Here is a 51,615-nt window from a genome sequence, read left to right as displayed (position 1 = left end):
TCAACCTATCTTCATAGGGCTTGGTCCCTTGGCCCCAGATCATCTTCGTCGCTCTCCTCTGTACCCTTAATTTTTATCTACGTCCTTCTTGAAGTGAGGCCTCCAGAACTGCACACAGTACTCCAAGTGTGGTCTGACCAGTGCCGTATACAATGGGACTATGACATCTTGTAATGGCAGAAAGTGAAGAGGAACTAAAGAGTCTGTTGATGCGGGTGAAGGAGGAGAGTGCAAAAGTTGGCTTGAAACTCAACATCAAGAAAACAAAGATCATGGCATCCGGCCCTCTCAATTCCTGGCAAATAGATGGGGAAGAAATGGAGATAGTGACAGATTTTATTTTCCTGGGCTCCAAGATCACTGCAGATGGGGACTGCAGCAAAGAAATTAAAAGACGCTTGCTCCTGGGGAGGAAAGCTATGGCAAATCTAGACAGCATCCTAAAAAGCAGAGACATCACCCTGCCAACAAAAGTGCGTTTAGTCAAGGCTATGGTATTCCCAGTTGCAATGTATGGCTGTGAAAGTTGGACCATAAGGAAGGCCGAGCGTCAAAGAATTGAGGCTTTTGAACTCTGGTGCTGGAGAAGACTCTTGCGAGTCCCTTGGACTGCAAGGCGAACAAACCGGTCAGTCCTAGAGGAGATCAACCCTGACTGCTCTTTAGAAGGCCAGATCCTGAAGATGAAACTCAAATACTTTGGCCACCTCATGAGAAGGAAGGACTCCCTGGAGAAGAGCCTAATGCTGGGAGCGATCGAGGGCAAAAGAAGAAGGGGACGACAGAGAATGAGGTGGCTGGATGGAGTGACTGAAGCAGTAGGTGCAAACTTAAAAGGACTCCAGGGAATGGTAGAGGACAGGAAGGCCTGGAGGATCATTGTCCATGGGGTCGCGATGGGTCGGACACGACTTCGCACATAACAACAACAAATGACATCTTGTGATTTTGATGTGATGCCTCTGTTGATACAGCCCCAAATGGCTTTTGCCTTTTTTACCGCTGCATCACACTGCCTGCTCATGTTTAGTTTACAATCCACAAGTACTCCAAGGTCTCGTTCACACACAGTGTTACCTAGAAGCATATCCCCCATCCAGTAGGCATGCTTTTCATTTTTCTGACCCAGATGCAGAACTTTACACTTATCTTTATTAAATTGCATCTTGTTCTCATTTGCCCATTTTTCCATTGTGTTCAGATCTCGTTGAACTCTGTCTCTATCTTCCGTCAGAGTAGTTCAGCAGTGGAATAGGCTGCCTAAGGAGGTGGTGAGCTCCCCCTCACTGGCAGTCTTCAAGCAAAGGTTGGATACACACTTTTCTTGGATGCTTTAGGATGCTTAGGGCTGATCCTGCGTTGAGCAGGGGGTTGGACTAGATAGCCTGCATGGCCCCTTCCAACTCTATGATTCTGTGATTCTGTAAATGCAACTCTCTTCTGCCTGTCAATCAATCCATGCAACCAGTCCCTTTTCTCCATGTTTTAAAGGTCCCGTGATGCCCACTAATGTTTTTTTTTTTAATTCATACTTCTTGAAACGCTTTTTGAACGCCACTCCTTTAGAAATTAATCTCTTTCCTGTTGGGGGGGGGCAGGACTTTGTGTTACAACTTTGGGGAAAAAATATTTCTGGTATCGCCTGCATGCTTGTCCTCGGGAACAAGGGAAGGGGAGGCAGGTGTGAGGGCAGAACGAGGCAGGCGCCTTTAGTGTGTTTGAGCCCTCCATACCTTCCCTTTGCTGGTTGCCTGTTGGTTATTCTCTCTTAGCTAGCACTAAATATGTTAGTGAATCCACTTTATGCAATTCCCCAACTAGAGCTTTAAAATGGAGGATGTAGCCAGCCAGTTACTGCCCAGATGCTGGATGTTGGCAACATCATATGGAGGGGCCGGAATATAACAACTACATAAGGTAAGCATTTCACTCCATTTAATGGATGTGGAAATCCCCTTAATCACTTTTTCAGGAAGTCTTGAAGAGTTGTGGATAGAGAACTCCAGGCATTCTTTTATGGAACTTAAACATCTAGAGTCTTTTAAACTTGGATTCAGATGTGGCTATGGTATAGAAACTGCCTTTGTTGCCTTGTGCTTTAAAAAATAATAAAATATATTTATTTTTGCCTGCTCGATTTTTTGCGTATACTGGTTCAATTTCCTGTGAGCACAACTGCACATTTTGATTCCCTCAGGAGACAAATAGGTAGGTACCCTAACTTCTAATTCTCATGTGTGTACTTTATCATGGCATTTGTTCTTTGTTTGGCCTTGTGAAAAGTATCTTGCATTTCAATCTTGTTTGCCTTTTTACATCAGTTGATCTTGCCTACTTAAAACCTACCGTATAGCCTGCAACTGCTTCATCAGATTGTTTCTGGAATTGCTTAGCAAGAGTCTACGTTTAATGTGTCCACAACAGCTGCAAGGGACAGGATGGCTTAGCTATGCAGAGTCACAACCCAAGTGCAGCTGTTTCATACAACTAGGACAACGAGTAAGTGTAAAGGCATGTGATCTGAATGCAGTCCCCTAAAGAATTCATCATTATACATGATTCCTACTAACTGCTGCCTTGATTTCAAAAACAGCTTCCAATCCTTACACTTTTTCATATAATAATATAATGCCTCTATGTATTGTACTATTTTTATCTCTCCAATGGTATCCATATATTTGATTCATCAGTTCTCCCGTTGCTTTCTTCATCCCTTTTCCTCTTTGCGGTATATGTTTCTTAACTATTACAAAACCTGATATCATGCATGTCAACATAGAATTGTTATAGCTCTCCAATGCCAGCTTTAATGAATGCAGCTCCAGTGCTGGGGTTCTGACACACTGGGCCAGCTTTCTTCCTGCCAACATGTAAGCAGACATCTCTTGGGAAGTGTGTGGATTTAAGCCAGCTGTCTTTTGATTGCCTACACAAAGGATTATTTTCTAATCTGCATGAAGGAATGCAGCAGAGGGAGCCTACAGCTGGTCAAAAAAATGTGTCAGGTTACTTTCCTATTTAGTACATCTCCATTACTAATCTGTCCTAATTTAGAACTGTATTTGTTAATCCTAATCCAGAGAGATTTGATTAATCTGTTCCTTTTTGCACTATTTGGTACTTCCTGCATCCATTGTATCTTGCTAATTGTGTCCATTTATGCATACATTGGCCTATAGTTTACAAGGGATGAGAAACTCTAAGCCAATCTGTTTTTCCTTCTGAGCTGGGTAGGGGGGTTGTATGTATAACAACAAATGCTCATCCTTAGACAGTATTTTGAACACTCAAATTTGCCAATAAACGCAGGAATCAGACTTGGTCCATAAAGATCAGAATTGTCTACCCAGATAGGCAATAACTCTCCAAGTTCTCAGGTCTTTAATATCACCTGATCTTTTCAGATGTAGATACCTGGGATTGAACCTAGGACCATGTGTGTGCCAGAGCAGATGCTCTGCCACTGAATCATGGCCCTTCTCCTGGAGGTCCCACTTTAATGAGATTCTGCTTTAGTTTTCTGGACTGTCATCTACCAAGCAGGATACTTTGGAACTCATGTTGCCATAATGCTCACCTGTCCCCTTTGCTTGAAGTACTCCGGTACTCCGTTATCTTCATTGGTTACCAGTCTGTTTCCAGGTCAAGTTTAAGGTGTTGGTATTAACCTTTAAGGCCATATGTGGCTTGGGTCCTACTTATCTGCAGGACCATTTGGTTGTTTATGCCCCCTGCAGGGCTCTCTGCTCTGCGGGTATGAATCTACTGACTGTCCCAGGCCCCCGAGACTTTCACCTGGCCTCGACCAGGGCCAGGGCCTTCTTGGTCCTGGCCCCAACCTGGTGGAATGAGCTCGCGGAGGAGCTAAGGGCCCTATCGGAACTACCATCTTTCCACAGGGCCTGTAAGACAGAGCTCTTCCGCCAGGCATATGGTTGAGGCCAGGGCAGAGCCCGGGTTCCATCCAAGATCCCTAATCAATCGGCCAGTCTTTCTCTCCTCTCTCTCTTACAGAATTAACGTCCAACCTCTCTCTGAACAAGCGGGGAAAGTGGGCAAAGTTATAGAATAGTATGCCATCTTTTTACTGTAATAATGGGGTTTTTATGGGATTTTACTCTGATTTTATATTTTATTGTGAACTGCCGTGAGACCTTTTGGCGAATGGCGGTATATAAATACAATTATAAATAAATAAAGTGGGATTAAGAGATTTATGCGAGCCTCCGGGGAGGGCGGTATATAAATATAGTTTTTCTGTTTAACTTTTCTTAGGTGGGGCTGAGTTCTAAGCTCCATTTTGCAACTAATTTTCTGCTATTGATTATTGGGCTGCTGAAGATTTTATGAGGTTCTTAGTTACTGTTTTGTAAATGGCTATGAAAATATGACAACAAAGCAGTATCTTATAAATAAATTAAGAATATAAATGGAAATATTCTTAGTATTATTTTTTTTATTTTTTTATTTTTTTAAAATAATTTTATTATTTATTATTATATGAAGCATTTACAGAAAAATTAAGAAAAAGCGACCAGCTGATATGGTTTGCCATCCTCTTTTAACATACGTATTCAATTCCCCTCACATATTATTCCTAATCTAGAAGTTTTTACCATTTTTCTTAGCAAAGTGATTGTTAATACATATGAGAATATGATCTATTATAAGAATATATTCTGTTATTATCTTAAATGATATAAGGTCAGTCTCCTTCATAAATTGGCCCTGACCTAAGAGTTACTGCTGCCGTCTTGTTGATACCTATGAAGTATAGTTTGTCATCCTCTTTTAGCATACATATTGGCATACATATTCAGTTCCCATCACATATTGATCCTGATCTAGAAGTTATTACCATCTTTCTTAGCAGAGTAGTTGTTGATACATATGAGAGTATAATCTATTATAAGGATATATTCTATTATTGCCTTAGATGATATAAAGTCAGTTCCCTTCATATATTGGTCCTGTCCTAAGAGTTACTGCTGCTATCTTCCCCACAGGAAATCAGGAGAATACTCCACTGTTGTATTCATCCTTCAGGTGGTCGCATAAAATGAAATTGTGTTTTTTTCCATAGTAGGGTGTTTCTGATTGTCCTTCTGTCAGGGCCAAAGAAGTCTCTTACTTGATTCTTGCTTGCAGTCGCCTTTGAGTAGGCTCTGTATACTTTATCTATCTGGATCTCTTCCTCTGGTCGCTCAGAAATATCTCCTGATAGCTTCCTGGGGGCTGTCGCTTTTGAATAGACTCTTTTTATTTTGCTGATCCAAATCACTTCCTGCTCTAAATAGACTTCCAGGTTTTCGGTGCTTTCCTTCCTTAAATCTGTTTTCCCAAGTTCTTCAAAGGTACTTTGAGTTTTTACATCTCTAGCTCTCTCTCCCTCCTTTTGATTAACTTCCAGACATTGAAGTTTCGTTTGATTTATTGTTTGCTGAGCTGCGTCGTCAGCTGGTCTCTCCAGACCATGGGCTCCGTCCAAAAGCTCCCCCTTAATCCCACAGATTTACTTTTCCAGCTTATTGACTGCTTTCAGTATCTTTGAGTTTCCTTCGCATAGCAAATGGAGAAGCTGTGCCTTAGTTAATTCTTCCATAGTTCTAGGCAGTCACAAACTATAAACAGAAAGTCTCGTGAGGTCTCGCGGGAGCACAGCGATCCCAAATTATCAGTTTGTCGATCTCCGTATCAAGTCAAATTCTCCCACTGAATTTTCACCCACAAATCTTCAAAGCTCTCTCTTTGTTTGGTTAGTGGGTATAATTAGCTGGGAGTCTCTCACTCGACGAAAGAGGGAATTCACTTGTAAATTGGTTGAGGGGGGGGGGAAGAGCTTGTGGGAGAAGAAAGAGAAAAGCCAGAAAGCTTTCAATCCTTACTGTTGTAGACTTCAGCTTCTGTCAACGCTCCTGTCAATCTGGTAAAAGATGGTCTGGGAAGAATGTAAGGTCAGCTGGTCGTTTCAAGCTTGTAAAGTTGTTTGCGACAAGGGCGCCATCGTGACCTTGAGCACACGCCGCTGTTGATCTGGGGAGCTCGGTCCCCCTACCTCCCCACAGATCTGTAGGACCCTCAGGATGCCGTTCCCGGTTCCTGGGGCGACGGGCGAGCAGATTTGCGTATCTGCTCAGGTCTGCCAGGTGCAGATGCTCCTGACCCTCGGCATGGCTTAAGAGCCGGGCAGAAGCCCAGCTAGTACGGCGCCATCTTCAGTCGTTCCAAATGGAAATATTCTTGAGTTCGGGGTTTCTGCATAGATCATCTCATTGAGACCAGAAGTTTCTGTACAGGCTACCGAGAAGGAAAAGGATCATGCCCAAAATATGCAGACTGGAGAACTTTGATAAATTGGGAATCATCCTTTGAAAAGAAAAACTTAGTTTTCTCTTCTAGTTTTTATGACCTCAGTGATTGAGAAAAATGCTGTATAGTCACTGAAATTGTCTTTACCTGCAGATGAGCCTTGCTGGTTTGTGCTCATCTCAGTTGTTTGCTGAGGATAGAGAGGAGTGCTGGTTGTACTGCTCTACTAGTAATGAAATTTCAAGGTGACAGTTCTCTTGTTATCTTTGCCGTGTGAGAGTCTGTAATATCGTGCTTATGGGGAAAGGGTTGCAGAAATATCTATGAATAGCTGTTGTAACTCAGAAAAGCAGATGCAGCATTATGCCTTACATTTGTCATGGAGGCTAGTTGGTTATACTTGTGTTAGGATGCTGATGTAGATTATATAGAAAGATACTGAATAAAGCTAGATACCTTACTTGTATGCAGACAAAGGAAGAGAGAATTCTGTACAAAGATTATGTTTATCTTAAAAGCATGAGCATCTCTGTGATGTGGCAATAGACTTCCATCATAGGGTTGCCAACTTATAACTGATCTCCAGGTGATTCAGATTAGTTCCCTTGGAGAAAGCACCTGGTTTGGAGGGCAGACTGTATGATATCATAACCCAACAGAGGTCCCTCCCCAAACCCCACTCTCTCCATGTTCACCCGCAAATTTCCAGGTAATTCCCAAGCTGCAGTTGGCAGCCCTAACCCATAATACATCTCTCTAATTGTGCCCTGATCAATCAAGGAAGATTTATGTGGAACAGCTGCGTTTTTATACTGCTTCATTTGCTGACTTGAGCACCAGTATACATGGCTGATCCACACCACAAACTTAGACTGATTCAAAACACCATTAATTTCTGAGACTCTATATTTCATATTTATTGACATCAAATATTTATAAACAAATATTGCTGGCTTCATTTTCTGCCTTGACTCAATTAGCGTTCCAGGAGCAAGGGGGACACCGAGACACTTAATGCCTCAGGATGATATTTAGATACCAACAAATATTGCAACTGTAAGGATTACCATCCTCCAGAAGGTGACAACTCATATCTAGACCTCAGCTGAAGAAAAATTCAGCTCAGTTTATGCCTGCTTTCTCTATGGGTCTTAGCAAAAAATCATGTTTAGGATACATTGGACACCACAGCAACTCATTAGCAAAGGTCTCAGTGAAGTGTCTAATAGCTGGCATTGTAACTCACGGGACTCATTCCTTAAACATATGTTTTGGGCATCTCTAGTCATTCTGCTTTTCTAGGAAGAAATTATTTGTATCAGTTTTGTATTATAATGTTTATTGATTTTGGAAGATTCTTACATATTTGCCTGTCTCTTGGAGGATAACTGATGGCCAATGAAAATGGATCCTACAGCTAAAAGTTTCCTGTTACAACACGGGAAAGATAAAGACCCAGTTACAGTAGATCTATGGATTGGAGACATTCGAATTCTGTCAATATTATGATCCCCATGCATTGTCTTGTTTGGTTGTTTGTATCTGAGTCTGACCTTCCTTTGCACGCTATCAGAAAAACTGAGCCAGTAACCAGATTTGTCCCAAAGACCTGACTCAGGCTCAGCTGTACAAATCTATATAAATAGTTTTCAGTGGCATTCCTATGAACAGGCCACTGGGTGGGGCCTGAGGGAATGTGAGCCAAGTTAAATATTCCTTTGTGTATTTATATAAGTGGATTAAGGAGCACAACAAAAAAGGCTACCATTGAAACAAAACCACCATATGGGCTGGTTGCAAATCCTTGTTGCATTAGCTCAAGGGAAAGAGGAGCCTATAGACCTCATCCATTAGCTGGAAGGTGAAAGGTTAACATTCTCTGTATCGATAGCAGCTGCTGTCAAATGTCTTGCTCGGGCCCAGCAGGGAAGAGTTGCTGGGCCTCGTTGGAGTGGAATTGGCATAATTCAAAAATCATTTCCGTGTCCTGACTAGCCTCATAAAACACAAAAAGCCATTGTCTGAATAGTGTATTTCCTTTATGCTGGATCAGAATTAGCTTAACTTAGGTGACTTTCATTGTCGTTGTTCTGTGTGGAGACCAGGAGTTTGCTACAGAGTCATTTAGTCCTGCTTCTTGTCACACTGAACCTGACCTCTAAGACAACAAACTTTTGGAAGTAAGAATAGGAAAGGTACATCGTGTTCATGGATCGTTCAAGTGGGTAAGTCAGGATTCTAGAACAGGGGGATCTGTCGTTGTCCTCTTTCAAACAGCTCTTAAACAGGGATGGAATGTTAATGAGAAGTTGGCAGAAAAGCTAAGGCACAAGGCAGACTAATTGGCACAGTTTTCCAAAGGCGAGGTGAAGTTGTAGCTAATTAAGTATGAAAGGACTATGGGGAAAAGCTCTCCGTGATTAATATAAAGAAGCAGGAGACAGCAGTCTTCCTCCCCTAGATTTCCCCCCTTATGTCAGTTTTCAGGACACCTTAAAAGTGTGCTTTCAGAAGGTGATTGTTCAGAACATTTCAGAAAATTTGACTCTGTTTAAAGTGGCTTGTCAAACTGTGGCTCAAATCACATCTCTGTTTCAAAACTTTGGCTTAACAATGGAAACTTGGCTATGCCTGCTAGTCACTTCCTATGGGAGCATGAGACTCTATAACAGGATCCTGATTTGCAGAATGGAATTAGACACTGCAGCCTGAGGTCTCCTTTTTGCTCTGTGTAGCTATATATGGTTTTCCCATCCACCCCCTATCATGCAAAAATAAAAAAATGACACAGGGCATGGGTCCAAAGTTCTCTACGTTACCAATTTGGTACTTAAGCACTGAACCAGATGTACCAAAGCAGGACAGTTAAAAAGGGTAGTTGTGACTGGGAAGGGTACTTGAGCAAAATCCTCCTCTGTGAACTGCTTTCTTCTAGCCTACCATGTGCAACAGCTGGGATTATTTTACAGCTGCAGCATGCCTTGCATGGCTCAAAGGCACCCTATCAGTACACAGGAAAAGCATGTCCTTTTCCATGGGTATACACATCAGGAAGCCAATATATTATTTATCCCCTGGGCCAGATGGTCTGCACCTGAGAGTGCTCAAAGAACTTTCTGAAAAGCCTGCGAACCTGTGTTCATCATCTTTATGAACTCTTGAAGGACTGGAGATGCTCCAGAACGCTGGAGGAGATCAAATGTTATCCCAATCTTCTAAAAAGGGAGGAGCGATGACTTAGGAAACTACAGGCCAGTGAGTCTGATCTCAGTTGCAGAGAAGATAATGGAGCCGATTTTAAAGGGGGCAATCTGCAAACATCTGAAGGACAATTTATTGAACCAGGGAAGTCAGCACAAATTTGTTTCCAACAGGTTCTGCCAGACCAACCTGATTTCCTTCTTTGATTGAGTGATGGGCTTCTTAGGTCATGGAAACTCCATTGTTGTTTATCTGAATTTCAGGAAGAAGAAGAAGAAGAGTTCTTATATGCCGCTTTTCCCTACCTGAAGGAGACTCAAAGCGGCTTACAGTCGCCTTCCCATTCCTCTCCCCACAACAGACACCCTGTGGGTTGGGTGAGGCTGAGAGAGCCCTGATATCACTGCTCGGTCAGAACAGTTTTATCAGTGCTGTGGCGAGCCCAAGGTCACCCAGCTGGTTGCATGTGGGGGAGCGCAGAATCGAACCTGGCAAGCCAGATTAGAAGTCCGCATACCTAACCATTACACCAAACTGGCTCTGTTTTGGAAGGCTTTTGACAAGGTGTAAACTGGAGGATTGAAGACTGGATTTTCAGATGGTTAGGTGGATAGGGAACTGGTCACAGATCTGTACCTAAAGAGTAGTTGTCAATGCTATTTCATCAGATTGGAGGGAGATGAGCAGTGGGGTGCCACAGGGCTCAGTACTGGATCCAGTACTTTTCAACATTTTTATTAATCATCTGGATGATGGAGTGGAGGGACTACTCATTAAATTTATAGATGACACCAAGTTGGGAGGAGTAGCAAACACCTCAGAAGATCTGAAGTTTAACAAGATCTGAACGTGCTAGAAAAGTGGGCAAATGAAAATAAGGTCCAATTCAATAAGTGTGCAGAGTTCTACATCTGGGACATGAAATGAGAAGTATGCATACTGGATTGGAGATACACTTATGGATAGCAGTGTGTGTGAACGAGATCTTGGGGTACTTGTGGACTGTAAGCTAAATGTGAACAGATAGTGTGATACAACAGTAAAGAAGGCGAATGTAGTCTTGAGCTGTATCAACAGAGGCATCCCAACAAAATCTCATGATGTCATAGTCCCAGTGTATACTGCATTGATAAGAGCCTCTTGTGGCGCAGAGTGGTAAGGCAGCCGTCTGAAAGCTCTGCCCATGAGGCTGGGAGTTCGATCCCAGCAGCCGGCTCAAGGTTGACTCAGGCTTCCATCCTTTCAAGGTTGGTAAAATGAGTACCCAGCTTGCTGGGGGGTTAACAGTAATGACTGGGGAAGGCACTGGCAAACCACCCCGTATTGAGTCTGCCAAGAAAACGCTAGAGGGCGTCACCTCAAGGGTCAGACATGACTCGGTGCTTGCACAGGGGATACCTTTACCTTTACCTTTATACTGCATTGATAGAACTGCACCTGGAGTACTGTGTGTGATTCTGGAGGCCTCACTTGAAAAAGGATGTGGACATAATGGAGAGGGTGCAGAGGAGAGTGATGAGGATGATCAGGGGCTTGGAGTCCTAACCCTGTGAGGAAAGGCTGAGAGACTTGGGAATATTCAGCTTGGAGAAGAGGAGGTTGAGATGATGGCTTTCTTAAAGTCTCTTAAAGGCCACTTGGATGAGGGCAGGGAGCAGTTCCTGTTGGCAGCACAGGACCCGTTGTAATGGCTTTAAAATATGTGTAGTACTGGCTAGATATCAGGGGGGAATTTCACAGGCAGAGGATTTCAGCAGTGTAATAGGCTGCCTAAGGAGATGGCAACAAGTTTCCCCTCACTGGCACTCTAAGCAATGGCTAGACTTATGGATGTTTTAGGTGTCAGAACCCTATAGTTCTGCCATGGTTTATGTCTGGAGTTGTGCTGCCTTATTCGGTTTTGTTCACATTAGCATCTCTGTAACCATTTTGTGTAACCATTTGCTTGTAACCTTTTTCTTGCTTGCTTCTGGAAGATAGGCGCTATGGGAAGTACAAGGTAAGTCCTAGCCTGTGACTGTTATCTACATTCCATGTTAGCCAAGTTCCCAGACTTGCACCTCAGATGTCTCTTGTTATGTCTTAGCTTTGATGCCCTGTTACCAACCATTCTGGGGGTGGGGGTGGGGGGTCATGTGGGTCTTATAATGTATTACTTGATCTGGCAAAGCCAGAACTGTCTTTGAGCTTCAGAGGATACAGTTTAAAGTAGTTTTCTTGTTTTCAAGTATGGGATTCTGACAGTAGGCTGATACTGCATTAAGCAGGGAGTTGTACTAGATGGCCTGTATGCCCCCTTCCAACTCTATGATTATTCCATTTTCTATGGACTGGGCTTGCACGCCTATGGCCTGGGCCTAATGCTTGCTGATATGGCCAACTTGCACTGACATCCCATCAACTGCTACCTCAGTACAATAGGCCATAGGTTGATAGCATAAACAATATGGAACCGGAGCACATAAAAGGGGTCATACAAAGACCATTTTAAATTAGTCCCGATCTCTGTAAATCCAGCTGTTAATGTTGAGTTGGGCCTGTGAAGAGTAGGTAATTTTCTACATACTACTGCAGTTCTGGTGCTTTATTTTCAGCTGATTATTTATCTACAACATTTGCAGCCTGCCTTTCTGCCCAATTAGCTGCCAAGGTGATTTAGAATATGAACGGTGCAATATGGTTCTTTAGAACCACTCCAGACAGCATCCTAACTACAAAACTCTGTACCAATCTAAGTTTCTAAGCACATTTCAAAGGCAGCCCCACATAGAGCACATTGCATTTACCTAAACTAGATGTCCAAAGGGCATGCACCGCAATGGCCAGATCTTTTCTTCCCAGAAAAGACAGAAAGGAAAGACAGAACTTTGCAAAATGCCTAATTTATTTATGAGAATTGCCCTCAAAAGAAGTGATTGAAACACATTAATGTAGGCAAGTTACAAGTGGGGGAGGGGGCTACAAAACTCATGGGGGGAGTCCTGTCTCCCCCCTGCATTGCCAAGTCCAGTGCAACTCCAAGCCCCACTCGTGATGCCCGAGAGCTGCTCTGAGGCTCAGGCACCTACCAGAAACCCCCATCACTGCTACTGGGCCTGGGGTAACTTCCTAGGCTCTACTAGTGCTGCTGTTGCCAGGCCCACTGCAGCTCTCAGTGGCTGCTGCAGAATCAAGATCAATGCTTTTTTGATTTTTAGAGGAATTTAACCCCCCACACAAACACACTTTTGTAACATTTGAGGTTTTTCTGCACACCTGGGAAGTCCCCTAAGTTTGCAGGAAAACATGTTTAGGATCACTGTGGTGCCCCAGTCTACAGATTTAGGTATCTGCAGATGGGGGCCAGATTTCACTATTAACTATATAGATGAGTAAATGGAACATGCATGTTTAGTGACAGTAAACCTCTATGTACAGTTGCTGAATAGCGAAAGAAAGGGCAGGCTGCTTTGAGGGATTCCAAGCATATCTGGTTTTGGCACAGATATTAAACTGGGCTCTTCCATGCTCCTAATGCAAAACATTATCAAACTGGGCTCTTCCATGCTCCTAATGCAAAACACACAAGGTATTGTCAAATCCAGAAAATAAATTTACAGAGGAAAACTCCAAGACAAATTCACCCTAGCAATTCTGTATGTGGACAGATAGATACAGAAATGCATGTTATTTGGGCAGACCAGTGCTCTCCTAACCTGTGACATATGCTTAAGCGATATAAGAGAAGCATAAATTGAAGTAACTTCTTTGCTTGCCTGCATGGTAGAATATGAATTCAATTGTCTTTTCTTGTACTGGTTGCTACTTTTTTATTTCTTTGCTGTCTCCAGTTGCACAGCCTAACGGTTGCCAAGACATCAAACAGCCAGAAATGAAAAAAGTTTTCTCCCGAGGTAGCAATAGTGTCCCCCATCCCCCCTCGCCACTGCTGCCATGCAGTGTCTTTCTTAAGATATTCAGCCTGGCAGAGTGTTATTTTACTGAAGAATTTAGCAAAGAGTGTGCAGTACCTACTCCCTCTTCCATCACTGTCTGGCCTCTGAAACGGATACAAAAATACCTCTTTACTTGCATTTTATTTTATTTTATTTTTTTTATAAGATTTTTATTTTTATTTTCCAGAATTAAAGATAGTGAAATACATGCAATCTACATTGTTAGTACAGAAAAGAGAAGGGTTATGCTCTTCATTTAATACATTTAGTTCCCCGTTTCAATCCCTTTTGTATTATTTTCTTAAATAGTTCAGGTAAGGGCCCCATTGTTCTTGAAAGGCCTCTTCTGTTCTTCCGTTAACTATTAGTGTCAGTTTAGCCATGTTGGCAAAGTCAGCTAGTTTATTCAGCCAGTCTTCTATCGAGGGTAGTTCTTGCGTTTTCCATTTCTTGGCCAATTCTAGTCTTGCTGCCGTCGTCGCGTAGAAGAAGAAACTCTGTGTGTGGGTTGGGAGGCACTGCGGAGGAACCTCTTTACTTGCATTGACAAACCCTGACAAACCCTACCTAATGAATTTTGTTCTCACTTACTTTGTCTGTCTTGTGACAGATCAGTCTACAGGGGGACATAATTTTAAATTATGGCACAGCTATGCTCCCTAGCTATGAGTAATGATTGTGTGCACACATGAAACATTCTGTTGGACGGCCCTGTGGACTGAAACAGGCAACTGTGCCTAGAAGGTGGAAGCAAAGAAGGTCAACTTTTATGTTGCCCAAGCTCAGGGAAAGACTAGAGTTGTATAGATAAACAATATGGGGAGTGTGGTCTAAGAATGCTAAGAACTGTCAATCCTGTTGCTTCCGTAGTTCACAGACTGTGTAGTATGAGATGAAAGCTCAAAATACCCATAGGTTGTTTCTACATGATTCCCTGTTCTGGCTTTGCCTCCGTTTATGCTAGAAGTGATAGTTATGTGTCTGCCCAGTCATTCCTAGTACTAGAAGCATCCACCCTCAGTGAGGCTGCCCAATGACTCTGTATCAGTACCCTGGAAGCATGTCCTGCATAACAAACTTCCTAGCACTAACAAAGAAGCTGCCAAACATGACACAGCTCAACATTGTGTTCTATACAACTGACTAATGTTCAGCTCAGTAAGCCATAAGTTAAATGTTGTTTGCACGGGGAATGTGGGAGGACAGCCTAAAACTTACCTCCACAGCATAGTTGTCCCAAAATAATGTGTTTGGCTTCTATATAGGCTCAAGCTGTATACTAAGGGGAATGATTTAACAACCCTTGGAGCTATAGGCTCCATAGGCCAAGCCAGGAGCAAGCCAATGTAATCCGCGCCTTGCTTTGCTCCACCCATTCCATCCATCCCAATTGGAAAGCCCTGGGGCAGGGGTAGTCAACCTGTGGTCCTCCAGATGTCCATGGACTACAATTCCCGTTTGCTGGCAGGGGCTTATGGGAATTGTAGTCCATGGACATCTGGAGGACCACAGGTTGACTACCCTTGCCCTGGGCGACTGTTTGAGATACTGTCATGTCCATGGACTGCAGAGATGCTATACATGATATGCTTGTTCAGCGGTCAACTGGGGACTTGTTTTCCCTGCAGGCCAGTGCCCATTTCAGGATGCAAAAATGGCAGGCCTGGGCCATCTGGTTGTAGGGAAAGTGAATTGTGTTTGGATGTTCCAACTTTACTTGCAGACAAGTGTTAACATCCAACTTGGCCTTTCTTGAGGGAACTCAGGGATACAGGGGAAGCTGTCCAACCAAAATTGTGTCATTTTGCAACAGGAATTGTAAATGATGGGGTGCAATTGGTGATCAGCAGATTAGGTGGCATAACTGTCTAAAGTCTCAGCTAGATGATGTAGCATCACAGGGATTCTTTCCCTCCCCCTTCCCCAGCATTCCATTCTGCCACCGGGAAAGTTTATTCATGGGGTTGCAGGACTGATATGAACAAATAGCCAGCAGTTTTGGAGGCTGCAGTAGGGAAGGGGACTGAGATAAAATCACCCATATTGCCTCGTCTATCAGTACTGCCCCACCCTTCTCCTGGGGTGGAAAAGGCTGCTGATGGGGGGGGGGGGAAGGGGGAAGGGATGTGGAAATATCTGGGATCTCAGTGTTTTTCTCCAAAGGATGGGGATGTCAGCATTAATGAAGTATAAACATAATCCCTGTAAGTGCTTGCAGAATTAATAAAAGTTCCAATTCTCTCTGAAGTTCCAATTCCAATTCTCTCTCTGCTGTAAGTGGACACCTGTTATGCAAGTAGTAGTAAAGTAAAAAGGCATTGTCTGAGACCAGATGTTTCCTTCTATGCAAAGCCTGATGCATTCTCCAGAAAGGCACTTACTATTGAGTGTCTATTGAGTGAGGAGGATACCCCATTCCTGCCCCTCAGTGCCATAAACAGTCACTGCTTCCTGAGTGGCTAGTTGCCTTGCCTGATACAGCCTTTGTTTGGGCTCTACTTCCAGCCACTGAGGGAGAGTTTATCCTGTTCTAACCATTTGAGGGAAAATGAAACTTGCCGCTGCTGCTGCTGTTGGTAGGCACATAGGTTGCCCGGGACCTCATCCAGGCTTTGAATCCCCTTATTATGCCCTTCCCTCATTTCTTCTTCAGTGCCTCTTAAATTATGAGTTACAGGGGTAACCCATTTTCTTCTTACTGAAAAGAGATTTTGTTTAAAGGTGCAAGTGAGTGAGTGGGTGAAGCACCATCTTTATCTTGCAAGTTTTGCCTGACTGCCATGCTTATTTCCTGCTTATTTCCAATCAATAATGTATCTTTGAACTGGGACTGCCCACACATTTATTGTCTTTACCATGTTGCTTCCATCTAATTTTGTTTGCGATATCATTTTAATTCTTTGGTAATACTCCTTGGTTTTATTTTTCTTAACAAAAAGTATGTTTGATGTTGTCAGCTTCCAAAGTTCCAAGATATTTGTACTTTTATTCAAAGGCCAGTGTTCTGATGATGACGTTGTTGTTCAAAATCTTGATTTCTTCTTGTTCAACAATCTTTTCTCTATTCAGTGCTCATGCTGCACATTTATGAAGGTCACATTCCATTGCTATATCTTTGCAGATGATAAAACGGCACTGATCTGCTAGTCTCTATTCAGTGATGGTAGAATCAGGACACTTTTCTTTCCATATTTCAAACATTTGTTTCAAATATCCATGTTGTTCAGGCCTTAATTCAAAATAATGTTGTGTGATGAATCTGTTTTGTTCCCAAGACCATTTTTTTCGACATTGCTGCTTTTTCAGTAGCTGATCCGGTTCCTGCTCTGGTTGCTTTATAGAAGATCCTGTTTCTAGTAGCACATTGAGGGGCATAGGCAGGGAGGCAGTCCCTCAGGTACACTGGGCCCTGACCGCATATGGCCTTGAAGGTAATTACCAGAACCTTTAGCCTGATCCGGAATTCAACTGGAAACCACTGCAGTTGGTGGAGAATGGACCAGATGTGGGACTCCACAGTGTTGTGGGGGGGTTGGACTAGATGGCCTGTGTGGCCCCTTCCAACTCTCTGATTCTATGATCCTGGCCGCTGTGTTTTGGACCAGCTGTTGTTTCCAGGTCAAGGCTAAGGGCAGGCTTGCGTAAAGCGAGTTACAGAAGTCCAGTCTAGGGGTGACCGTCGCATGAATCACTGTGGCTAGGTGTTCTGGGGCCAGGTAGGGCGCTAGTAGTTTGGTTTGGCGGAAATGATGCTTGGGGGGGGGAGGGATAGGAGCAATGCCCCAACTGGGGATGGCCTGGATTTCCTGGATATATACAGCCTAGGCCCAAAATATGCCCTGCTGACATCTAGGGCAAAAAATCTGTTCCCTTGCCTGAGTCAGGACAGCGCTGGGACAGTCCTGGACCAGCACTGACATCATCAGGAAGCAGGAATTTGGCCCAATCCCCAACAGGCAATAAAGCCAGCCAAATCCCTCATGTAGAAAACAGTCTGACCGCCTCTCAGGTTAATAGGAGTTAGCTGCAAAGATAAAAATGGTGGTCTCCTAGTTTCCAACCCCTACTTCTCTGTCCACCCCTCTTTTATCCTCCCCACCTCCTGGCCCATCTCCCTTTAAGCCCATCTCCCAAGAACTCAAAAACCCCACCCTAGGCATCAGCACAGGTTGCTCTGCCGCTTGCCACGCCCCTGGTGTCCCCAGGCCGTGACTATGCGGGCATGCTCTGCCCGGCCATGTTGACCAGACCAGCTGGGCAAGTTTGGGTGGAAGGCTTGCTGGGGCACTTGTCCCTCGGCTGGGTTATGGCTGTTGAGTGGGTGAGGCATTGGCAGCAGGGGGAGGCTGTCCCTGTGGGACATGTTTCTATGTGGGGTTGATGGGGTTGGTGAGCGGGGGTGGGTGTCGTGTGAATCTGGCCTCCCGCCTGGGAGGTGAGCCAAGGCTGGACAAGGTTTCCAGAACTATACACAGTATTCCAGGTGGGGTCTGACTTATGTGGAATACTGTAGGACTATGACATCTTGTGATTTTATTTATTTATTTATAGTTGGATATATAGACTGCTGTTCACCAAAAGGTCTCACAGCGGTTCACAATGAAATATAAAATCAAAGTAAAATCATATAAAACCCCATAGATACCCCATTATTGCAATAAAAAGATGGCATTCTATTCTATAACTCTCCCCACTTTCTCCGCTTGTTCAGAGAGGTTGGACGTTAATTCTGTAAGAGAAAGAGGAGAGCAAAACTGGCTGATGGATTAGGGACCTTGGATGGAACCCGGGCTCTGCCCTGGCCTCAACCAAAGGCCTGGTGGAAGAGCTCCGCCATGTGGAAAGATGGTAGTTCCGATAGGGCCCTTAGCTCCTCCGGGAGCTCATTGCACCAGGTTGGGGCCAGGACCAAAAAGGCCCTGGCCCTGGTCGAGGCCAGGCGAACGTCCCAGGGGCCCAGGACAATCAGTAGATTCATACCCGCAGAGCGGAGAGCCGTGCAGGGGGCATAAGCAACCAAACGGTCCCGCAGGTAAGTAGGACCCAAGCCACGTATGGCCTTAAAGGATAATACCAACACCTTAAACTTGACCCGGAAACAGATTGGTAACCAATGGAGATGACGTACCAGCTGAATATGGGCCCTCCAAGGTATCCTAGTGAGGACTGTAGCTGCCGCATTTTGTACTAGCTGTAACTTCCAGATCAGAGTCAAGGGTAGGCCTGTGTAGAGCGAGTTACAGTAGTCTAGTCTGGAAGTGACCGTTGCTTGGATCACAGTGGCTAGGTGTTCTGAGGACATTTTGATGTGCTGCCTCTGCTCCTTTAAGCTTTTGTGGGATGTGGTCATTAGGTATGACTCTAATTAACTCTTCCTGGCAAAATATAACCTCCCCATACACACACCTATATTTAATGGTTGTAGAAGTCTTGTTTCAATGTATCTGAAAAAGTATGTATGCACACAAAAGCTTAAAGGTGATTTCTCAGAGTTTACCAGCTTGTTCCTTCTATTAATGAAGCTGAGGAAGGCTTCCTTCTTATGTGTAGATGGCCCAGTTCTGCTGATCCAGTGATTGACATAGATCCCACTAATTTTATGTATACTTCAGGAAGACAGAAAAATGTATTAATCCCTACTTTATCCTCTCAAAAAGAGGTGACAAATTAAAGCAGGGGGAAGAGAACTATCAATGTATAATTAATTCTGCACAAGTTCTAGAACTACATGAATGATCATCTTGACCATTTTTGTATTTTTAAAAAAATTAATAATTTTATAATCCTATCTCTCACGCTCAGCATGCTAGAGGCTAGGCAGCTCATTCATTCTGTTGAACATAAGGGATACAAAACCCAATTCATAAAGAAGCAATGGAATAGTTTTCTTCCTCCTCCAGTCTGTAATAGGTTGAGTTGTTGAGCTTGTATACTTGCTCCCAAGTATGGGAGCTTGTGGGACTGTTTTACAAAAGACAGGGAGTGAGATATGATTTCATTAACCAAACTTCCACAGTCACCCTATTTCACTTCCCTGAGATACTGAAAGGGGTGCTAAACTGGCCTTATCTCTCCTAGAGAAAAGAGTCCAGGGCCAACGCATTAACAGATGATAAAAATGGCTAAAATTAGATTCTGCTATTTTGTCTTGCCTCTTGGTTACATTTTTTAAAGCTATGCCATACAGAAAATAGCCCAGGTTGGGTTGATTAACACTCTGGCAACAGCATATAGTTATATTGTTATCCTTCAATAGCCTCAACAACAGCAGAGTTATGTTAAGATTACTATAAGACAGCTGGGACCTCTGAACAAAACTGCTTCAACAATTAATGCTAGAGAAGAAATAACTAGCATTTTGTTGGCAGGCCTCTAGTTCATCATAACAACAACATACATACATACATACTTACTTACTTACATACATAGCCCAAACATATACAAACTGATTGTATGCTTTAAGCATATTTTATATTTTTTCAGTTCTCCATTTTGAAGCCTGGTTTAAAATGTAGTTCTAAATAAACAAAAGGTTTTGAGTTGAATTTCTGAACACATTGTTTGAATGTAAGTATGGAAAGAATACCCAGAAGCATAGATTACTGTTCCCACAACTAGTGCTGACAGCATTTCAAGCCACATGTAAACTGCAAAAGAATATCACAGTTTTAAGTTTTGTTTCCAGCAGAGAGAATATGGACACTCCCAGAAAAGGACATAAGGAAGAAGCCAAGGGAATATCTCCAATATTACTATAGGATCAATTGATAGGCAATATCAGGAACAATAACATTTCACATTAAAACTTGCTACTGGTGGATTGTGCAGATGTCAGTTGCACACCATCCAGTCAGGGGGCTCCCGCTTCCTGATCCTGCCCCCTTCTCCCCAGTTGCAGGGCCTCCATTTTGGACGGGTTGAGTTTCAGGCAACTTTTCCTGATCCAGCCAGCCACTGCTTCCAAACAACTGGCAAATGTTTCTGGGCCGTCCATTAGGAGATAGAGTTGAGTGTCATCTGCATACTGATGACACCCCAGCCCATAACTTTGGACCAACTGGGCTAGAGGGTGCATATAGATGTTGAAGAGTGTAGGGGAGAGTATCGTCTCCTGCGGCACCCCACATGGGAGCACAAAGGGGACTGACAACTCCTCAACCACTGTAATCTTCTGTGACCTGTTCTTAAGAAAGGAGGTCAGTCACTTCAAGACTATCCCCATGTCAGTGAGTCAGCAAACCAAAATCTTGTGATCGACCACATAAAATACAGCCGATAGATCTAATAGCACAAGAATGGCTGACCAGCCTCAGTGCCGAAGATAGTCCATCAGAGCAACCAGCATGGTCTCCACCTCATGGCCAGGATGGAAGCTGTACTGGTATGGGTCCAGGGCCAAAGTTTCCTCCAAAAATGCTAGGAGCTGGTCCACTGCAGCACTTACAACTACCTTACCCAGGAACGCCAAATACAAAACTGGGCAGTAACCGGGCTGGATCTGCGGATCCAGCAATGGTTTTTTTCAGAAGGGGATGCACCACTGATGCCTTGAGCCTCAGTGGATCACCTATTTCCCTCAGTGGATTTCCCACAGTGGATCACCTATCTGCTGGTCACCCGACTTGAGCAGCCATGAGGGACGGGGATCAAGGGGGCAAGTGGTTGCCTTCACTGACCTAGCAATTTGTCCTCTTCAGATAAAGAGACACCTGAAGCCATCAAACCTAATCTCCTGCGATGGCCACAGATCTTCCAGTTCACATTCTGTATCAACTATGGCAGTAGGTTCATGGCGGACGACAAGACTTTGTCCGCAAAAAAGCCCACAAAAGCTTCACAGCCAAGGTCCAATTTACTACTGTTTTGGCGTAATTCCTTGAGGGCGGTAAGAATCGAACTACCCTAAACAATTGGGTTGGGTAAGACCTATCAGACGCAATTTCTTCAGTGAAGTAATCATGCTTTGCTGCTTTCACCACCATCCCATATGGCCTCATAAGCGTGCAATGAGATGTTCTTGCCGCTTTGTCGCAAGTCTTCCGCTGTACTCGCTCTAGCCACCTAACCTCCCTCTTCCTTTCCCAAAGTTCTAAGGAGAACCAAGGAGCCTGTTTGAGGCAAGGGTGGAGAGGATGCTCAGGAACAATCTTGTCAATGATGGCCAACAAATGGGATTGCCAGTCCTCCAAGGCCTCCAACGAGAGACTGGAAAGCATCGGATCCCAAAGAGCATTCAGGAATTTCTGATTCCGTAAGTCTCCGTGGGTGAGCTAAAATATGTCCGTCACCCAAACAGGTAGAGGGTGGCAGCTGATATTTCAGGGTATGGTGGTCTGACCATGGAATTTTGTTATTTTCCACCAGATCTACCTCCACCCCAGTATCAAAGATCAGATCGAGGGTATGCCCAACCTGATGGGGGGGGGGCAGCAACAAATTGCGAGAACTCTAGTGTTGCCATGGCCAGCACCAGATTTGGGCCCAGTCCTGGGGACACAGAGTTCACATGGACATTGAAGTCTCCTAGAATCAACAGTCTGGGGAACTGCAATTTCTAGGCAGCCTCCTCCTCCCACAGGCCTAGCAGGGCATTTTAGGGGGCAGTGGGTGATTGGCACACCATCCAGATGGCCACATTCTCAACTGACTCCCAGCCCAGGCTGACACATTCCACCCCTGCGATTGATGGTGCCAGGAGAGCCCTGAAGGAATAGGTGCACCTCCCCAACCATAGAGCTGAGGCTGGTGCAAGACGAGGAACCTGGGAGGTGCTAGGTCTTTCAGGGCAACAGTGTTGCCATTGTGTTGTTATCACAGGTCTCAGTGATACACGCCAGGCCCACCCCGTGCCATGCAAAGTAATCCAGCAGAGGCAAGGACTTGTTCTTCATCGACTTGGTGTTACAGAGCATTAGTACCAGCTCCACCCTAGCTCTCACTCTTTCAAACCTGGGGATGGGACGGAGGTTTGAAGGACAGCCCATGTATCGACTGGGGCCCCGTCTGTGAGAACCCCACAATCGGAGCCATCTTGGACCTATGTAAATCATTGCCCCTCTATTATTGAATCTCCCCCCCCCCCACTGCTATACCTCCTTTGCCCCAGAAGTGCTGGAATTCTAAATTGCAGGAGTCATTATCCTGTTTATATTAAAAACCATTTGCCATTCTGTCAGTTTCTGAGAATTATCGGGAACTGCACTAACATTCAGGATTTCCATAGAGAAACAGTCACTTTGAGGTACAATCTGGCAGTGAAAGGGTGTCCTAAGAAAACATTGCAGTCTGCATATCTCAAGGCTGCCGTCATGTGACAGGGAGGCATTCCTTAGGGCTTAGGGCAGGGGTAGTCAAACTGACAGGAGCTCATGGGAATTGTAGCCCATGGACATCTGGAGGGCCACAGTTTGACTACCCCTGCCTTAAGGGAAAAAATAACTGATTCAGGCTTATAGTCTCTTATAGTACAGTTGGATGGGGGGAAGCATTTATAAGAACTGGATTATACGACATATCCTTCTCTGACAAAAGCATTGCTTTTAAGAGAACTTCAGATCTGTAAGACAAATTAGTTCACAGCAACACATTTCAACTATTAACACTCAGAAAAATTTCTTAGTATTTAGTTTCACAAGTGGCCATTTTCCCTATAAAAACTGTTGACTTCTGTGAATTCACAAGGTTTATGAAAAATTCTATGAAACCATATGATAACAGTATACCCTAAGCATTTCACAACATGCAACTCTCATTCAATCGTTTGTGGTCAGATGTCTGTGTCAAATCACATGGGGGGAAAACAGAAAGGAAACTTGGGGAACATTAACATAATCTCTTTATATAAAAAAACAGGGCCACCTTTAGCACAACACTTTGTAGAACATTTACTCAAACTTACTACTCCTTTTTGACCATTGTGGATTCTGAAGTTGACAACCTAAATATGAGAACAGCACTTTTTTCTTCTAAACTGGTTTAGTGGGACCGCTGATGAGCTAACATTCTACAGGTTAGTGTACATTTTAGCTAAAAAGAATTTATACACTCTAATAATTTTTGGAACTCTCCCCTCTTCTCTATATGTCTATAAATGGGAATGACCAGCTGTGTCACAAGCTATCTGTTCATACCATAGATTAGGGTTGGGGCCTGACCACAGAAGTCCACTGGGTTTCTGTCATAACTTGGTTTGGTATAGGGCTATTGGGTTGACATGACTCCCTGCAAGCTTCATGACTAGGCTAATGTTTTATTCTCTTTCCTGTTTCCCAGAAGTGCAAATGTGCTGTAATCTTGTGTTCTTGAACATACAGCAGGTGAACACACAGCAAGTGTTGTTCAAAACCAGGGCGGGTTATTGAAGACAGCCCCCTGAAATACCTTTATCTGTATAAGATATTCAGAGGATATGCAATGGACCTCCATTTGAAGACAGAAGTTGGTTTACCACCCTGGTGAATGCAAAATGATATAAAAGCGTATTTTATGCATATCTGTGTTTTTCTAAAACAATGGCATGCACTTAATAGTGAGCTCTGAGGAACACCTGTATAGGTTGAAATACATTGGGTCTTTGGATGTTAGGTTTTTGGAACTTATACGTGGGACTTGCTGTTTTTATTGTTTTTTATACTTTTATATACTTGAGTTCCATAAATAAAATTTAAATTAAATACTTTTAAAATAAATAAACCAGCAATATTCTCCACCTTCTCAAATTCTCCATTTCAGGCTGTGTTTTTCCTCCCCTTTTTGGTTGATGGAATAAAGCAAACCCGACATACTCAAGAAATTTAATTGCCTTATTTCTTCAATGGGAAGACATACAAGCACAAGATACAAGAAACAGCTTGCACATCCCTAAGACACTTGAAGAAATCAGATTGATTTTTGCCTTCATACAAAACCTTCATATAAGGTTTGCAACACAAAAAACAGAACACACAGACTTTGATAGATATGCAAGTCTTTGAACCTTGACAGTTTAACTTTCAATTACTGTTACAGCCACTTCAGTCTACAGCATGCCAGCTGCAAATATAGCTGAAAGTCCATTGTCACTGAAAGATGGCACCAATAAATATGTATAATACATACTCAAACATACACTGGAGACCAAAGAAACATTAGGACATGCCACTGTACTGCCAAATATGTTGTTCTGCTGACCTTTTAATCAACACCCCAAGTGACATGGAGAAGCCAACTTGTATTAGCAATCTGTAAAGGTTGGTTTCTCTGTCACATTGGGGGTAAAATGTTTCCCTGAAATGTGAATGAAAGTTTAAGATACATATCTTGATTTAGAATCAATACAGACCGTCTGAGCAGTAGAACTTTATATTACCTATAGTGGTACCACTATATTGAATATGGGACACCCCAGCAGAGGCTTAGTTGTATTAAGCAGCAACAATGCAATAGGGAAAAATTTAAAGTTCACAAGATAAGAACCACCATATAGTTTATGAATGGGTAGAGGAGGAGATTAATCATTGTGGCAGCTGCTCTAAAAGCCATTAGTGTCTTTGCTGCAAAATAACAGGCAATTGGAATAAGTTTGGCATATGGCCTCTGTTCTGTGGCTCAGCTTTAGAGGTAAGTATCGATTCACCATCTTTCTTGTCAGTTTCTGTCATAACTTGGTTTGGTATAGGGCTAGGAGAGTATGCTGAATGCGTTTCTATTTCTCATACGACTACTGAACAGATATGGAACAATCAGAAACGTTAAGGAAAACACCAGTTCTGAATGCAACGGGTCAGATGCATGAAATTATCCATAGTTTGGCAATTTTAATTTATTTTGGAAGGTGCTATTGCTTATATTAATATATAAAGCTTACTTCAGAAACTATTATTTTTGTGTTAGCAAACGAAAACAAGCAATCAGAAGTTCTTCTGTACAAATAACATCTTGCAATGCACCTTTGTTTTTTAGACAGCACTCAATATTTACAAAAGAAGATGTCCAAATACAGCCTAAAATACTTTAACCTTCAGTATTTTCTGTAGAAGACATTTGCTCAAATAAAAAAAATAGAGGCTTTCGAATGAAAGCAAAACATTTTCTATCCACTCTGGAACTTGGAAATCCTTACAAAACCCACTTTAGACTTTAATAATCCACTTGATGCTACACTTGTTCTGTTCCAAAATTTGCCCAAACCCAAGAGGTTTTCTTCCTGTGAAAGATGACTGAGGATTCATTCATCTCCAGCTATTCAGTCCGTTTCCATAGCAACACTGCGAGATTCTCTGGCTACCATGAGTCGCATTAGTTGACTGTGGAATTTCTCAATCTTCTTTACATCTTGAGCCTGGTCTGTCCTATAGAGAAGACACTTTGAAAATAGAGGGAAAACTTAAATGCATGTAGATTGACAGAAGTCTAATATTATATTAGGTTATATAAAAAGCATAATAAAAGCTTCCACTAGAAATAAAGACATAGGTTGAACCCCATTTACATTGTGTTCTCAGATTTGGTGCTCTCAGATTTTGGAGATAAAATCAAAGATCTAAATTGCTGTGGTTCACAGTTGTGAGGTTAAGGCATCTTCTCTAGAAATAACAGTAAGAACAGCTATTCAAGTCTTCCGTGCAAAACATAACTTTTGACTGAATGCAATGACTGCTCTCCTCTAATTGCATGTAAGTGCCTAGAATGTAGATTCATTCATTTATTAACAATAGTAGATCACAGTTTATAAAAGCCACTGAAGTGCTATAAAACGATTACTATAGCTACAACAGGATTATTTGAAGAACCGTATTTTGCCCATGAAAATGTGCCTTACTACTGATCATTAGCTCACGTCTTAGCTCATGTCTTAAGAGATTTATTAACACACTTATTCTCCCTTTCCCACCTACTACAAAATAAAAGGGGGCTCCAAGACAAACAACTACTACCCCCCTCCATTTTCATAGCTTTAGCTGCTGCTATATAAATTCAGCCAATGCGCCAACATTGAACATGTCTGTTCCCCAATCAGAAAGTGAAGCATATGTTCCTTTCTCTTTGGTTTAATTAGAATCCAAAACACTAATGACCATCTTCAGAATTAGATTTATGAGCCTGCTGCTGTTAAGAAATTAGGTTATGTTGACATAAGAAACAGGATGACCATTGCTGAACATGGCCTCTTGATAGAGTTGTGTGTCCCATTCTGATGGAAGACACTGCAAGTTTTAAATTCAAGTGCAGCAAACAAATGGCACAGTTTAAAAATTTAAAAACAGTTATATTGGCAGACTCAACATCTTAAGAATCATAAGATTTGGAATGGAATCAACTGATTAACAGCCTTAGTATGTCCAAAAGGTTAGCCATTCAGCTGGCAAGAAATGAAGCACAATATTCATATTCTCCCCTTAGCTATAGGCTTAATATGAGATGAGAACAGCTATTCAGAATGTTTTCTTATTTCAGCCAGTCTTGTGATTCTATTTGACTAATTCTTCTCATTTCCGTTCTATTCCATTTCTCTTCAATCTCTGCTACATTGTTAAGTATTCAATATGTGGACATTTCTAAAGGAACAGGTTAAACAGAAGCCATTAGACATGATACCGAAATAGACCTTAAAATAAAATAAAGAAGAGCCACCATGTTCAGAGGCTATCAAATATCTTGACAAACAGGCAACTGTATCCTCCATATCTTATACTTGAACTTTCAGAGGTCAGTGTTAGAACCAGAGCTAGACTACTGCTCTGTCAAGACTGTCACAGCCACCAATACCCTCAGTGAATAAAATGCAGCTAATTATAGCACTGTAATTAGACATTCTATCAAGCCTAATCAACTACAGACCATTCTTAAGGCTTACACATAGTTTCTGAATACCACAGGCCCTTGTTCGAACAATGCTAGAAAGAGTTTAAGTGAACAAACAAAAAACAGTGGCAGTAGATGTTGTTCTGAAGATTATGGTTAATTCTGAGATTAAAATTTAGAAAGTGCGCAATGCTTTTTCAAGGTACCCATCATCACCACCCATGGAATATTTACAAAATTGTTCCAAAGCCCATAGAAACATTCATCCATAGAGTTTTAGGGCCAAAAAACAGAATATTCAGGACATGTGTAAACAGATGCTTCATGATACACAAAAGTGAAACACAGTATCAGAAGCAATTTTCAAGGCAGCAGGGATAAGGATAGAGAAGAGAAAAACTAGTTAATCATTATCACTCCCATCACCTTTTATTCTCAAAACCCTCAAGCTGCTTTGCTCCTGTGCAGGAGAAGAGCTGTGGGTATCCAGAATCTTTTTGCTCCCAGATGGGAAAGCACTTTGGGGACCTTGAACAACCGAACAGGAAGAGGGAAAGGGTCAAGGGATCCCCCTATCATCACCACCACTTTTCAGCGACAGGGCAAAAGTTCTAAAATAAGGGCTAAAGTAGATCCTAAAATAAGGGCTAAACAAGTATGGTACAAATAAAAATTTTACTTACAACTGTATCATCTGTTACTTTGATGCAAAGATTCCCATCACAGTGCCGGTATTTGAGTACCACACGTACCTGAAATGACAGTCACCATTTCAAATGATGATCAGTAACATCTGTACAGCTATTGCTTTCACATAGCAATTTCAAAATATGACGGTCAGTTCCTGAATCTAGATTTGTCATGTAACTAAAATTATACTTTATCACCCAATTGCATATACAAATATTCAGGCATGTACTTATTTACAAACCTACCTTAATCCAACATACCAAGTGTACTTTACTTATATTTACACTTTAAAAGATTACCAGTGATGCCAAGCCATGCTACTAGTGTCCTACTTGCCTCTGGAATACTTAGCCACAGTGATCCATGCAATAGTCACCTCTAGACTAGACTTCTGCAACTTGCTCTATGAAGGCCTGCCCTTAACTTTGATCTGGAAACTGCAATTGGTCCAGAATGCTTTGGCCAGGATCCTCACAGGTACTCTTAAGATCCCACATCAGACTTTCTCTCCAACAACTCTGCTGGCTAACAGTTGAATTCCGGATCACACAAGGTCTTGGTAATTACTTTCAAGGCCATACACAGTCTGGACCCAACATACCCGAGAGACCACCTCTCTTCCTACACCTCTCAAAGAGCCCTATGCACTGCCACTTCCAACCGGCTGGAGATCCCTGGCCCTAAGACAGCACATTGGACCTCAACTTGGGCCAGAGCTTTCTCTGAGCCTCAGGGGACGGCAATATAGAAATGTAAGAAATAAAATCAATAACATGGGAGGATATAATGCCTTAAATGTAGAATCAAACACTAGGAGCCAGAATGTTTTAGGGCAGAAGAACCAACTGCTGGTTTGTTCCTCACTGTGGTACACCTCTTCCTCCATGCTTGCAGTTTAGTAAGTCCAATACTGCGGCCTAGAAATTGTCAGTCTTGGGTCTATAAAAGGGGAATGACAGGCTCTTACAGAATATGAGACTATCCAAGAATTTAGTGGCATCTGGGAGAGAAGACTTTCCAAAAGTAGTAAAACCCTTTTGGCATAGGAGTAGCAGCACATCATGCAAGTCTGAAAAGAGGAAAACATTTACTGCTTCACAGTAGTAACTTTAAAAATTTTGTGAAGGTTAGATATACATGAAGGTTCACATCTGATACCCAGATCTGTAGGAAGGGTGGTGAGACTTATCTTAAAAACGACAATGTATATTAGAATATAAAAAAGGACAGTGTAGTGATGATTAAAACTCTGAAAATGATTGGCAGAGCTGCCCATGTGTCACGGAAAAAGAACTGGCTGATCAGCTCTGATCCCAAGATTCTCTAGCTATCATTCTCTGAACAATTCTTAATGTAGCACAGGAAATACAGAAGGAGCAGCAGTTCATAGAACCACAGAAATCAAGATATGCAAGTGTCAAAAGGAGTGGCCAAGAACAAGAATGGTGCAGTGGTTACAGAGTCACCCTAGCTGTGGAGCAGCCTTTCACTGGAGCAGGTATGTGACTCAATAATAAAACATCTGCTTGGTTCAATCCCCAACATCTCCAGTCAAAGGGATCAGGTAGGAGGTGATCTACTGCCAGTCTAAGTAGACAATACTGATTGGCCAAAAGATCTGATTGAGCGTATGCTTCATCTGCTCATGAGACCCAGATCCAAATCCCCACTCTGTGGTGGAAGCTTGCTTGGTGACTGTTGACCAGTCACACATACTCAGCCTAACTTACCTCACAGTGTTGTTGTAAGTGTTGCCTTAGGAAGATAGGCAACATTAAGTCTAAAACAAAGCAGCATCTCTCCAATCACACCTAGATTAGTGGTAATTTCTGTGATTTGTTTTCTGTCATGCATGCTGTATAACTTCTGCTACCAATTTTTTAAAGAACTGACAGATTTGATAAGCCATATTCAAGACAAACTTCTCTGCTTTTGAAACTCAGATTAAATCATTACATGGGTGAACTATCCAACTGCCTTACAGACCTTAAGAAAATATAATTGCATTGGCAGCATAAACATGGTATAATTCCTCCACAATATACCAAGAAAGCACATTTGAGAGATAGCTAGGTAGAAACAAAGTAAAGTTACACCCAGAGAAAACTGAATAGTGATGACTCATAATTCCATGTCTGGCTAAGAAGAAACACATTAATAATCCAAGAGCATCTTCTGTATCAGTCCAGCCAAGAGCAGATTTAAAAGGGATGTACTCAAACACACCCAGGTGCATGCAAAAAGATCAAGGTAAGGTTAGTTTACACACAGTATTGCTGATTAATAAGTACTGGTATTATATTTTAATAACTGTGTTCCACACTATATAGGCTTAAGTTCATTTCCTTGGTATTGACCTTATTTGGCTCAGTCCCCCATGTGCCTAATAATTCTATCTTTCATCTACCAATTTGCCTGGGACTGACATTAGGTTAACTGTTCCATACTTTACTGGTTCCCCTCTGTACCCTTCTTAAAAAATTGGCATAATATTTACAATTCCTCAGTCCTTTCATACACTGGCGTGTGTTAGTGGCAACAATCTATACTGCTTAAAAGTTCAACAATTTAACTAACTATCTTAAGAGCCCATAGGTGGATCTCATTAAGAGGAGGAGACTTATTGGCCTTTAATTTCCCCAGTAGGTTGATAATGTACTCTCTCATCACCTCAATTTGACTCCACTCCTGGTACATGCCCTACATTTTCTACAGTTAACATATAGGCAAAGAATTAATTTAGCCTCTCTGCCATCTCTTTTTAACATCTTTTTATTCCTTGGTCATCCAAAGGAACAACTGCCTCTCTGGCAGGTTTCCTGCACAAAATAGTTGTGTGTGTGCACACGTATAATAATAATAATTTGTATATACATGCTTATTACTTGCCTTGATGCTTTAGCAATCTGCTCCTCAAATTCTCTTTTTGCTTGCATAACTGACCCTGTGTTCCATCTGTTCACTTTCTTGGGGCAAACCTATTTTTAAAAAGATACTTTTAAAATCATTTATGCTTCTTTGGTTGTTAACCTCACTGGCATCCTTTTAGTCTTACTAGTGCCTTTCCTAACCTGGAGAAAGCATCCTATCTAGACTTCCAAACATTTAGCAAAAGGCTTTTGCTTTCCAGAAAGAGAGCCATTCAAACAGCAGAAAAATATTACGAGCCAGTTTTTCACATTTCAATGAAGGCAAACTTCTATAAATAGACCTCAACCTTTCACATTGCAGTTCTGGGATTTCATTTACAAAGTTTTTATTTGCAGAATAAACTCTAAGCTGTTATTGCTGTCAGCCATTCAGTCGAGTGCGATTCTGGGCGATCCCATGGCACAGCTGTCGCCACGACCCCCAATCCCCCGCCGCCTCCCTCAGCCGTGCAATGTTCTGGCCGGTGTGCATTTTGACCGTGTCCATGCAAAGCTAACGAGTCGCACCTACCGGCGGAGGGAAAGCCTCATTAGCCCCATGTTTGCTCCCGCAGCTCTTCAGCCCAACCCCGACCCTTCCCTTCCCAGCTTCTGCCATTGGCCTCTGTTTCCACCAGCCACAGATATCCCTTCTCACTGTCGAGTACCTTCATAGGGTCAGACAAGTACAGCTTCTCGGCTGCGCGACTGAACTCCTCCCAGGTCTGATAATGCGGCATAACGAAATCCTTCTCGCCAGGAAAAATACAGCTCAGCAACCCACCCGACGCGCAGCAAGATGGCGGGTTAAGGCAGGACTAACTTCAGCAGGGAGCCGAACTATTGGGTTAAATGGGAAGGCTGACCAATAAGGAAGCCCACTATGGCAAACGCACCCTTCCCGCCTTCATTTCCTTCCGGTGTCAAGAGAGGGGAAAGTCACTATAGAGAGCTCGATTGTCAAACACGAACGGGTTCCGGAGGCCGGACACACGGAGGGGCTGTCCGGTAGCGCCCCCTGATGGTACAAAAGGAGGAAAGCTTCCAGCGCAGGCGCATTCACTCTCTGCAACATTTCAAAAGGCTCCTCCTTAGGGCTTCCGTCACCATTTCGAATGGGATATGACTGGCCAGTAAGACTCTGATTGTATTGTGCTACTTCAGACCAACACGGCTACTCATTTGAATCTGGCCAGTAAGAGTTCACAAGCTTGGGGGGTCCTGAGGAATCTCGGGGGTGGGGGGTGGGGGCTGGGGGCTGGGGGGGGGGGGGTGGAGTGGAAATCCCCTCCCCCCTCCCCTCCCCTCCCGAAAGTCTGTGAGCTGCCGTCGCTTCTTCCGCTGGTCCTTGCAGTGAAGCCCAGCTTCTGCATTTCCTTGTCTGGAGCATGCTTCGTCTTCTGCAGGCAGGTTTTAATTAGAAAAAAAGGATAATGCACAAATATATATCTTTTCTTCGTAGCTGGATGGTGCTGTCCCTGCCTCCCTTATGTGGACACTTCGGGGTAACTTTATTGCTTTTATTATCGAGACTATCCATTTCATTTATTATCGGATACACTTCTGCCATCTTTCCCTCTGCTGCAAGGCTCTTGGGGCAGCCTACAACATAAAATTAATATAAAAATAACATAAACGAATTAAAATTCATCTCAACAAACAGCTCAAAAACAACTATTGATAAATGAAGCTTGAATTCAGTGGCACCTTTAAGACCAACGAACTTAGCAAATTGGCTACCCAAATGAATCTATTGAGAAATAAAATACTTCCTGCATGTCAGATCACTTTGAAGCAAAATGAAAGCAAATTAAAGCATCCATCGAAACAAATCAGTTTAAACCCAGTTAGGCACACTCTTTGTAGAACAGCAGAATACCCGAAGGAGACAGTGGAAACAAAAGGCATTAATTATTAAACCAAGAGCAAGGAAACAATTGAGGTAATTCAACTACCATAATAACAAAATGAGCAAGCAAATGTTCAACAAGATCCAAAGCCTGGGGAATTGCTAAGGGACATGCTGAACCTATGGTGCTGCTAGTTATAGTAAAACAGGAGGGGGGGTGTTTGTAAGAAAACTTGGAAATATCATGTTAGCCTCCAAAAGAAACATTCTAAACTCCAGGGGTGGAGGGGGCTTGAATAGGTTTGATTCCTGTTCATTCAACAGCTGACACATTCTGGAGTCCTTCCAGTCTCACCAGGCCAGGTTTGGTTGGGTGTGTGTCTCCTTGTTTTGATTAGTATATAAAATACCTGAAGAATAAGCAAAAACCTCTCCATTATCTGTAGGTGGTTTAGTTGGGCATTTTTCATTATTGGCATACTTTACTACTAGATGGAACAGGGGTGCCCAATTGGCTGTTTTTAGAAAGTGAGTGGAGATTTCGCCCAACAGGGCTTCTGCTTGGCCACTGAAGACCTAATAGGCTATGCAAAATAAAAAATAAAAAAATCATTGTTTGGACAGCTGCCACCATGGCCCCAAGGATCTTCATGCATGGGGGGTGGGGAGTAAAAGCTGGATCTACATAAATCCTCATGGATCTTATAGTTTTTTAAAACAATTTTTCATCAATTTCATCAAATACAAAATCAACTCACATGTCAATGCCAAGATCATGGGTGGAACCATAAAAAACACATGCGATTCAACTACTATAATAACAACTTTATAGTGCTGTCGGTGTGGAAAAAAATATGAATCTGAGGCATGGGTCCACATGAAACATATCAGGTCCATAGCTACAGATTGCACTACAAAATCATAGATCCACCATGGATTTGATATGTAATTTGCATATGAGTTTGGAGTAATCCAATGCAAAAATACTGAGGATCTGTAAGGATTTGTGCTTTGAAACCACATTTGTGTACCATGGCCACAGATTGTAATATCATGCACTTTTTCATTGTAACAGTGTGTTCTCTAACAGTCACATTTCCAGAACGCAGCCATTCTGCTGAATTGTATTTTTGCAGGGAGCTTAGGCTATGGAGGGTACCCCCCCCCCATCGTTGGGACTCCAAAATCACGGGGCATCTCTAGTTGATTCTACCTGAAAATTGAACTTGGAAGGGTCAAATTAGGGACACCCAAACAAATTACTCCCCAGGAAAGTGCTTTTCAGGGAGATATCAGGCATGAGTTCTGGAATATATTGAAGAAGAAGAAGAGTTGGTTCTTATATGCCGCTTTTCCCTACCCGAAGGAGGCTCAAAGCGGCTTACAGTCGCCTTCCCTTTCCTCTCCCCACAACAGACACCCTGTGGGGTGGGTGAGGCTGAGAGAGCCCTGATATCACTGCTCTGTCAGAACAGTTTTATCAGTGCCGTGGCGAGCCCAAGGTCACCCAGCTGGCTGCATGTGGGGGAGTGCAGAATCGAACCCAGCATGCCAGATTAGAAGTCCGCACTCCTAACCACTACACCAAAATGGATCATGTATGAGCTAGAGGCATCACTCATTATGGACATCCCTGGTTGCCCCTATATAGCCTGATAGGAGGGGGGGGGTTGAATTACAGGCCACCAAAGAAGGTGCTCCCAGAAAAGAGCTCTCTGATAAAATGTCAGGTGCGGGTTCTGGGAGTTAGAATGGACAAGACAGGCTCTATGTGACCTAGTAGACGGGAGGCATCAAACTTACAGTGGATCTCTTTGGGACAGATCCTCCCTTTCCCTTAGAATCATGTGGGACACAACTGTTCAGCCTCTGTCCAACAGAGGGCTCAGCCTCTGTCCAACAACTCAATGAATACAGGACCAATCTGTTCTGCCCAGGCCTGAGATCCACCCATATAGCAGGAGGTTGTAGTGCAGAGCAGGGCCAACCCTGCCACACTGCCCAGGAGCCACCAAATTTTTATCATCATACCACATAAAACCTTTACCATAACCCAACAGTCTATATCTTGTATTCATTGTCACATGGTTAGTGGTTCTATGTACTAAAGCCCAGGATCTTTCATTATCATATGCAGCCAGTCTCTGTCTGTTGATTCAATGTACATACGGAGCATTGCCAAATCTGTATTGCTGTGACAATGACTACAGAGTTTGTTATTGTTGTTCACCTTTTTCTTGGGTAATAAGAAATGGCCCTTCAGTGCAGTGTTCAGATATGTTATTTTATTAGTTTTTCAGATCAATAGATCTCACTAACAGAGTAGGGAAAATATAGTCATGGGGAAATTATGAAGACATTCTGAGCTCTGCGGGAGGAGATTTGGAGAGGGAAATGAAGGAGGCTTGGGAAGGATGGACATTTGGAGGAGATGAAAACATAAGGAAGACACACACTAGTAGGAAAATTCTTTCCTGTTTTATTCTTAAGATTATTCAAACCAGCAAGCACAATAAAAATTATGGAAGTTTCTGAAAAGGAAATGGATTTGTTTTAAAGAAATCCTGCTTCAGGGTTTCCTGTTCTCATTGAACATGAATCCTGCTTCAGGGTTTCCTGTTCTCATTGAGCAGGAACATGATTATCAGCAGAAGAGAAACATTTTGTCTAAAAATAAAATCACTAGTTTTTTCCCTTGCTAGCTGAGAGATGCTCTAGACTGAGCCACTGCTATTTCAAAGGCTTGACACTGTGACTTCAGCTGAAACTGAAATGAAAGCAACTGGTTTGAGCAAGAAGCAAGAGGCTAGGCAATTATTGAGATCTTCATTTCCCAAATCCATTTAACACTGATTAAAATTCATTTGGAGAAACAGCAGGAAAAATATTCTAGTTTTTCACATAAAAATGAATGCAGAGATGTCTTGCTGTTTATCCCTTAATTATAAATACAGCAAGGATTCTCCACTGCTTTTTACTTTATATAATTGCCAGTGCACAACAAGCAAAAAATAGCTGCCTTGTATTATCTGCCCTAGGGGGATGCACTTAGAATCCGGAATTTCCTGGTCTGAATCACAAAAGAAGTTGCTGGTTTAGGTTAGCTGGAATGAACAATCCCCAGTGGCGGCTAGCCAAGTAAACAAGGAGCAAATCAACCCAAAGAAGAGGTTGGCCAACACAAAGCGGAATTATGCAGAGCAACAGCTCTAGTCTTCTCCTACAAAATGAGATTGTGCAGGACATATGTTGACTGGGGTGGAGCTCAGAGCAAGGGGGAATTGTAGGATGTGTTGTGTAATTTGAGTGTCTTTTTCTGGCCAGTATAAAACAAAATAATATTGTTACTCAGTGAGTCAGCAGGGAGAAAATATCTTGCAGTGCTACCAAAATATTTATTAATACACCAACAGTAAGGGTGTCTGTGGTACTGAATATTGTATTAGTCCGTTAGCAAGTCTCTGTTAACATAAAGATTAGACCAGTAGTCTGTCAGATCCAGGAACCTGCTTAACACAATGGCCAGCCTGTTGCCCAAAGGGCCAACAACCTAAGCGTAGAGGATTGCATGCTCTGACTATGGAGAAGAGCCATTGATAGACTTCTCTTCCATGAATTTAAAGCCATACATATTTGTGGCTATCGCTACCTCCCCTTGAAGAGATTCCCATAGTTTAATTACTCATTAAAGAAGTAGTTGTGAGTTCCTGTACAGGGGGTTGGACTAGATGACCCTGGAGGTACCTTCCAGTTCTATGAGTATTTCCTTCTTTACTCAATGAGTGATTTAATAGTAGAAGTCACTGTTAATTATTAAGCAACAAGTAGAGAGATGTCTTTATGTTAATAGTTCCAAGTCTATATGTTAGACTTTCATGAAGTGGGCATCCAGTGGTCCTTTCATGTTTTTGCATGAAAATATGCCTTGCAGAAATATATGCTTCCATTTAGAGTGGAGAAGCCTCAGGACTCAGTGGGCATATGACCCTTTCCTATGACCAGTTTCCTTGGCATACTTTTTGGGGCCCCACTAGCATAGTGGCTTGACTCTAATTGGTGCCATGATATGAAAAATGTGATCAGCTTCTTGGTGATCAATGCATAGCCTGGCCTTTGGTCTGAGCTGTTGCTTGATCGTGCTAGTTGTTGTTAGGGCTGCTAACTCTGGGTTGGGAAATACCTACAAATTTGAGGGATTGAATATGTGGCTTAGGGAGGGAAGGCTGTAATGCCATAGAGTCTACCCTGTAAAACAGCCATGTTCTCCATGGAAATTGATCTCTGTAGTCTGTAGATCAGTTGTAATTCTGGGAGAACACGGGGCCCTTCCTGGGGTTTGGCAACCCTAGTTGTTGCTCAGACATCCTTCTAGCTTAAGCTATTTTTCTATTTCTCTCCCTTCAATCCCACAGTCATACTGTTATGCAGTCTCCAATTCCAGTGAGTATTTCCAAGGCTTGGCCTTCCTTGGGCTAGTTCCCTTTGGAGTCCAGAGCACTGTAGACTTATGCTGTTTCTGTAGTATTTGGTTTACAAATAGAACACAAGTTAAGGCAAAGAGACACATCAGAAGTTGGTTAATATTATTATATTGTGGGAACAGCAGGCACAAGAAGTGGCAATTCTGTGGCAATACAGAAACTAGCTGAACGATTCAAGGCACAGAGACTGGTGTGGTCATTTGATTTATCATAGACCATTTCCATATCTTAGACCAGTTTGGAGTTGCCCATTTTTTTCACTGCATCAGGTGCTAAATTTACAATCTGAAATTGGACCTGGCCTTCTGCATCTATGGTTTTCCTCCATCAGCACTGCATGCCACATGCATTTCTTCAGAAGAGTGGGTGGTGCCATCTCCCATCAAGCCCTCCTCTCTTTTTACAATTTTTTAAAACTTGTGCATAAGCAATTACACAGTTGTGCGGTAACATAATTAAATGTCAGCCACAATAATGTAGTATGCAGATGCTCGCAGGTTGCGAATCCCCTTGCTTGAAACATAATTTTATGTTCTGGTTGCTTTTTGTTCTCTTCCTGTGTGAGCCCAGACTTATTTTGACCCCCCACCCCCACCCGATTCCCTTGACACTAAAATCACACAAGTAAGGGTACATATGTCTTGTATCGATGTGTGCTCAATTACCACGCATGCACACAGCAACAGCAAAACAACATGACTATGAGTATGGGACAGAGAAAGAATTACCACGGGAAGTCCCAAAGGGCCAACGAAATGGCCAATGACTCTGGTGTGAGGCCCCTAATACACTAAATACTACAGAATACCAAATACTAAAATGGCTTAAGTTAGTCATGCTGACATTCTGCCATATAACAGTGCTGACAAATGCAGCAAGACATAATCATGGTTACCCAGCATTGGTAGTAATGTGCATAGTCAGGGGTGTCTGCATAATTTGAACTGAGTTGAGCATTTGAAATGGGTTCTAATGTTCAGTGCCATTGGTAAAGTTTGGTTCAAATCCTATCGTTGTTCATATGGGTGAAATAATCAGTTCTTTCAGTTTTGGAGAAAGGAAGGGTTTAGTCTTCAAGAAGCTGAATAAGGTGGTTGACTTTTTAAAGCATGCTTTCAGAAGTATGTGTGTTTGTGTTAGTTTTTTAATACTGTAATATAGCGGTCCCTCAGGGACCGCCTCCGGAGTGAGTGGAGAGACGACTGCCCGGGTGCTGCGAAAACGCGCACGCGCAGTCGCCGCAAATGCGTGTTTTTGCCACCAGGTGGCGCTAATGCGCATGTGCGGTAAATGCATGTGCACGTTTTCGCCACTAGGGGGCGCTAACACGCACACGCGGCAACTGCGCGCATGCGCGTTTGCGTCACCGCTGTGCCGGTGGCTGCGCCTACCTCTTCCCTTCCTTCTTGCTCCCGGCAGGGGGAGGCAGGCGTGGCCACCTGCGGCCCCGGTACTGTGGCCTTTGCGGCCCGCCACTGGGCCGCGGACCGGGGGTTGATGACCCCTGAATATATCAGCTGTTTCCACATTTGTCCGTAGGTGTCCATGTGTTCTCTCAAAAATGGCTTGAATTCAAGAAAATATGTTTAAATTTATAAACAAGAATTGCACGGTCTCAACTTTTTCGGACCTCACAGGGAAGACATTCCACTTTATCTTTAGTAAATAGAACTGGAGACCTTATTTAAAAGTGGACTTTCTTTATATGTGCTGAACAGGTCCTGGTAAAGAGAAGTGAGGTGGTTTTAATAATGGCAACTCTGCCAGTTCACAAAGTCTCCAGCTGTCACTGCCTACAGCTTGAGGAACCTTAGCAGTTCTGATAACTTGCTTTGTGCATCTGATGCTAAGTGTTAAACAACAAAACACTGAGAAAAGAAAAAAAAATAGTAAAAACAGTTTCATCCACACTACATATTTTTACCTGTGCCCTCATCCAATTTGCTAACAAGCAAATAAAGACTGCAGATTGCTTAATTACTTCCTTAAGACAACACTGTTTTTCCACCTGTGATTTCCATCTGCACATTGCGTAACGGTATCACTGGCGCAATATTGTAGCTTCTCGCAGTTGAGAGGCATATTTGCTATGCAACTAACTTTGATTCACCAGTCACATTTAAACTCTGCTCTTCTGCATGCATTTTACAGTGAGAAGTATAATGTGATCTTGAAAGAAAGAAATACCTTGGAAAGTACCACCCTACCCATATATTACATGATGCTTAATAAGTCTGTGGGTTCAGCAAGACACAGACTCCAAGTTCTTCAAAAACAACTCCTACTCCAAACACCGAACAGGGAACAACAGGCATGAAGGCAACTTATATACATTTCAAAATAAAATCAGAGTCCAGTAGCACCTTTAAGACCAACAAAGATTTATTCAAGGAGTGAGCTTTCGAGTGCAAGCACTCTTTGTCAGACTAAGAACTGACCATCATAATAGTAGGAATATATAAGAAAAGTACATTCCTACTGTTATGATGGTCAGTTCTTAGTCTGACAAAGAGTGCTTGCACTCGAAAGCTCACGCCTTGAATAAATCTTTGTTGGTCTTAAAGGTGCTACTGGACTCTGATTCTGTTGTGCTACTTCAGACCAACACGGCTACCCATTTGAATATATACATTTCAGGCAGCCCACTGAGAGCTCTGATTGGCCCTTAACCAGGACCTCAGATTAGTCCGTTATTATAGTTTAGTCCAGTTTATGATTGGTTGGCCTTCAAGCCATTGTTTGCATAGAGTATGGATTGGCCATGTATATAACGGTGCTTTTACATTGTTGGTGATTAGGGAAAAGGGTCTTTACACACCATTAATTTCTAGGGTGCCACCGATCATTCCATGGGCAAGCCTTTTGAAAAGGAGTCTTCTTCATTCCCTCAGCAATACCTGTATGGGTGATTTTCTAAAAGTGCCATTTCTAATCCAACTTCAGATTTTTAAATTAAATTTTCTTCTCCTGCACAATGTGTTAAATTATTGTAATGTAATTCTGCAAAGCTATTACTAGTGATAATGCTTATTCATGAATATTCACATAAGAAATTAATTTTGTACGATGGCTAAACCTCAGTAGACTACTGCAGACAGTTCCCTATTTCTGCCTTCCCAAGAGTTTCTAGTCTTCTGGGGCTCCTTGTGCCATAGTTTAATTCTTTGATTTTTCCTATCAGGCAAGAAATAACACTTTCTTGCAAGAACAACTTTAGGAGAAAAAATATACTCGGGCATTAATTATTAACTATTTTTGTCTTAAACATTTATAATACTTTCCCAAAAGTTCATGTTATGAAAATCAAAAGAGAGAGAGCCATGAACAAAGACTAGCTTCTCTGTTCTGCTAAGAAGCAGAAATAAGCAGTACAGGGTTTGGCAGCAGACTCCTTTAGCACTAGCGCAAGATGCTTCAACAAGGTCGGAAATCATTACTTATTTGCATGTCTTAATTCATTTACATGCATTCACAATTAGGATTATAATTCGATCAGGATTTTTGTTTGTTTTTTAACAAACTTTGGGGAGGGGGATGAAATCCATGAAATACTTTTTTATCATTCTAAATTTATTTTACCATTTAACAACATGAATGTATTATTTATAATTTAGGTGGCATATAAAATTGTAGTATGTGACATATAAATAAAATATAAAAGTCTAAATGCCTTAGTTTTCTTAAAGCAAAATTGCAAATATACCCAATACTACAGAGAAAAAGAACAGAAATAGTTGTTAACTGCTGCATCCTAAGCTACCTGAGTGTGTTGGGGATTTCAAATCAATAAATGACAGCACCCTTATGGCTTGGCAAACAATTTCTTTTTATTTTTGAATTGTTGTGAATGAATGTGAAAATTCTTCAGAAGTATAGAGGGGAAAACATTCAAGGTGTTAAATGGTTTTCAATATAACAAACATTTATCATAAACCTAGCAACTTGACAATTAAAGTTAAAACTGAATGATAATGTCTATGATCATATCAACATTTGAAGAGGCTCTTCAGTGCCCTTCAGTGCATTCAGAACAAAAGCCAATTTTAGCATACAGCATCCATTAACACAAAGAAAAAGAGCGGGTGGTGGGAGGTTCAGAATGAGAGGAATGATCATGTGGGCAGCAGGGGAGTGATGGACTGGCCTCTCAGGGGCAGGGAAAGGGTGTATGGGGGAAACCGATGGAATCATTATGCTTTGAAGTAACTTCGGGTTTGGTGTGAACAAAGGGGAGGGGGGGAATGCCGAAAAAGCACTTTAAAAACACGGACAAACAACAAACAGAATGCAATCAGAGCAACTGGAGTGAGGGGAAAAAATGCAGAATGGGGAAAAACCTTGATGTATGTGCACTGAGATAGCAGAGTGAAATGCAGAACAAGAAAAAAACATCAGATGCAGGTCAAGGCGAAAGAAAGACTGATGCAGAAAAGACCTGAGTCAATGTGTCAGCTGGACCCCATCAAAAGTGGGAAGCACAGTATCTTTTAAGACCTCAGCCTTCCCAATCAGTATTACCTCTGCCTTGCCAGGACTCCATTTCAGCTTGTTTCCAGTTGCCGTTTTACTTCAGCAGTAGGGCTGCCAGCTCTGGGTTGGGAAATTCCAAGATAATTGGGGGTGGAGACAGTTTTTAGTTTTAGTTGTGCTTATTATGGATATTTTAAAGACTATTTTGATGTTGTTATAGTATTTGCTTTTTTTGTTTAGACAGTTTACAGGTCTTCTACTGACAATTTAAGATATTTTATTGAGAGAGCTTCTGGCCACTCCTCTCTCCTATGTAGCTTTTACCCGTAATTCAGTTTTCCTTTTTGTCTTTCTTTGTTCCCATCTGCACTAGGAGTTATATTTACTTCTGCACCACAACCACAAATAATTTCTCTCAATTTTTGGCTTTTTTGTTATAAGCACTGTTACCACAGCAGTGATCTCATGTGGTTTTCCCTCAGGGCTTCTTCCACCATTCAACCAACATGAGCCTGATTAATGGTCTCCCTGCCAACTTACTTTCACAAACATGGCCATTGCAGCTTCTACTCTGTTAACAATCGTTCCTCTGCATCTAGAACCCACATGGAGATGGCTTGTTTCAAGCAAGGCCATCCATGTTAGCAAAGGGTTGGGAAAGGCTGGGAAAATAGAAAGAGGCAAAACACTTTTGCATTAATTCTTAAGATCATCTCTTGAGAATCTCTTCTAGTCCCGCTGAAGTTACAAGGATACGGCAGTTGCTGCAGGCACTAATCTTTACAGAGAACATTTCTCTATGGTCAGTTTTAGAGGGTTCCAATCACATTTTAATATTTGTCTAATAAGTCACAGCATTGCCCTTTCAGATCCAATAGATTTGTATTATATGTTCCAGTGTGACAGGTAGTGCTGTTGTGGGGTGGACAAATAACAACATCAATAATAATAATTGTAGCTCGCCCTTCTCAATAGATTCAGGATGGGTAACATCAAATAAAGACACAGTGCAGTACAATACATAAATAAGGTGGGGGAAGAGAGAGGTTATGCTGTTACTCCTTCATCCTCTGTTGTATTGGTTTACTTGATCGCTTGGGTGATTAATGCTATTCTTGAGCTTTTGTAGACCTGTTCCCCTTTCCTCACCTATATTTGTATGTGCGTGTTTGTGTGTATTTTCTTTGACATTTGTCTCTATGGCCATGGAGTGTTTGGCCCTTGTTTTCTTTGGCACCGCCTGTGCAATGTTAATGAAGACTTATGGCTGAAGACTCATGTTTTAGGTGTATAGTATTACACTGAAGCAAAGGTGTTGGCATAAGAGGAATCTTGCGCTTGGTAAGAAAGGATTGTTTCTTATAATCTTTTACCTCTCAGCAGCATTACTATGCTGCGGAGGTGTGACATTTACATTTCCTTGTGAGCTTTTCATGCTTGTAGATACATGACTCCAGTTTTTTGTATTTGGCCAGTACAGAAATATTGTATCTACTCGGAGGTTACCATGTGATGGTGCTGAGCAGTGCAGCAACAACCATGTTTAATCCTATTCTTTTTTGCCCCATTTTGTCAGAGGACAGGATTTCTCTCTTTAAAGGAAAGTTGTAATTGCACAAAAGATAGAAACAGCCAACTCCTGCTGAAAGCTAGTGAATGTTTTAACACAAGTGTGATTTTTTCTTGCCTTTAAAAACTCTTTCTGACTGTTACGCCAAGAAATTAAATATTTAGGGCCTGGGGTAGAAAACAGGAGTGAAGAGAAGTCTTCACAGTACTCATGTATTATGCATATGGGAGGGGATTCCCTCTTTCTGAATATGCATATTATATCCATACCAAAAGTAATTTATTTCCATGTTAGTATTTTTAGCTTCTTCTTTTTAATTCCCTAAAGATGCCAATGGGAACTGGCTCCCATTTTCAGAGAAATAAGCTTGGTGGATTCTCTGGATATTTGCAGAAACATGTAAATTTTGGGAACAAATATCCTGCCTATATTCCAGGATTTCTCAACTAGGATTTTGTGAAATCCTGGGGGTTCCTGATGACCATGGAAGGGTTTCCCAAATGGCTGGGAGTTAATTATTTTTGTATATATATATGTGTGTGTGTGTGTGTATTATGTGTATGTGTATATATATAAAATTTGTTAAAACATTTACTCGGTGATATGACCATATATGGTCATTTCAAACCCCCCACCCCAGTGACCAATGATGGGCCTGGAAGGGTGGGAAGGGTAGGGGCCCCAGGTGGAGATGTGCACAACTATACTTCCCAACCATATTCTGCACAATTGCACCATTTGGGGGCTTTCTCGAAGACTGAAGAATGTTTCAGGGGTTTCTCAATGGTAAAAAGTTGAGAAAGGCTGCTATATTCTGTCTAAAATGCTGAAGATAACATTGTCCATTAAGAAAGATGAAGGACTACCCTGCAGGAGCCTGTAGCCACAAACAAAGTTTCCTTCCAGTCCTTCAATGGATACTGAGACCTGTAGAAAAACATTTAACCACATGCTGCAGGAAATCCATAACTAGGACAATTGGATCTATCATTAGTCCTAGAGGAATCAAGAAAGAAATGGAGCAGAGTTGTTTTCTGTTGCCCCAGAGGGTCTGTCCAGAACCAATGGGGTGAAATTAATTCAAAAGAATTTTCAGCCAAACATCCAGAAGAAGTTCCTCAAGAGGTGGTGAGTTCTTCTTTGGAAGATTTTAAGTAGCGCCTAGATAGTCATCTGAGAGAAATGCTGATTTTATGAGCTTAGGCAGATTGTGAGTGGGTGAGCAGGTAGTTTTGAGTTCCTGCATTGTGCAGGAAGTTGGACTAGATGACCATGGAGATCCCTTCCAGTTCTATGATTCTATGAAAGGGAATTCTGTCCTTCAAGAACTCTGTCCCTCAACTCGAAAGACAGAAGAGCATTCAGCCTTTGGCAAATTGAAATAAATGAAGTCAATAAATAATGAAAAATGAGGCCAGATAAAAGGTTGGCTGGTGAGTGGGAAGTAGAATGGAAGCAGGGAAGGGACAGGATATGGGGTTGCCAGGGAGAGGGAAAAAGTAAATATTGTGGGGAGTAGGAAACAGGGGAAAGTGAGGAACTCCCTCCTCCACAAGTCCTTGCTGGTTTCTCACTATGCAGTTGGGCCCATTGGTCACCACTGGCACTGGGCACAAACCCCACAGCCAGCACCATGCAACTGGGCCATAGTTCTCACGCAAAGGTTGCCAGAGGGAGGGAAGGAGAGAAAAGTGAAACAGGAGCATTGATAATCGTTGGTTGGCTGGTGAATGGAAGAGAAGCATCTAGGACCTTCCAGGAAAGGGAAAGGGGAAATAATGGAGGCGTTGAAAATCAGATGTTACCTGCAAGACCCCCCCACACACACACACACTAAATAGGAGCTTAGAGCTGTCTTCTCTGTTCCACTTCATCTGCTGGGTGTAAGCAAAAACCGCACAGGCACATTGTCTGATGGCATGGAGCAGAACTGTGATGCCCCAGCTTCGGTTCCTAACAAAAATTCTTAAATGACATACTTTTCAAAGTTCAGATACTTGGAGGATTTGGAGCTATTTTGACATTCATGGACATATCCATGGACTGGATAAGTATAAACTCAAGCTCCGTAGAGAACATTTTTAACTTCATTGTCAAAACGCAGAGTTTGTGGGAATCAATTTAACATGGAGTTAATCTAAAAATTGTACCAGAATGAACTTGCCCAACATTAATTGCAGCAGCAATAAACGTTGTTTTATATAGCTTCTCTCAAACTCATCCCAGACAGGACTGACAACTTAAAAAAAAATAAAGTTAGTACAAAGAAAATAAAGACAGCCAGTCACTACATATGTGGCACAGCAAACTGTCTGTACAGACAAAACAGGTAACTGTTACATTTTAGTGCTATTGTTGGATATGAAATCATGTGTGTATTGTAGAAAGTGGGGAGATTGAAATGCAATGGTAAATCTACCTCTCTGGATGGCAAAGAACCAATTCAAAAATGCCATTACGAGCATACTTAAAGCTGCCTTTCAGGTTTTTACAGTTGGAAACTTGATACTCACATATCTCCCACACACCCCACTGCTGCAGTTTTTCACATGTGAGAAGGACTGCAATATGCTTTTTATGGCACATGTGAGGTTGGCCAAAACTACTGAGATTATTCATCACTGAATTTGCCCCGCAAAGTAAGTATCCTGTTAAAAAACACAGGGAGTTAAGACTTAAATGAACTGGGTTTCAAGAACCCAATAAGGCTGGTCTGCTGATGAGAATGGGGTTGCTTTCCAAGACCTCCTTAAAATCCAAGATAAGGTAATTAGCAAATGTTGGTCAATCTGTGTCTGCTAAATATGGAAACCAGAGAACTGGAGATAGATGAGTTAGAGGTTTTCTGAACTGGAACAGCATCATCTCAACTTTTCAGTATAAAAATCTACGGAATTTCTTTTTCCCCAGGAGCAGGTTTAATTCAATGCCCCATAAAGCTTGTTATGCATTCTATTCGCTCCTCAGAGAAGTATCATGAGGGTTAATTATTTTTCTGCTCTGAGTCAGAGTGATTCTCATTCCAGAGGATTCTGGCAGAGAATGTAATCCTGGTGATACCCCCAGTAAGAAGCCCGTTGTTAGCAATGCTCAAGAAGAAGCTAAGAGCTTTGGCTCAAAGATGAAAAGAAAAGCAAGAGCCTGGAAACTTTAGGACAGTTGCACTACTTCATAAATAAATTCTCACCACAAATAGCTTTTTAGTAGCAAATGGCAGACAATGTAATTCCCCTCTTGAGGATGAGCTGTTTGTTTAAAGCTAAAAAATGGAAGGCCAGTGCTTAGAGCTATTTTCTATACGGACTGAACCATAGATCAGGGGGACAAACAGCGGTTGGCTATTGCTGTCATGCCCTGTGGGATTCCTGGAACGCCTGTCTGGGTGCTCTTGGAGCAAAAAAAATGCTAGATTTTGCTCCTGCAGGTAGGTCATAACTTGGTATGCTCACATCTAAATGACAGATTTTCTCAGATGGGAACTGGGCATTTAACCACGAATGGAAGGATCTTCTCTTGGGTCCTTTTTCTGTCTGCTTGCGTGAAGCTTCAGTAAGACAAAGAGATCCATCAATGGCTATCAACTGTGATGGCTAAATTGGGGCAACAGGAAGAGGAGGCTTTGGCTTCTGTGTCCCTGATCGACCACTGTGGGAAACAGGAGACTGGGCCAGATGTAGCAAGGTCTCATGTAGCAAGGCTCTTCTTTCGTTCTTATGGCTGCATGCCCTGCAACAGCATCTGTCAATTGTGTCAGGACTCAGGACCATCCTGTACCTCTGTAATATGAGAATGGAGGGAGGCAAGAAAGCAGCAATATTGGGTCACTCTACAATCAGAACTGCCTAGTGTGGTTAGAGTCTGGAAGACTCTGTCATGGAGGCTTGCTGGGTGACCTTGGCCCAGTTGCACCCCTGTCTAATTTGCCTCACTGGATTGTTGTGATGATAAAATGGATGAGAGGACACTGTAAGCAACTTTGGGTCCCCATTGGGGAGAAAGACACTATATAAATGAAGGACAAATGAATAAATATATGCATGTATATTTAAAGAGCTGGAACAAACATTTGTGTCAGTATCACCAGAAGAACCACGGACCCTTTTGCTTTCCCGCTCCCATCACAATGAGGCTTTTGTCAGTGCTGCAAAAAGATAATGTGTTCTCCTTGGCTGTATTTCCTTCCTTTTGTGGCTAAGCTCCCCAGCCTAGGTTAGAAGTGTCTGGCAGCTGTAAAACTCATCTGAAGAACTGTATAAGTATTATTCAGTGGCAGCTGCTGCTGTATATTTAAAGTGCAGCTCTGTGCTAAATAGGAAAGTTGAGATTTCGCTGTAGGCATGATGTGAGCTGTGGTGAAGTTGTTGATAGGTAGTTTACATGTGAGATTCTGAGTGTGATTAGAAAGGTCTGTATTTTATGCCAAATCATACGAGGCTCCTTTTTCACATGCACCAGTGTATTTGCAGGTTTAGTTATAGCCACTATCAACAAGAAGTAATAGGGGCTGTAGCTCAGTAGTGAAACATATGCTTTCGTTTATTGCTATTATTATTTTCACACTATTTATACTTTCCCTCTGTAGGAGTATCAGATTGCTAGATGGTAATATGTTGACAAAGTTTTCAATGAAGCAGTTCTTCTAACTGCCCACTATCCACTATTTTTAATAAGAAATTTCCTAAAAATTCTACATTGGAGGTTAGCTCAATAGCTAGTGAAGCAGATGGGGGTAGAGACAACAGAGCAAGAGGTCAAAATCACGGGGGGGGGGGCGGGGAGTCATAGGACACATAGCAAACTTATAAATCCAAATGCAAGCAGAAAAGATGCCCTGATTGTTCACAAATTCAGCTACCCCATGGAATGTCCACACTCAACTAACTGAGATTGTCAGACCAATTTATATGACTAAGTTTCTTTAAATGAAACAAGTCTTCTGTGCCAAATGAATTGCATCCAAGGGTACTAAAAGAAATTGCAGATGTCATCTCTGAACCTCTGACCATTATTTTTGACACTTCTCGGAGAACACGTGAGGTGCCAGATGATTGGAGGTGGGCAAATGTTGTCCTCATCTTCAAGAAAAGGAAAAAGAGGATCCAGGTAACTACTGACCCATCATCTTAACATCTGTAGCTGGCAAGATTTTGGAACAAATCATCAAACAGTCGGTCCTTGAGAAGCTGGAACAGAGAGCTGTGATTTTTAAGACTCAGCATGGGTTTTGCAAGAACAAGCCATGTCAGACCAAACTTATCTCTTTTTTCGAGAAAGTGACTACCTTGCTGGATCAGGGGAATGCTGTGGACATAGTTTATCTGGATTTCAGTAAAGCTTTTGAAAAGGTTCCATATGATATTCTTGTTGACAAGTTGGTAAAATGTAGGATGTTGACAAACTGGAGTGTGTCCAGAGGAGGGCAATAAAGATGGTGAGGGGTTTGGAGACCAAGACATATGAAGAAAGGTTGGGGGAGCTTGGTCTGTTAAGAAGAAGAAGAAGAAGAAGAAGAAGAAGAAGTAGAAGAAGAAGAAGAAGAAGAAGAAGAAGAAGAAGAGTTGGTTCTTATATGCCGCTTTTCCCTACCCGAAGGAGGCTCAAAGCGGCTTACAGTCGCCTTCCCATTCCTCTCCCCACAACAGACACCTTGTGGGGTGGGTGAGGCTGAGAGAGCCCTCATATCACTGCCCGGTCAGAACAGTTTTATCAGTGCCGTGGCGAGCCCAAGGTCACCCAGCTGGTTGCATGTGGGGGAGCGCAGAATCGAACCTGGCATGCCAGATTAGAAGTCCACACTCCTAACCACTACACCAAACTGGCTCTCTAGCCTGGAGAAGAGATGACTGAGAGGGGATCTGATAACCATCAAGTATTTTAAAGGGTGCTATATAGAGGGTGCCATATAGAGGATGGAGCAGAGTTGTTCTCTCTTGCCCCAGAGGGGGGAGGGCAGAGGCTGAGAAGGTCTTCAGACAGAGGTCTTCAGGCAGAGGCTGAGAAGCCATCTGTTGGGTATGTTCTAGTTTTGGATTTCCCTGCATCAAGCAAGTGATTGGATTAGATGGTCTAAAAGGCCCTTTTGACCTCTGTGATTCTCACATGTGGTGCTGCCAAGTCTCTTACTCATGCTTTTATTCTCACTGTTAAGATTCTTACGGAGGCTGCTTGAATCCGTTGCTTGGCTTTCAAGTAGAGTTGGGTGGTTATGGCAACAATCTTTTGATAACACATGATTTTCTGATATTGAAGTGATAAATGTCAGCATGATCTGATTTTTTAACCTCCTGTGTAGAGCACAATACCCCTTGCTGTCCCCCCCCACCTCCACCATGTTTTCAGCTACTTCCATCTTGATATGGATTTTTCACTTACTAGTATGGCTTTCATCCCCCTTCAAGGATCGCTGCCTTGTTGTGGCAAGGGGGCTTGCGTAGTTCAGTGAAGCTATGAGCTATACCGTGCAGGGCCACCCAAGACAGACAGGTCATAGCTGAGAGCTCTGACAAAAGGTGATCCACTGGAGAAGGAAATGGCAAACCACTCCAGTATCTTTGCCATGAAAACTCTATGGACAGTTCCAATAGGCATAACGATATGACGCTGGAAGATGAGCCCCTCAGGTCGGAAGGTGTCCAATATGCTACTGGGGATGAGCAGACGGCTAGTACGAGTAGCGCCAGAATGAATGAAGCGGCTGGGCCAAAGCCGAAAGGACGCTCAGTTGTGGAAGTAACTGGTGGCGAAAAGACAGTCCGATGCTGTAAAGATTTTTATTCCATAGGAACCTGGAACGTCAGATCCATGAATCAAGGCAAGCTGGACGTGGTTAAACAAGAAATGACAAGACTGAACATCGACATTTTAGGAATCAGTGAACTAAAATGGACAGGAATGGGTGAATTTAATTCAGATGACCATCAGGTATACTACTGTGGACAAGAATCTCGCAGAAGAAATGGAGTAGCCTTCATAATCAATAAGAGAGTAGGAAAAGCAGTCTTGGGATACAATCCCCAAAATGACAGAATGATCTCAGTTCGAATCCAAGGCAAACCATTCAACATCACAGTGATCCAGGTCTACGCCCCAACCACTGCTGCTGAAGAGGATGAAGTTGATCAGTTCTATGAAGCCCTACAACACCTTCTAGAAGCAACGCCCAAAAATGATGTGCTTATTATCATGGGGGATTGGAATGCTAAAGTAGGAAGCCAAAAGATAACCGGGATAACAGGCAAGTTTGGTCTTGGAGTACAAAATGAAGCAGGGCACAGGCTGGTAGAATTTTGTCAAGAGAATACAATGGTCATAGCAAACACTCTTTTCCAGCAACCCAAGAGACGACTCTACACATGGACATCACCAGACGGTCAACACAGAAATCAGATTGACTATGTGCTCTGCAGCCAAAGATGGAAAAGTTCTATCCAGTCAATAAAAACAAGACCAGGAGCTGATTGTGGTTCAGATCATGAGCTTCTTGTTGCAAAATTTAGGCTTAAATTGAAGAAAGTAGGGAAAAGCACTAGGCCACTCAGGTATGAACTAAATCATATTCCCGACGAATACACAGTGGAGGTGACAAATAGATTTAAGGAATTAGATCTGATAGACAGAGTGCCTGAAGAACTATGGACGGAGGTTCGCAACATTGTACAAGAGGTAGCAACTAAAACCATCCCAAAGAAAAAGAAATGCAAGAAATCAAAATGGCTGTCTGAGGAAGCTTTACAAATAGCTAAGGAGAGAAGGGAAGTGAAAGGCAAGGGAGAAAGAGAAAGATACACCCGACTGAATGCAGAATTCCAGAGAAAAGCTAGAAGAGATAAGAATGCCTTCTTAAATGAACAGTGCAAACAAATAGAAGAAAACAATAGAATCGGGAGGACCAGAGATCTTTTCAAGAAAATTGGAGATATGAAGAGAACGTTTCATGCAAAGATGGGTATGATAAGGGACCAAAATGGTAGGGACCTCACAGAAGCAGAAGAGATTAAACAAAGGTGGCAAAATTATACAGAAGAACTATACAAGAGCGAGCTTAACATCCCTGATGACCACAATGGGGTAGTTACTGACCTGGAGCCAGACATCCTGGAATGTGAAATCAAATGGGCCTTAGGAAGTCTGAGCAACAATAAAGCTAGTGGTGGTGACAGCATTCCAGTTGAACTATTCAAAATCTTAAAGGACGATGCAGTAAAAGTGCTACACTCAATATGCCAGCAAATTTGGAAAACTCAACAATGGCCACAGGATTGGAAAAGGTCAGTTTACATTCCAATCCCAAAGAAGGGCAATGCCAAAGAATGTTCAAACTACCGCACCATTGCACTAATTTCTCATGCTAGCAAAATTATGCTCAAAATCCTACAAGCTAGGCTCCAGCAATATGTGGACCGAGAACTTCCAGAAGTAC

General features: G+C 42.4%; 1 protein-coding gene across 1 annotated transcript; it reads right to left on the bottom strand.

Moving 5' to 3' along the window:
• Window positions 1-24,224: 24,224 nt before the first annotated feature.
• SRP9 (signal recognition particle 9) lies at window positions 24,225-31,712 on the bottom strand. Its single transcript, XM_077340733.1, has 3 exons — window positions 31,495-31,712; window positions 27,911-27,979; window positions 24,225-25,788 (listed from the first exon to the last, which is right to left on the bottom strand). The coding sequence occupies exons 1-3, from the start codon at window positions 31,564-31,566 to the stop codon at window positions 25,669-25,671; spliced, it is 261 nt and encodes an 86-aa protein (XP_077196848.1). The 5' UTR covers window positions 31,567-31,712; the 3' UTR covers window positions 24,225-25,668.
• Between the last annotated feature and the right edge of the window lie 19,903 nt (window positions 31,713-51,615).

The sequence above is a fragment of the Paroedura picta genome, chromosome 1 (assembly GCF_049243985.1).
Source record: "Paroedura picta isolate Pp20150507F chromosome 1, Ppicta_v3.0, whole genome shotgun sequence".
NCBI classification, from domain to species: Eukaryota; Metazoa; Chordata; class Lepidosauria; order Squamata; family Gekkonidae; genus Paroedura; species Paroedura picta.
Note: the sequence above shows the minus strand (reverse complement) of the source record. Positions and strands in the feature narration are given on the sequence as shown.

Coding starts and splice junctions, on each gene's coding strand:
- SRP9 (XM_077340733.1), bottom strand. CDS start 31,566: ATGCCGCATTATCAGACCTGGGAGGAGTTCAGTCGCGCAGCCGAGAAG. Junction 27,980..31,494: donor ACTTGTCTGACCCTATGAAG/GTACTCGACAGT, acceptor CTGTCATTTCAG/GTACGTGTGGTACTCAAATA. Junction 25,789..27,910: donor AAGTAACAGATGATACAGTT/GTAAGTAAAATT, acceptor CTATTTTCAAAG/TGTCTTCTCTATAGGACAGA.